Below are 72,089 nucleotides of genomic sequence, written 5' to 3'. Positions count from 1 at the left end.
CAAACCAGGTAGCTGTCTGGCTCAACGGGTACACTGAAACACTACTAATGATGAATATTGGAGGGGGGCTTTGGTTTTCACACTGCATCACTAACACCCATGACAGAAACAACAGTGAACCATCTGGAAATCTGAAAATGAGGATTTCTGTGTCATTGTAAGACAAAGCATCACTAAATTAATAAAGATACATAATAATACAAACCAACCATTCTAAAGTTGTGTGTTTTCATTTCTAAATATCAATGCATGTGGTTAGTATTATAATTTGGTAATATTGTGATTTGGTAAATGATATTATGATTGAGTTTTTATTGCAAAGCAAGAAAAATAATAACATTCAAAAGACAAATTCCAACTATTAGAGTTATTAAGGCTTTCAAAATTCACAGGCTGGAACCTGTATCAGTCTTTTTTTAATAATGTTAATTATAAATAATACTACTTATAATTACAGGAGCCTAAATGGCCATGCATTCTTATCAGTTATGTTAAGTTTCCTCTTTACAATTATCTGGTTATCTAGAAAACTAAACAATAGGCTGGTGTTCAACAAGGCAAGACAACAACATACCATACTTCCATTGGCAGGATATGAGATAAATAAGTTGAGATGTTGAAAAACAACAACCAGAAAACTTTCGTTATCACAGGAAAACAAAGTGAATAAAATGTACTGATCGATACATGTCAGCTTATAGGACTTCAGAATTATTTTTAAAATTGCCCTCTCAACAGGAAGTCAATTAGAATGCAAGAAAACACGATGGTATTCAAAGTGACATTTAGGACCAAGCGATCAACACCACCTTTAAGGGTGTATTGCAAGACATTATTATAATGTGAGCATCTGTCGTGGAGAGTGGAAACTGCAATATGCACTGTGTGAATCAATGGTTTTTGCAGTTTTGCGAAAAGTTACATATTCCTCTTTGAAATATCCTCTTGAATAGATAAAACATATTAAATTAATATAAACAATGACATAATGTGTTTATTTGTACATGTACAGTATTATCCTCACAGGTTCATGTCTGTTTTATCAAACCTACTAAAGTCATGGTTTTGTTAGATAACTTTTCTACATCATTTAAGATAAAAAAAAACCTAAAATGAAAGAGATAATTAGAAAATGATACTAGCATACTAAATGGAAGACATGACAAGAGGGTTAGACATGTAACACTTGATAAACTGCACATCCTACTCTAATCTTTGCATCAGTTTCAAAACTAAGTTTCTCCTGTAGACATCTAAATTCATGTTTTTTGTGCCTTTTTCATCCACTCCTGGATGAAACATCGTAAGATCCAACTTCCACATGGCCTAAGAATGTCTCTTTTGGATCTGATTGCACATTCTTTTCCACTTTTTGCAACAACCCCTTTAGTTGTAATGGTTTTCACCTGCAGAGGGCAGTGTTGGACCATGAAAGCATTCAGCTGAAGCCAAAAAGAAAAAGGTGAAACTTGTGAGGCGCGAGGGTTTGTCTGTTAAGAGATCTGTCTGAAGAATAGAACAAATAATGACCCTGAAGACGGAGTGCAAAAACAAGGGAAGGAGGAAAAACAGCAGACACTGACTCACAATACATCAGGAGGGGAGTAAAGTGCTGTCTGCTTTTTATAATTAATACAACAGACAAAAACGGCTTCATCATGCATCATACAACATATACATAAACAATGCATTATGCTGAAACTATCTCTGAATTAGCATTAGCATTGAACTTGTTTTCTTTATCTTCTTTTTCAGGGCAGCAAAACAAAAGGAAGCCTCGAGCTGCACAATGCAACATTTCCAAAGGCAACAGTGCGGGTGGGTGATTGTATGAGAGCGGGAGGTGGTGGGGTTACTGCAGTTCTGCCATACCCCAGTCAGCCTCCACCAGGCAGGGTTGCCAATTAGAGCCAACACATATGACACACTTGACTCCCCCGCTTGAACCATGGCTGGAGATAATAGGCCTTTTCCTGCAGCTCAATCGATGACATACTGTCCCAGGGTGGATGTCTGCCTCAGTACACATGCACACGCACACGCACATACACACCCTTTCTTTCCCGCTCTCTATCTCTTTCTGTCACAGAGTAAAATGTCAGCTTTCTGTGTCTTACACAGAAATATTCAAAGTCAAATACACAAAAAGCTTTCTGCTCTCTTTCCTACCTTCTTTTTAAAACTGTAAAAAAAAAAAAAAAGAGGCAGAACATGTAGCCTATTACTCAAGGTGAGATAAGACACAAGTGCAAAAAAAAAACATATTACACGGTATAGCTAATCCATCAGCTAAGTGTGCTCATAAATCTGGCTAACCCCAGAGTAGAATCTGGACTGTGTGAGGGCACCTGAGTCATGGGGATTACAGACATTACGGTAATGGATATCTGCTGTACAGTAATAAGCAGACAGCTTGCGTGAACTTGCTCTCAGCGGTCAGGTCTCGACATTGTTGTTTCTGACTTGAATCTTGATTCCGTTGTTAGACCTTGGATATCAATACAGCTGGGTCACTCACTGCTGGCTTAAAAAAAGACCTTACATTGCATCAGTCCAAATCCAAGTCTCTTGTGTGATGCAAACCTTCTATTATAACTTCATCCCGTCTGTGCTTAAACTGTAATGCTGACTATCCCCAGGAAAAAAAATGTTTGGTAAGAGTGTGTGTTTCTATGTGTTTGACTCTTGGTATGTACACAAGGAGTAAAAAGGAGCAGGGTCGCCCTGGCTATCGCTCATCTCTTTAGCTAGAATCGAGGTAGCACTGAAAAGGTTGGTCATTACGTTTTCATCTGGGTCAAAACACATTGCCAGCTCAGGGGGAGATAGTGGTTAGTGCCATGTATGGAGGCTATAGTCTTCCAAGCGGGCGGCCCAGGTTCGAATCTGGCCTGTGGCTCCTTTCCCGCATGTCATTCCCCACTCTCTCTCTCTCACTGATTTCCAACTCAATCCACTGTCCTATCTCTCAATTTAAGGTACAAAAAGCCCCCAAAAAATCTTTAAAAAACCACATTGCCAGCTCCCTCTTTTACGACTCCTTTATTTGGCATCACCATTCATGCACAGGTACTTGGCAAGGATTAATTTCGACATAGCTAACCAAACTAAAGGTACATATTTCACTTAGTCCACACTTATCAAAATACTTATTATTGTTGTTTCAAAAAGTAAGAAATCTTCCCTTTCCCCGCCTGAACGGAAGAGACCGGACATCAGTACTGCTCTTTGGTCAGAGGAGGTAAAAAGGAAGGAATGAAGAAAAAAAGACAGTTAAAAGACGAAAAATGGAGAGTGGTTGAGGGCCTCTGTGTGTGTTTTGGATGAGGGGTAGAATTAAGTAGAGCGGTGGACGGGGATGGATGTGGGCAGGGTTGACAGTAGTGTGCATGCGTGAGACTAATCTGCCTCCATCAGCTGTCAGAGCCGGGGATGTCAGGGCTACAGAGGCTCCTGGTTCTCCCTCTTCCTCTCCCTCCCTCTCTTCACTGGCAATGTCATGTTGTCAGCCCACATATGCTTGTCTGCAACGGAGGGTGGGGGTGGGGGAAGCGGGTGTTGGGGGGGGGGGGGGATAGGGTGGAGGAGACATAGGCACATGGGCAGCCTCCGTCTTTTTCCTGTCGCTGTCCACACTTGTCTTGTTTCCTGTGTGTTGCTGACGTTGTTGCCTTTTAACCCCTGCAGCTCCCACTGCCCTCCTCTCTCTGTCTCGCTCTCTCTCTCTCACTCTCTCACTCTATCTCGCTCTCTCTCTCTCTCTCTCCCTTTTCTCTTTCTGTTCACTTAACATCCCGATAGATTTTCAGCCTCTCTAATTTGGGCAGCAGGATGGAGTATTGAATGCTTAGACCTAGACTCATCAGCAGTGATCGTGCTCCACAGCTGATCTGAGATCTGACCTCCTATGAAAGTGGAGATGAGAGTAATGGGCATGTCACTACAGGGTTATCATGTACTGTCTGCTGGTGCTTACAGGCCCCCATCGGCTGCCTCTAGCTCCATCAAGGATATAGGAGACATTCTCTCTAAATATGTTCACAGAGAAGTAATTGTCATGGGTGATTTTAACATTGATTGGCTCTCTGTTTCTTCACACTACTTTCTGACTTCTGTTGCAGTTTAAATCTCACTCAAATTATCACGAGCCGACAAGACCTAATCTAAAAAACCCTCAAAACTCCACATTGTTTGATCTGATCATCACTAATAGAAGTGATAAAATAATCTCCACAGGTGTTTTTGACCTTGGAATCAGTGATCACTGTCCGGTGGCTTGTGTCAGGAGTACACATCTTAAGAAATTACCATCCAAAATCATTTTTAAGCGTCAATTAAAACATTTTAATGAACAAGCACTTTTAAACGATCTGTTTTATAGTGACATTCATTTCACATCTGAAATCCCTGATGTCGAATTGGCCCTTGATTATTTCACCAAGACACTCCTCTCAGTCATAGACAAGCATGCACCACTTAAGAAACCCCTGGTTTACCAGTGATATAACAGATCTATTAACAGAAAGAAATAAAGTGTGGTCCATTGCCAGAAAATCAGGGAACAATTCAGGCTGGTCTGCTTTCAGACACTTCAGAAACAAGTGCACTTCTATGGTGAGAAGATCCAAATCTGTGTATTTCTTTGAGTTAGTTTCCAGCTCTTACTCGAACCCTGAACATTTCTGGAAAGCTGTAAACACAAATAAGAACAAAAGCTTGACCGTTCCAAATCAGATCATGGTGAATGACCTCCTTCTCTCTGATCAAAAATAAATTTGTCAAGCCTTTAACACACATTTTGTGGCAGCTGGTAACCTCTTTGAGAACGTCAGCCTAGATCCCACATCGTGTGACAACAATGTAGTCTCTGATCCTTGCTCCACCCTACTTACCCTTCATCTGGTCTCTCTCAAAACTGTCAAGGATGCATTGCTTGCAATTGATCATAGGAAATCTACTGGAGCAGACAATCTGAACCCTTTTTTCCTAAAGCTCTCAGCACCGATTATCTCAAAACACATTACAAACATTTTTAATCATTCCATCTCATCTGGTATAGTTCCAAACATTTGGAAAAAGGCTCATGTCACACCCCTACACAAGGGAGGTGACAAGGGCAATCTCAATAATTATAGGCCAATATCCAAATTGTCTTGTCTTGCAAAAATCCTGGAACGAAAATCCTGAGTGCATATCAGTCAGGTTTTAGAACAGGGCACAGTACTGTTACTGCCATAACAAAGGTTGTTAATGACATTATCTCTGCTTTAGATAAAAGACAGCATTGCATGGTACTCTTTGTTGATTTAACTAAGGCATTTGATTGTGTGAATCATTCCCTGCTCCTGCAAAGGCTGTGTAATATTGGTTTCAGTGAAAATGTAATTGGTTCAGGAGTTATCTCTCTGATAGACAACAGTCTGTAAAACTAGGAAGCTACTGTTCCGATCTTTTAACAGTAACAAAAGGTGTTCCACAAGGTTCAATTTTAGGCCCTGTTTTATTTACTATATACATAAACAATATTGTCTCATCTCTATCAAACTGTGATGCCCATCTATATGCTGATGACACAGTTCTATATTGTGCGGCTGACTCGGTACATCTTGCAGCCACAAATTTGCAGCAGTCTTTTAATGTACTGCAGGATACCCTAAAGGACCTGCGATTAGTCCTCAATGCTGACAAAACTAAATGTATGCTTTTCTCGAGAGCTACAGAAATTAACAAAAACGATATCAAGATAGTTGCTTGATAATGGGCTAATGATTGAGAGAGTGACAGAATATGAATATCTGGGCATGTGGATTGATGAAAGACTGACATTTAACTTCCACATTAATAATATTCTAGGAAGACTCAGGCAAAAAATTTGTTATTTTTACAGAAATAAAATTGTTTTTCCAATGTTCTGTAGGAAGAGGGTTGTGGAGTCTGTTTTTATGTCAGTCTTGGACTATGGTGATGTCATCTATAGGCATGCACCTGCCACAACGCTTAAACATCTCGACTCTGTCTACCACTCTGTATTAAGATTTATTACAGATGACCCCTATGATACACATCATTGTATCTTGTACAAATAGGATGGATGGTCACCTCTAACAGAAAGACATGATATGCACTGGTATCTTTTTATTTATAAAGCTCTCACAGAAAAATGACCCTCATACCTGACAGAACTCAGGACGTTTACTGTTGAATATTCCTCGAGTCAGATCGGAACTGGGAAAATCAGCTTTTTCTTATTCTGCACCGGACTCTTGGAACAACATACAGCATCTTCTTGAGGGAAATGAACTTTTACCTTTTGGGCATTTTAGAAACCTGATTTTAAGCCTCCCAACCTCTGTTTGTAACTGTTTTACAGAAGTGTGTTTATTTATTGCAGTTTTGTACTCGCTTAATTATCTTAGTACATTTTAGCCTTTTTTAGACTGATTTCAGCAGTCTTGTATTATCTGTCCCCTATTTTTCTTTTTGATTTAATGTCTGTTTTCTTATTATTTCTGTAATGACTCGATGTCATTGTAAATGAGGGTTGCCCCTAAATGATCTTTCGAGTATAAATAAAGGTTGAATGAATGATAACCATTGAAGACACCGAGCTAGGGGTCTTATTTTTTATGTGTAAAAATGAATTTGTTCATCAACATTTACCTTTGTTCTGAAAGTATTTCAAAATACTCTCAGATTGTTCTAACCATCTGAATAGTGTCTCTATCATAAAAGTTATGCAATTTCCCCCCACCAAGCCAAACAAAGCTATAATCAATATATGCCATACTGTGTTACTTAATGAACAAAATCAAATCAAAAATAAAATGCTACATTATAGTATATTTTCATTTGTATGAAATCAAATTTTGGATTGGTTAGGATGTTGTGGTTCCAGGTAAAACAATGAGAGATTGTATGGCTATTGTGGTCATTGGTTTCATGCTCCTTATAAAATATAAAAGCAAAAGACTTTCAGGAAACTTAGAATTAGAATTTGTTAGTCTAATAAGTCTGATGTATTATTATTATTATTATTATAAAAGAACAGCATGTGTGAATCACATTTTCCTTTAGGAAAATAATCATCTTTTTTTAAACTTTTGCTACAGAGATGAAAATATTGGGCTCATGTGTCCTGAGCAGGGAGAGTTGCCAAAGACAGCAGTCAAGCGTTTATATCTAAATGGGTTACAGTGCTCTCGCTCCAGTGACCTGCCCCTGGCACCTGCCACAGGGGGCTTTGAGGCTACCTGTCAATCAAACTCAGACGACCCCCCCTATACCCTGCTCATTTCTTAAGAAGCATATCTTGGCAAACTCATTACATCCCATCCCCCAATCTCTGACTCCACACAAAAAGATAATATCTCTATATGTTCCCACTGCATCTCTGGTTTAGCATGCATGTCACATGTTAACCATAAACCCAAAGTACAGTCGGTCTATGTGAATGGATTAGTGTTCTGTATGAAATAAAGCGAGGGTTGTGGTTTCTTTCTGAGATAAGCTGCAACCCTTTCTGAAGATTTCCAGTATGTGGGATATTAATGCAGAGCTTCTTTAACAGGAACAGGTCAAAACTTACATTAAAAGCTCTGCAGACCACTTGCAAAAATGCAGAAGAAGTAGAACAAGAAGAGTGAAGTGCTGCTTCGACAGAATATCTCACAACCTTGACCAGGCATAGATGTATTTCTAATTAATGTTAATATATAGCCTCAGCAATAACATGTATGATTTATAACTTTTGATCAATGGCATTAAGCTTTCATGAGCAAATCCTGTGTGTCAAGATACAATTTCAACACCCACACCTGCAAACACGCACAGAAAACACAAATATGCTCAACAAAAAGTCTCTGTCACACATAACACAAACACACAAATACGCACACCCCTCCTGGCTATGAGTACCCTTGCCCCGAGTGCTCCCTCACTGCAGTCTCCACAGCAGTCCAGGAGACAGTCTGAGTGCTTTATGTTTGCTGTAACACAGAGTCATCACTGTCAGAGCCATTGATTTGTCAACAACATAGTGATACACTGTAGATAGATAATGGCCCATCTTGTGCACAGTTGCTGCATTTTTCTGGACAGCCAAGAAGCATCTGTTGTTATTGTTTTCTTTCTTTCTTTCCTTTCTCCTCCTCTTAAACCTCCCTCTCCCCACCCACCCTCCCACTCGCTAACACACAGACACACACATACACATCCCTGCAGTTTGGAAACAATGAAAGAAAAGCAATGTGTCTTGTTCAGCTACTAAATAGCTGTCTGGTTTGTGTCTCCTGAGGTGGTTGCACATCAGTGGCTGGCCCATCTATCAGGCCACTGCACGGCCCTCAAACCTCCAGGTATAAAGATGATAAATACCCCAACTCCTGAAAAGGGCATGGAAAAAGATGGATGGGTATGGAAAGAGAGAGACAGTTACAGATAACAAAATGGAGTGATTGGGAGAGAAGATCGGGAGAATTAAAGGAGGAAGATGAGGATTCATTTAAAATGAAAGAATTGCAGAACCAAGCATGAAGAAAGCACATTGTCCTGTTACTCTTTTTTTGGCTCAAATTCAGCTTTGTTAGGTTAAACTATGTATGCAGTGAAGATCTGTGCATCACTTATAGAAAGAGTGTGCAACTTTTTTGATCGCGTAGATAACACCCTTGAGCACCAGCAGCATGAAACCAAAACAAACTACATCGAAGCCTCCACCCTCCTCCAGCAACACACCTCCAACCTCCCTAACTTCACATTCGCATGAAGGAGTCAAGCGCAAGCGGAGGACAAAATTGTCCTTGGCTCTAGCTGCAATTGCCTTTTGCCTGCATTGTTGTGTTAGCATTCTAATGCTAGCACTATTTAGTTAGCTCGTAGGTTCACATTGCATGTAAATTTAAACGAAACAACCGTGATATAAAAACGCTTACATGACATTCAAATAAGCAGTAAGTTTAGTTTAGTAAGTTATTCTTCTTTTCTCTAGTCCTTGACTAAAACAGCTTTCAAACGTAAGGGGAAGAGCCGGCCGCCCTGTCCATGTAACTCATTGTAGACAGTCATGACTCAGAGAGACATTTACATACAGTATATATCAGATTTTTGTGTAAAATTTCACACATTCTTCCTTCAACTAAAATAGATTGGACAAAGACTGTCGAAGTTTAGTTTTGCTTTAACGTATATCATGAATTAAATGTGTCTGTTTAATAAAATGACCTATCTAAATAGAGGTTAAATTATTACAAAAAAAAAGGTCAGCCATCATGACGCTAACTGATCCAACAGACCGATAGCTTTCAAATATTGCACAATTACTTCTTCTCAGGAGTGAAATGAACAAACATGAAATATAATCTTCACTTTAACAAAATGCTGTTCAATAATGATATCGCATGATAAGTATCTCAGAGGCATTAAAACACAACTCAAATTAAAAAAGCTTCTCAGGTGGAACAACTTGGTAGCTTAGGTCGGCATCGGTTCAGATAATCCCTTACTCCCACACAAAATCCAAAACATGAACATTTGCAGGTGTTTCCAAGAAACATGGTCATACTTGCATTTCAAAGATTGTAATCAACTTTTAAATACAAATTGGGTTAAAAAGAGCTGTGATGTAGCTTGGTGCCCTGACTTCCTGTTTACATCACTGATTGCTTCTGATTGGCAAAAGCATAGATTTAAGCAGCAGCAGACATTGCTTTAGAAAATTCAGAAAACACTAGTCTGAAGTGAGGTAGGGAGAACTTAAGAAGGGCAAACTTATAAATAGGTTTATGAATAGCTAGTCCAAGCTTTATGCTCTTATCCCCCATTCACTCTACTGTTTGATTAAACACCACTTTCCCCCATTATCTGGGCTGTCACTGCATGAAGGAGCTATCTGCTGTGTGACTGGCACACTACTGCCTGCTGCCTCTGATAGCATTCCACTTTGGTTAGGTAAATAGGAACTGAACTGAACTGAGACTATTTAAACAGTCTAAATGTAAGGAGATTAAAACTGTCCAAACAGAGTCTGAGCACAGGGATGCATCAATGCTAGTAAAGCACCACTGCAAGAATGGGAAACACACATGTGTGTGGGGGGGTTTTGAACAGCGCGCACACACTTCACAAAGTCAAACAGACAGACACAAGCATCAGAAAGGCTCAGCAAAAGACACATAGAGAAGGAGGACACATAGAAGCTGTCCTTTAGCTGTTTTTGATGCCTTGGTGCCCTCTGACCTATAAAATATATGCTTGCACACACACAAACAGATACAAGTGGCATGCGGCAGGCAAAGCAGGATGGACCTGGGGACAAGTTTCCGCCTGGGTGCCTTCAAATTCAAGCCAGTCCTGCCCTGCTCTGCCCACAGGCCCTCCAGACTGGCCAGTCGAGTGAGCGACCTCCCCTGACTCTAACACTGTGTGGCAGGGGGACCTAGAGACAGATGTTCCCTGCCACTGGCATGGTGCAGACGAGGAGATGGTACCGCATGTGCAAACAGGACTATATGTGTGTCTATGAAGAGAGAGGGAGACACAGACAGAGAGACAATCTGAATGCTTCAATGGTGATATAGGGAGGAAGAAAAGAGGAGCAGCAGTGGGTGGGTGGGTGTCAGTGGGGATGGTGGTGGTGGTGGTGGTGGGGGGGGGGGGGGGGGGGGGGGGGGGGTTGTAAAAGGAGAAATAAATCAAGTCAAAGCAATTTGTGGCAATGGCTGCTGCAGTGTCATTAGGAATCCCATCACGCAACGGCTCCTCTGAGCAGTCAGCAGACGCAGGTTGACAGCAGGCCAAAGAGGAATTTTAATTTTTTCTCCTTGTCTCACTGCTCCCACCTCTGATTCATTACAGTACAAACCCACATGGCCAGAAGTAGCCTTCAGACATCCTCTACACTGCTTGTTGGCCCTGCCTGATTTACAATATCATAATTTGAGCTGATTTCTGAAAGAAATGTCAAATCATTATATCTCTTTGTAATTTAAAAAAAAAAAGTTCACTAAAAAGAACCAATAAAACCAGAGATAATTCAACTTTTTTATACTGCACCTGAATCCAAAACTTTCAATATCCAAAGTGGTATCATTAATATAATTTCTTTCTTTATGCCCTAAGCCCAGCTCATCTATCTCTACATCACTGACAATTTTCCAAGATTTCTGATGTTGCACTCATCAGATATGAAATATTAAGAATAGCATGACAATAAAACACATGAATGTCAAAGAGATTTGATGGAGAAAGTATATTCATTTTCATGATAGTCAAAGTTGCAAAAACTGCAGGTGACAGTAGTACAACGTTACGCTTATCATTGATTGATCTCACACAAAAAACTCAAATTAATTACTGAGGTGAAATAATTATATCTATTAAATTAGATATGATATGACATGATGGGTGTGACCTATTTCAAAAAACAATTATACTTGATCGAGATAACATCTCCTATTAAAGCAGCATGCGGAGTGATACAGATACAGTATGGATGTGTGTCACACACACAACCAACAGATCTGACAGATTCTAAGTGGATAAGCAGCTCAGACAAAGACTGCGGTTATATCGCTGCGCGGGCAGAGCCGGAGAAGAATAATGCTGCACATTTCTCCTCTCAGCTGCCACTTTAATGAGCAGACAAAATGGCCACCGTTGAATAATTAATATGCGGGTCCATTAACAAGGCATTAGAATGCATTCTATCTCTTATTGATTTTTTCCTGTCTTTTTTTTCTTAGTTGAAAACTTTTACTCCATCCGTAGACCACTCTGCGTCCAGCGCTGGCGAGAGTGAAATATGGCTGCTGCTGTTTAAATGTCAGCTTTGTAATTACACATGGAGCCACGAGCTGGGCAATCCCACGGCCTGAGGGCCTCTGATTTATGGTCAGGCACGGATGGCAACTGCAAAGACACATACAGACAAAACACATATACGCATGAAACATTGCTTTTTCTCTCTCACACATTCACAAACAAACAACCTAAAACTAATGACACACACTTTTTTAACTGTAGAGTTAATGTAATGTTAGCTTAAGGCTGTACTTTAACATATTAACAACAAAGAAAGACACAATAAATAGGACGGTTGATCAATGCCAGTTATCATAAATTCATTCATTTTCTTCTTTACCTTTGTATGTAAACCTGAGCTACGCTAACATACTTTCTTTTCATGAAACCGTTTTAACATTTTATGTCTCACTCTTATTTGTGACTACCGTACCTACTGACTTGTTTTTCTTTGGTACGTCACTTAACAGTTACAGTAAATGATGTGTCCTACACTATATAATAATGATATGTAGGTGAGTTGGCTATGTTGAAAGATAATGGTATGTCTTGAAAATAATTTTGGCACCTGTAAGTTGTTGGGAATTTGTTTGGAGATTTCTTGTTCTTAATATAGTCTTCTGAACATGTTAAACCCTAAGCTATTTCCACATGAGCTCACACATCTAAAGGTTAAAAACTCCAACCTGTACGGTTTTGCACAAGTAGTGCTGAGAAAGAGAGAGTAGAGCATTAAAAAAAACGAGAAAAAAAAACAGTGACAACAATTTTGATAATGGTTGAAATGACACAACAAGCTTAATGTTGCTCTCTGTATTTATTAAATACTTTGGGATGTTGGTATTTGTAGACAGAAAAGCAGTGTAGTCTTTTGACTCTGGTCATGCATTTTTCATTTAGATTTCACTTTTTTAATCATAGACTGAATCATCAATCTCTAAATATCAAATAAATCAGAAGTTAAATTGAAAATGAAAATAACCATTACAGCCCTGCTTCGTCTTGCATGGATTCAGAAACTGATAAGAGTCATTATTTCTCCAAGTATCTGTTACACACACATAAAGTGCAACATCAACCTCACCCCTTCCCTCCTCCCAGCATTTTTGCTCAGCGGTCTAACACAGTGTCTAGTGGCATGTGGGACACCCCGGTTCAATACCCCCTCCCTCACGCACTCCGCCCATCAGTCAGATTCTGGGCACAGATACCTGCTGGGAAAACCAATCTATAGCTGGACGAATGGAGGAGGAGAAGCGCGGCCAGATCAATGTACAGATATTGATACACGCAGCCATGCAAGAAGACTACACTCCTTCTGAACTCATTCTCTCTCTCACTGAAAAGATTAGGAATCAAGATGAACTGCTGAGTAAGGTTTGTGTGTGCGTGTGTGGATGACAAAAGAGACACTGTAGCAGCGTGGCAGATAGTACAGATAGAGCAGGAGAGGAGAAGGAGGGAGTGGAGATACGCAGTAGAGACACAGATTACCACCACAGAGCTCAGTAATGGTGTGAGGGGAGCACGTCAATAATAAATACCTCCCATTACAGCACGGTGGACCGCTGCTGCAGCCTGTAAAGCATGACACCCGCTGACTCCCTGATCTACCCCAAATTACCCCTGATGCTCTCACACTGAGCTTCTGTAGATGACAACATACACCGACTGCATCAAACACAGAGATAAACATCACAGCTACGCACGGATACATGCAGGAAATCAAACATGCAGCTGCAGCAATGATTTCATTTCGAGCAAAGTACAGAGGTTGAGCGTCAGGGTTTGAGACTTCTGAAGACTCCCTGTTGGGGTTTGGACTTTTTTTTTTTTTGTTGAAAGAGTCCCCTCCCCTCCATCCCCTCTCTTCACACAGAGACGAGGCTTGACATCCAGGTGTTTTATAGTATTTGTGGCTCTGATCATCCATCAAGCCGATCGATCACTCTCCCAGCAGCTTTTATTAATGATCTTGTCAGGCAGCCCGCTCTCGGGTGCAGCCGCTTGTCCAGAATGATAGATCATTAGCTAGTCTGCCTGCTATTTATTCTCTCATGACCTTGTCTCTCTCCATTGTTGAGTGGGCCGAGTTATGAGAGGTGGGACATGATAATTCGCAATTGATTCCGTTTTTTTTTCCAAACACAAAAGTTTTGTCGGGGTAAAAAATAAATCATACAGTACTCATTATGCAAAACATTTCCATGAAGTTTCGAATTAATAAACCTTGGATTATTATTATATTATTGATCGGTCATAAACTTTTTTTGTGGCTTTATTCATGAAAATTATTTTTTGTACTGCGATAATCTAATCCAATCTAAAAAAGTAACTACTACCTATAGTTACAAGATGAATTTGTGGTATTAAAAAATAAAATATGTACTCTAAAAGGTAAAGAAGTCCATTAATATCTTCCCTTAAGCTATATTTAGGTTAAGAAACTGAAGTAAATGGTACTACTGCAGTAGTGTTGTGTACACTTTTCATAGTAGAGTATAAACCGTGTAAACACAGGAGTTAATATTATTTTTGGTCATATATTGGTTTGGTAGTTCAATCTACGACACTGGTAAACAGACAGCACCATTAAAAAAGCATTCAAAGTGCTTTTACATTACATGTCACATTCCCCATGTTTCAAACATATTTATATACTGATGGCCGTGTCATGCAAGGTCCATCATCATTTCACACACACTCACACTAGGATTCAGTATCTTGAACAAGGACACTTAAATATGCCCAGGATACTTCAACATGTAGACTGTCAAAGAATCAGACTCACTCTTGGACTGAGCCACAGCTGAGGCGTTTTCCATGTTTCAACTCATCTGAAAGGTAACTATTGCACAGAGCTACCAGATTAATGTAGTGGAGTGAAAATAAAAAAGTCTCCCTCTTAAATGTATTCAAATATCCCAAGTTGTTCTTAAGTACAGTATGAGGTAAGTCAACAAAAATGTTTATATCTGCAGCAGCATTTCAGCCACTTGTGTGGCATATGCATAAACTTGCGTTATCATCACCTAGAAAAAACATGCTGCAGAACATCAACAGACAAGAAGACATACATAATTAACATAAAGCACAGAGGTACAGGAAAGGAAAAGAAAATAGGGGGAGTGATAGACAGAGAAGGAGGGAAAAAAAGGTCAACAGAGAAAAAGGCAAAGAGAAAGCAGAGAGCGAGTCAGCAGGAGTTTCACAGGAAAGAAGCCCGAGGCTGAGCCAGTGAGGTGTAAGCAGCTTCAGAATAAACATGAGCTCCATGTAAACAACAACCTGCCACTACAAGCATCGGTTACGCACCCACACAGACCTGCTGGGGTTCTGGATTCACTGATGTGTGTTTGTATATGTGTGTTCTGTATACTCAGGGTGTCCCTTGGGCTCCAGAGCCTTGCCTGTCATCCTCTCATCACTCCTCTCTCTACCAACTTACAACCTTAAAGCCTGTCATGTTGATCACGGAGCTACGGGCCCAGAGCCTTCTGTGATTGTCAAAAGTGCGCAAATGTGAATACTTGACTGTATAATTGTAGCCTGCTTTACTGTTTGTGTCTGTGAGGTACAGCTGACATGCAAGTGCTTCAGAGCACTGCTTTGAATCTAAAGGATTCCGTGATTCTGTGCTTCATTAAATCTGTTTGAAGTGACCTTCATTGATCAAATAGAAGAGGGAGAAAGGTCTTCTCTTCTTGAGTTATTCATAATGGATGGCTTTCAGTTTTAAAGCAGAGTAATGGGATGATGTAGACTTCAAATTGAGTTTGAGCAACATACTGTAGATCAATTACAAATCCTATATGCACATGTCTAAAACAGTTTGTGACCTGTGGGTATTGGCTTCATTATGTAATTGATATTGTAAATGCTAATTATAATATATCAGGTATTATGTTGTGGAGTACATGTTTAAATTGTTGTGTTAATACAGTGATTTACATCTAGCTTAGCAGAGTTTAAGGAATTTCCCCAGAGCTCAACTTCCGATGACCCTGATGAAGGCCACAAGCCGAAGCGTGTCGGTCTAATAAAGTTAATCAAGTCGATCTATATACTACAATCGCTGCTGGAGCTTTTTCACCTCCCAGAGCTAAACTTAGAATAAACTGTAAAATCTAGTTAAAAAGCACTTTCCCTTTTTGGAATGAACTCCCTGCCCATAGGTGTCTGTGAGCCCTGTTTCGAAGTTGCCTTCAACCAGGTGCATGCTGGGATATGATTCTGAATATTGGGTAGAGAAAATAAATGGATGATTGAATGAATTGGCATTCAAACAGTGTGCTGGATGTAATAAAAAAAAATCTCAGTTTGAAATGCAATCCTGTTTCAAACATTTGTTAGCTTGTGAAGGCGGCTGGTTCTTGTTATAACCGGATGTGTCCACCGTCTGAAGAGGAAGCTAAATTAAACATCAACTCGCAAGCCAGGCTTTCATTAAAGGAATCCTGTGACAAATATACAACAGGAAACGTTCAAATATGAACCCCCCCCCCCCCCCTGACATCACCTGCTTCTTTGAAACCTCTGTTGTTCTACGCAAACTCTCCATGCGTCTCCAACACGCAAACAACCACACCGGTGTCCCCCATTACCCACCCTGCAGGACCCTGGGGCCCAATAAGCAGCCATCTGCAGACAACCTCTTCCACCACGCTCCAGCAAACACAGCCAGGGAGTGTATGCACGTGCGTGTGTTCGAGAGGAAGAGAGAGGTGGATGTAGTTCAAGGACAAGAGCACTCCATCAAGCCAGAGTCTTGGGAATATCCACCAGCAATACCCACCCTCCCCCTCTGTGCACCAGGGGGGCACTGGAACCCATCCTGAGTGCCCCCCTTAAAAAAAAACAAAAAAACAAAATCACCTACACTGGAGTGTATCTGCTACAACATTCCACTTCTATGCTCTTCAGTTCTGATTTTAACCCTCCACTGCTCGTTTCAGCCTCAGCGTGGCAGCCCTGGCCTTCCTTCCTGTGGTCCTGGCTGATTCCCAGCTCTGGCGTGGGTGGTTGGGTGGGGCGGTGGAGGGGCGAGGGAGATTTGGGGGCACTGAAGCTGTCCTCTGGTGCTCCTGCAGCCCTGCCTGCTCATCCATCCTGGCCTGCCAGCCCACAGATCGATAGCTCTGCTCTCTTAATCAGGTCTCTGGTGACTGTGGGTGGACAAGTGTGTGTGTGTGTGTGTTGGTGTGTGGACAGGGGTTGTATCAGCTTGAGATTACACTTGTGTGTTTATCCAGCCCTCATTTCTCTGGCTGTTCATTACGACTGTTTATCTCAACTATATTTTACTGCTTCCTTCTTCTTTGGCTTCTACTTTATTTCCAAATCCTTTGCATATCACTTGTTCAAAACTCTTTATGCTGACTTTTTCTACATCTTCATTTATGTCACAAACCTCTCTTTTATCATCTTTCTCTAGCCAGATCTTGTTAAGGCTCCCATCTCCCTGACAGTCCTGCTTTCTATTATTTTTTTTTTCTCCTCTCAGTGCCTTTTTCTTTCATCTCTTCATGCACTCTCTGCCTGTTCTGGCAGCATGCCAAAGCTCATTCAGAAAGAAGCTCCAAGTCAAGTTGGGCCCGGTGTTGCTGCTATCTGTTTTGACTTGTGATGAGTACAGAGGAGGCGAAGTATTGGAGAAAAGGAAATGAGAAAAGGATGAGAGGTGAGAAGAGCGAGAGGGTTAGTCAGATGGAGTGCGGGGCATCCAGCTGTGCTGTTCGTGCATTGCTAGAGAATCCGCCTTCAGGCTCTCATCACACCTGTGTAACCACAGCTGCACAGACACACACACCCATACACACAGATTTACATAGAGTTTAACAACACTGTTTATGAGAAATAGCAAACAGAAAATAACTACAAAACTCTACAATTTATCGAAATTAAACTTTTTAATTTTCAGATAATCTGTTATTTCAAGTGCATCACAGTTTATAAAACGCTGAGGACCTAATATTAACAGTGTTTAAATACTGATCACATTTTTAACTTCATCCTTGCTCCTCTTCTACCAACACATTGTCTCTTTTATTTGCTGTTGGTGTAATTAAGTATGGTTCATTATAATGTTCATATCACTCAACCATTAAAATTATCATAGGAACATCACCATTTTCATCCCCCCAAAAAAACATCATCAAAGAGTCTACTAGTGGGTGTACTCAAAGTGCTTTTTCGTGTTTCAGGTACTGTGTTTCAGCACCTTTTTTGCATTGGCAGAATATCCTGTTCATGGAAGTGACATATAGCTTCAGTTCTTTAACCAGGAAACCAGCATGTTGTCATCGATGTCGGTGAAAGTCCAGTCATGGGAAGAAGTGTCGCAGGAGGTCCTTCTTGTTGACCTTGCCCATCTGATTCCTAGGCAGCTCTTCCACCAGCAGCAGGCCTGTGGGGATGGTGTAGGGGGCCATGTGCGCTCTGCAATAAACACGGATGTTAATGCACTGAAGAATGCTTACTGCAGAGAGGAAGATAAACACAGACTCAACACAGACAGTTATGCACAAGGACACACACACACACACACACAACACTGATCTATGTGCACACATGGAAAGGAACACGCACACATATGCACCAACAAAAAGGAAAAACAAAACAGAAAACAATTGCAAAACAAAGGCTAGCCCTGTGGCAGAGTAGTGGAGATAAGGAAAGAAATGTCCTTCATACACGCTGCAGCTCTCCTCTCTAATACCCACAATTCGCCTTCCAGACACAGACAATTCCCTTCATACAAAACAATATAATCACTGTGAGATGAAATAAAAAAAAACAAATAATGAAAGGGAAAAACAGAAGGCTGCGATAATTAAAAGTGTTTTATTTTTTCCGTTTTGGGTGCATGGTTGTTACGTCAAGTCTTGAAGCCTGAAGCATTTCTATTATCTTCTAACCTAGTTTGTTTGTTTGTGTCTGCGACTGTGTGTGTGTGTGTGTGTTTGTTGTGTGCATGTTCCTGTGTGGTTGCGAGTAAGCATAATGACTCATACTGCTGCCATCAAGCTCTCCTTTCAGCAGATGTCTCTGTCTCTCCATCTCTCAGAGCCAGTAAGTAAAGTGTGAGCGAGTACATGTGCGTACATACACCATCACTGTAATGGAGCTTGCTCGTGTCACCAATTTCTCTAGGGCAGTCTGTGTGTGTGTGTGTGTGTGTGTGTGTGTGTGTGTGTGTCTGTGTTTGTGTGTGCATGAGCATGTGTGTTGAAGGCAGTGCGGGGTGCAGAGGGTGTGATAGAGATTCAGACTGACAGCTGAAGCTAGGGCACTGAAGAGTGAGCATTCATCTACTTGTTTATGTCTCATTTTATCTCCCTCTCTCTCCCCTACAACCCGGCCTAAGCAGTAGGCTGTGTGCTGGCACTGCCTGTCTGCTGGCAGCACCCCTGGCACTGTGTGTGAAAGAGTGTATGTGTGTGTTTGTGTCTGTGTGAGCAAGTGTGTGTTAACCCAGGTCACAGGCTGCAGCAGTAATCCACCATGCTGGACCAGCAGGCCACAGCAGTAGGATCTAACGCCCCCACACCATATGGAGCCCACAGCCTTGAAACACACACACACACACACACACACACACACACACACACACACACACACACACACACACACACACACACACACACACACACACACACACACACACACACACACACACACACACACACACACACACACACACACACACACACACACATGGAAACACAGACTATCCACTCACAGAATAAAAAAGATGTGAATAAATGATACTGGTGGGAAGAAGAATAGTGTGAAAGACAAAAGCAGATGGTAGAAAATGTGGACTAATGTGATAGGCAAATTCAGTGTTGGGGGGGCGAGAAAAGGAAGAGGAAAATAATACAAAAGAGCAGTGTTTGTGTTTAGTTTTTTTGCCAATCCACAGCATAGGGACGTACGTTATATTTCATGACAAACTTTCAAAAGCCAGTTCTGACATTTGGAAAAGGGAAGGGGAAAAATGATAGTACCAAAGACAAAGTCCTACATAACAATAATTTGTCTTTTTTTTCCCTCCCCATATCCCTCGATTTTATCATTCGTTCAGCTCCCCTCATTAGTCGTCTTTGTCCTCTCTTTCTCTCACATCCCTTCCTATTGATCTGAGGTCCTCAGGTCCGGTCACTGGGGAAATGTGAGCTGAACTGCTCGGAGAGAGCTGCAGAGTTTGCATTAGAAGCCTTTCATTTGTTTACCACCAAACTGACAAAGAGCTGTAGAAGTTTTGTCCTTGAATCAGCATCATAAGATAAAACCTAGACAGGGTCAGTGGCTGTGGATCAGTTGGTAGAGTTGGTTGTCTCTCAACCGGAAGGTCGAGGGTTCGATCCTCACCTCCTGAAGCTACATGTCCGATGTGTCCTTGTGCAAGACACTTAACCCCAAATTGCTCCCGTTTCGGCGTGTGAATGTGTATAAATGGGATTAATTACTACTGATGGTCACTCTACACAGCAACATCCACCATCAGTGTATGAATGGGTGTGAATGGGTAGGTGTGACATGCAGTATAAGAGCATTTTGAGTAGTCAGAAGAATAGAAAAGCGCTTTACAAGCTCAAGTCCATTTACCATAAACTTTGAAGAATAGGGGATTATTTTGTGTTTCAGTGAAACATTTTGTCCTCCCTGAAGCGTACGATCAACAGCTAAAACAAACGATAACATTCCTGCAGATACTAACTCATTCTCTACAATCACTGCGTTAACAAAGCTTCATTCTTAAAGTAAACATACTCACAGTAACAGTGTTATTTCCTCCTAACTATCAGGCAGTGACTTTAAAAGAGAACATGATCTGGATAAAAGTCTCAGTACCTTGCCCAGATCTTCAGCTCTGGCAGATTCATGCTCCGTCCCTTCTTCAGCTGAACCACAGCGGTGACTTTCTGACCCCAAGTGGCATCAGGGGCCCCGATCACAGCAACATCTGCAAGGGACAATAAAACACAAGACATATTACAAGATTATAATCTTAATCCAATGATTTGGATTAAAAGTGCTCAATGGTATGTTTAATTACAGGGTGTTTACATGCAAAAAGAAGTTGCAGATGTCCTTAAACCAAATGGACCTTTATTTTAGGGGACAGGCAAGAACATCATAAAAACTCTGTTGAGCTCCATTGTTGTAATGCATGGTCATAAATTAGAGAATTACATACAATATAAAAGAGGCTGAGGTGTTGACCTACTATTACAATGTGAATGCTCTCCAGTTCTATCATAACAGAATTATTCCTGGTCCATTTTACAGCCAAACAGCAACAGAGCATTATAACCCCACTCTGCTTACAGTCTACACCTGTACGTATCTCTTACCTGTGATGTCTGGATGAGCGAGCAGGTGACGCTCCACCTCGAGGGCACTGATCTTGTAGCCACCGCTCTTGATGATGTCAACACTGGTGCGACCCATGATCCAATACACACCGTCTTTGTAGACTGCTGTGTCTCCTGTAAGACATATCAGCACAGAGAGACATAAGACGAAATAAGAAAATGTCATGGCCCATATATTTTGGGAGTATTGTCTTCGAAAAGCAGGTCAGAGAAATTCATGACTTTGAGCAAAATGCTATCATCTCCTTGTTAAGCCTGGCTTCAGGATATATAAGTGTAAAGAATCTTAATAGATATTCTTTTCTGTAATCTAAAGCATGCGTCACGCAGAGAGGAAAAAACATAAAAAACAAGTTTGTCTGAAGAAATGGCCGGGGAGATGCAGACAACATGGATGGTCTGTTCTTCAGCGAGAGCTGGAGGTAAGATTTGTGCATTTTAGCTTTAATGCCTGTTAACAATAGCATGCTGCAGCACCAACATGCAGTGGTGACCATTTACTTTTTTGAAGTTACACTAATGGTCCCAATTCAAAAGCGTTTCAGCATTTTCAGTTAATGCCAAAGCTTGTGAATTTTCTTTCAATGCTTGAGGCAGTTTCTAAACTGAACTTGCCACAAGACAACTAAATCTTCTGGCAGTCGTTTTACCCAAAATACTTTTTGAGAAGGTGGGAACATTTAAGTGAATATTGATTAAGCTGAAAATAAAAAACAGCTGAAATGATTTTATTTCAAGTCATAATGAAGGGTGAGTAAACTTGAAAAGTGTGTTTTGTGTGTGTGTATGTGTGTCTGTGTGTGTGTGTTGAGCGAGGGGGGGGGGGGGGGGGGAGTGCTATGGATGAATGATTGTTTAAGCCCCCCCCCCCCCCCCCCCACACACACACACACATCATCCTCTAGACACACACCCTCCACACAAACACACATAGGTGTCTGGGGAACAGGTGTGGGGGAGGATGAGTACAGTATGTGGGACGAGGGGCTCAGCTGGGCCGGGGGATGACAAGCAGAGGAAATGGGTCAGTATGGATGAGTGGAGAGAGACGAAGGGGGAGAAAAATGGACAGAGGAGGGAAGGAGCGCAGAGGAGAAAAGACGGAACAGGATGGTGTCCTTTTGGTCGGATTATTACAGGTGGTGCGTCCACAGCTGTGGCCGAGGAGGCATTGGGGGTGTGTGTGTGTGTGTGTGTGTGTGAGAGAGAGAGACTATGATGAGGTTAAGCAGGTGCTGTAGTTAAGGTTGGATGGTTGAATGGAGGTGGTGGTGTGGGAGGTCAGCAAAGGTCAGGGTTAGGTGTAGCAGTACAGTACCACACTGGGAGTTTTAAAGCTTAGAGTATTTTTTTTTAGCAGTAGCCTCGTAATAACCATTTAATTTGCTGGTAGACTGACTTTGTTTCCTATGGACGGGGACAGACTGGCCATTTCCCTGAGGCAAGAGTTTATGCTAAGCTAACTGGCTACATTCCAAATGGGATGATTTTAGACTTTATCAATCATCTCATTGAAAACTCAGGGAAAAGGCGCTTAAGGGTGAAATGCTCTTTTATTTCTTGGTAGAAGTTTGCACTTGGTAACTTTAGAATCAGCATTCCTCTTGCTAGGAAACATTTCCATCAAGTTTGTTTTTTTGCTTTCATAGACACTAAAATAAGTAACGGTCTACACCTGAAATATGGAATTAAAACAGAAATGAAGTGTCCCTGTTTTACCTTAAATATACATGAAGCATATGAAGGGAAGGATTTGATTTTTGATTTTGGTCTGATTTCTCTGCCATCTTCCATCTGTTCTCTACTTCATCATTTCATCTAATTTGTTCTCTACTCTAACCCTGTATCCCTCCATCCATCTTACATTTTCTTCAGTTCCCACTACTCCAGTGTCAGCCAAACACCCACAACTACGTTTTCTCCTGTTTCCGTCTCTCTCCACCATCTTCCCATCTTCTTCTTCTTTCCCCTTTTGCCTCTCCGCTTCAGCATCAATAGAGGGCCCATCTGTTCCCATACATCACGCACTTCATTTCAGTTTATTAGCTGGGATAAATCATAAATATTTCATTATACATCACGGGCGGCTGTCGCCTGCACACCGACAATTTATCACCGCTGCCCTCTCTGCCGGCTTGCCACGGCGGCTATAAGCTTTCCAGTCTATTAAACAAGATTGATACAGTGTGTAAATTTAGATATTGGGAATTTCTTCACAGACCACTGCTCCGCACTGATAGGCCAGGGTAAGAGGGGAAAGGGAGAGGGAGGATGGAGCGAGAGGAGGAGGGAGGGAGAGGGATGGGTTTTAACACTACTAACAGGGTAGTTACTGATTCCTCTATTCTCGTCCTCTTTTGGGAAAAGAGAACAAAAAAAGTGTTACATGCACATGATAAGCTGTTAGTGTGTCCTGTAAGTGTATGCATTAGCCGAAACAAATACAATAAAATACAACACTTTTGCCGCAGATGTTCAAGTGCAAAGAAAGGGAATGGCATTAATGAAGCAACATGTGCCAAAGGGGTTGAAAAGAAAAACTCAAGACAACATACTTGGAATGAGTTTGAAGTACTTGTACATGACTGTTTGACCTTGTCTCTTTGAGGAGAAGGAAATAACGAGGGATAGAACAGCACGTTTGGAGAGAGGCACATGAGGGAATAGCGATTGGAGAACACAGACTGATAAAAGAGGAAAGAAGGGCGGGAGAGAGATTGCTGCAAACTGTGTTACTGGGACGCACACTCACAAGCTTGCACAAATACATAGTGTATGTACACTAACAGCACATGAATACACAAACACACATGCACACACACAAACAGACAGACACACACACATACACACACACACACCACTTCAGACATCAGAGACTCTGCCATTATGTGTTATGGCGTCGGAGGCAGATATGGCCGAATGGCTTTCTTAATTAAAACGATAAGAAGCCTAATTGCACTGGGCTTTCATCTCATTCAGAGGCATTAAAGAAAGTGAAGGCACACAGTGTGAAAAAATAAAGAAATAAAAACAGATCAAGACTTCAACTGGAGGGTGGAGGGCAGAAAACTTCCATAATGTCTTTCAGAAAACAAGAAAACCACATTAGTTGGCTCTGCAGCAAAGTTCATTATGTTGCAGCATAATTGAAATTCCCTGAAAAATTAACACTCAATTATTTTAAGCTATTCATTATCATTTCTGACCAGGAAAACAATTGCAACATTGTGCAGGGAAGTGTGTTATCACTATATATATTTTTTTTAATTCCAGCTATGGTAAAGAGTATTTTTTCACAGAGCAGAAACACAAATTGCTTCTGAAACAATTCCCGCTCTAGTGTGACATTTTAACAGAACTCTTGTTATGGCCTCTGTTCCTGTTGTCGTTTTTTTCAAGAAAGTCTACATTGGTGTTATTTTTGACTGATTTCATTGTGAGGAAATATGAAATTAAACAAACTAGAGGGAAAAAAAATGGAGAATTATAACATTTATAAAATTGGAAGTTAGCATAACACAGTTAGACAAAAAGAACACAATTTAGATTATACCAAGTCTACAACAGATACATGTAAAATAATATAGAATTAGACTAGTAGGTTTTATCCTACTGTCTGAATCAGACTGGTGTCTCTTTTTCCATCACACAAACTGCTTGCCTGTGGCAGGGGAGCATCATGGGGGCTGCACAGTGTTTGTGACATCCATGTTTCCTCATTAAATATGATTGAAGAATTGACAAGATAAATAAAAAGCCATGGGATATTTTCAATGCTTTTTCAAAAAATCATTCATGTCTGTCTTTATGTCCTGCAGTCCTCTTAAATTTGTCTTATTATAGGGTGCCTTGACCCAAAAAAAATGTACCGGTAAGCTACACAACTATTCAAAAGACAGACACACACATACGTAGTCCAGAAATGTTGCTTTGTTTGGATAACGTGCAAAAGAAAAGGTCAGAGAGTGACATATGACAAAGGCCAACATCACAAAAACACTTCAGCCTTTCTGCCACAGGCATGGCTGCTGGAGGTGTCGCGAAGGAGAGAGGAAACTAAAAACCACAAAAACAGTTTTTGTGGAGGTGATAGAAGTCGTCTATTAGCCTGTCAGAACTTTCCAGCAATACAACAGAATTCTGCAGCTGCTGAAATAGACAGAAATACCTGTTATACGAGTGTCTGGAATTGAATGGGATCTGAGTGTGACCTTGATCTAAGTACCATAGTTGTTTTGTGTGTGTGTGTGTGTGTGTGTGTGTGTGTGTGTGTGTGTGTGTGTGTGTGTGTGTGTGTGTTTTGAACAACCCACTCCACCCTGGAGATATGGCCGGCATGTATCCTCCTGTAAAGTGCACTTTGAGAGATAAAATGAAAACATGTCCACTTCCACATTATATTCTCATCCTGTTTCTGACTTTCTGCACCCTCAAACTCAGACAGACTAACAGTTTTAAAAAGAGAGAACAAATGTTTTCATCCATGGACAGAGTTTGGCTAAAAGAAATACAATTCCATGCGCTCAAAGTAGGATGGAAGTTTTACATGTATGTGTGTGTGTTTCTACATTATAGAAATGCATATCTCACGTGCTCCATCCCAACATGTCTGTCATTTCATTATCATTAAAGCGATCCCTTTCGTAGCTTTAATCTTTTATTCTGAGCCTCTTTAGTCCTTTTTGTTTCGGTTTGTGAAAGATGAAGTTCTAACTTTTTTCTTAGAAACTACTGTTTTGTGAAATCTGTCTTTAAAACCTCCTTTTCTTTTACAGCGTTTGATAAGAGGTGGGAAAAAATTGTTTTATGTAAAAATCAACATTCTTATCTTCTGAGATTTTAAATAGCATTATAGATTCATAACTTCCAAAAATCTTTTTTTTTTTTTTTTTTGGCTAATCAGTAACTCCCTGCTAAGCGCTAAGGCTAGCTCTTTAACTCAACAGAATGCCAAATAGAGCAACAAGAAATTCAGCCAGTCTCACAGATGACTGGAGTAGATCCTGAAGTATGTACTAATTCATAAATAGACCTTGAATCATGAATCCAGAATCGTTTTGAATCAAATATAGATTCTGAATTGAATCGTGACCCCAAGAATGGAAGTCGAATCGTGAGACACCCAAAGATTCCCAGCCCTAGCGTTTGACAGAATATAGAATTATTTACTGATAAATGAACAAATGTAGTTTTTTAAAAGTCTGAAGTAAATTTCTGAGTCAAGATGTTGCTACTTCTTCCTGTCATCATCTGTTGTCTGTTAAATGATTTGGCTTTTTATTACAACGTTTTCACTTTCTGGTCCCCGTTTTTTTTTTTTTTAAAGTTAAACAAATGCAACAACAAACTCCTTAAAAACACCTGAAAGACATTTTTCAGAGTTTTCCATAAGTGTCAGCTGTGTCACGTCGTTGTTGTTTTTTAGCATGAATGATTTAACTTGACGGAGGACTTTGGTCAGCAATGAGTTTGAGTTAGAGGCAGCTGAGCTCACTGCTCTGACAAAGGGCTTCAGGAAAACACAGATTTCAACATGAACCTGTTTTATTCAATGTTTCACCAATTTCATTTATGGAGGCACATACAGTATGTTTTGGAGATGATGAGACCTCTATGAATAATTTGCTTCCAGTCTGTGCCTCATGAACTACAGTATGTACAACTGAAGTGTTGTTTTGAGACTCTGTGAGGTTTACAGCCTGACATGCATTTCTCTTGCATACGTACAGTATATGTACAATTAATGACAGCTGAGCTTATAAGAGCAAAAATGCTAATTTTCAACCACAGATTTTTTGAAAACGGGGTCAGCTCGACTGTTTTTAAAGGGCAGCACAAAACAAAACAGAAAATAAACTTAAAGAAATGACAAGAGTCAGTTGTTTGTACTTAAAGTATACATTCAAAAATACATTCACACATTTTTAGTTCTCTTTAACCTGCTACTGCTATCCTGCCTTCACAATCAAAAACCCTTCACCAGAGCACTTCTTAGGTCAAACCAGTTTTAGTTGTTAAGATAAGTGCCTCAAAGCTACACTGTACTTCTCTGTAAAGTGTCTCTGCGGACACCACCAAATAACGAAACAAAGTTTTGAATTGTTTTAAGAACGACCTATCATCCAGATAAACTCGGACATCGTTTTTTGCCCTCAGGAAAGTTGACATTTAGAGACACAATTTGACAGACATGTCGTGTTTGTACATGTCTCCGCACTAGAATGGCTGAAGTGCTTAAAGTGAAGCCAGCGAATTGTCTCTCTCCTGCAAGAATGCACAAGTGGCGTCACAGTCTTTCACCAGTGCAGGTTAAAGCTGAGTGCCCTCCATCACTGAGGAGAGGAGAGTCTTATCTGCACAGGGCCGAGGAGAGGTCTTGGTGTGAGTCATGCCTCTTCTCACTGTGACTGTAAACACTTAGCATATATGAATATTAATGCTCCACATTAAAGCCCCGATGACTAGATGGAGGAGTTAATGAGGATAAATAACAGACAGCCAAGCAGTGAAATCTCAGCTCTGACATTATTTATCATCCTTAACTTTTGTCACAGCTCCTTTTTTAGCAATTAATATCGTACAAGAAAGCACTTTGCACTTGGATGAGTGATCTAATTTGTTTAATATAAAGCAATTAAAGTAGCTTGAATTGCTTTGTGTTAATGTTACTGATTATATTCCTTGCCGGGTTGCCTCTCAAGCAGCAGATAACAAGCTGAACTTGAGGATTGATGTCTGTCTCAGATCTGCCATGTTCATCAAGCAAGCTGCTTAACAGCAGTTTACATGCTCCCCCCTCTCTGCACTGAATCACACAAATCTGATAGCCTGATCGACAAAGCGACTTCGGGAAACAACAACGGTAGAACAAAGCAGATTTCATAGTTCAGATCAGTTTTTGATTTTTTTGTACTTTCTTGTTTGTACTTTCATTTTTGTAATTTCCTTCTTTTTTCTTTTTTTTTCTTTTTTACCAGAAAAGATAAATAAATATTGGGAGGAAAAAATAAAATCCATCCACAAATCAAGAAACGGCTGATTCAGACCCGCTGGTGTCATTCCAGAATTTAGTTTAACACCATCATAATCTTAAATTAGATTATTAATCAATTTAAGATTATGAAGGTGTTGAACTAAAATCTGTAAATACAGGACCCCTCCCCCCTTCTTTTTGTGTGCCTTTTGTGCAGAAAATAAAAATTCAGAGAAAGGTGATTCAACAGCTGGTGCCCTCCTGGAGTTTTGTTTCTCACATGACAGTGTTTTTACTTCATTTACCTGTGACTGGTGTTAGTAAAACTAGGACCACAGCATGTTGCCACCTTGTAAATGTAAATGCTTCAGGGATGTCTGGTCCGAACAAAGGACCACACAAAGGACCAGCTTCATGCAGGGTGGTTGGGATGTTGGTGAATCCCACAGGGAGCTCTGACATTGGAGTCAGGAGGACACAACGGGACTGAGGGTGAAGTCTGACATTGGGAGTGCAGAGAGGGAAGGGATGGAGGCAGGGAAGAACAAGAGCACAGCTGGGAGCTAAAAGCATTGTACAAATGACGAGTGATGGCTCTGCAGGATATGAGCCACATTCTGTCTGTCTTTCTGTGGAGGATTTACCCTGAAGCCCTGAGGCTCACCTTTTACTGCTGGGGTTACATCTCTCACAGTCACACACAATTGTAGACACACGGAGAAGCATGCTTCAACAAAAGGTTTTACATATACATTAAATGTGTTTTAACACTGAAACTCTGTAGGACTAATGTCTTTTCAAGACTGAAATACCTAAAGGTTCAACATGCAACATGCAGTTTGTTAAGAAGACTGACAGGTGTATTCTGAGATATTTCTGAAAATATAGGAGCAAAAACAAAATTTACACCTGAAACACATTTGTCTTTTCTGTATTAACTTTGCTCATGTAGGAAGATTTTGTAGGAATGAGCCAATAAAAAGTATAAGCTTAAACACCAACAATTTGAAATCCCCTTGTCAACTTTTCCTTCAAGTTCTATCAATAAATTATTTAACTTTAGATAAGACAGGGTTAATAGTCAGACCCCAAACACAATTTCCTCTACACTGCCTGCTAAAAACCAAGCCTTCATTATTTATCACTCAAATGCAAAATTTGAGAAATGGCTAATGCCCGAGCTTCCCTCTCGTCCCACAAGTCCTTATTAATTTATGTGTTCATACATTTATTTATGGTTTATTTCAGAACATCTTAATCCATTCTGGGACTCTGGGGCTCTCTTTGTTGACACTGACTCTAAACCCAAATCTACTGCACCACTTTAAGTTTCTCTCTTTCTTTTCTCTTCACTCTGTTTGCCCTGACTTTTTGTATTTACATGTGTACATCGAATCCAACAACAGAAGGACTCACAGTGCTGTCAACATGAGCTGCACTTAAACTGTTGCTGTGGACAGCAGACAGACTGTACAGCAGAATGAGCACAATAAAGAAGGGTTAAAAAAAGGAGAGAGGGGATCAATGTGCTCAGAGATGTTTGTGAAGATGAGAGGAAAGAAAGAGGGCGCACTCAGGAGAAGGTGACAGCTTCCCTATAGAGCTGCCAGTCATGCTACACAGCAGCAGCTCGCACAAGAGAAGACACCTCGACTTATTGATCTAAACTCTCACACTCCTTCTTCACTTCTTACCCTCCACTTTTTGTTCAGTTTCCCCTTCCTATAAACCTGTCAGGCTCCAATATCTGCTTCATTTTATTCTCAGACTTCAGCTTCCACACTAAAGTACAATTGACTTTAACCATTTTCAATTTATTTCACTTCACTACAGTTATGATGACTGACGTAACTATTGTAAATCGAGCATCAACGCAGTAACCTGATCTGCTTAATTTAATCTGGATTTGTACAACAAGACGTTTACATGCATTTCTCCAATAATAAAAACATTTTCATCCACCTGCGATGATGCAAATTTTAAACTATAGCGATAAAGAACATAAATGTCGGGACTGAAAGAAGACTGAAAAATGGTTTTGCTTGGCCTTGGGTGAAGCTTGATGCATTCATTTAAAATAAAACGAGACAAAATAATGTAGAAAATATAAAAGTATTAAATACATAAATGATGTACATTTTGGAAGTTCAGGATGGGCTGTTTTGAATTCATGGTGCATTCATACGTCTTCCATTTATGCATTGGTTCAGTGGTTTCTGACTGAAAACCAGCAATTGTTAAATTGATGCACCAAACCTTTTTTCTGCAAATAACATAGTTGATGGGGAAATACATTCATTTTTATTTTCTGGAAATGAACTCTCCGAAAATTCAATACAGGCCATAAAGATTGGAGCCATGAAGAAGACTATGTAGAAGCTCAATGCTTATATGTTGCAGAAGTCTGGCTTGTAAGGCTAAAACATAAACATACTGTATGAATGAAAGACATATGTCATATATGGGGGGGGGACTGACAGAAATGATTAACTTCAAAATCAGGAACTTTAACATTTTGACTAAACCTGGTAGCCAGCTATACAGTATTGGGGGAGATAAGAGGAGAAATAATTCAGAACATGTTAGCCTTGAAATGACCCACTGAGGTCAAGTATGTGAATTCCTAATACACGTCGTGTATCGTTGTGTATTGTTTTTGTGTTAAAAAATATTTGTAAAATGTATCATAGCCAGAACAAAAAAAACAAAAAAAACAAAGTACATCTTAGTCAGATCCTTGAAAAGCAGTCTGGTGCTGAACATGATTCATTTTTCCTCCCTGACCTGAAGGTCAAATCCTATAGGTTGGAGAAAAGGTGAGATGGAGAAAGCGCTGTGAGGTGACGAGGGATCAGCCGAGAGTTAACAAGTCAGAGATGGAGTGAAGATGACACACAGTGATAGAGAGAAAGGTGGAGTGTGAAACTGGCAGCAGGTGTGAGAGTAAAAAAAAGGTAACAGTGTGAGAGGGGAGGTGGATGCTAAGAGTGGGTTAAGTGCAAGAAGTCTCCTTCTAACACCCCCCCACCCCCACCCCCACTGAGAGACTTAGTATAGACATGGCACGAGTCTGTGTGGATAGTTTGACAATACCAACACTTCAACTTTGATATTGAGAGAGTGTCAGTCACTAAACTAAGATAGACATCTCAAAAACATCCCTGAACCTCAGCTGCTGTTGCTACTGCGATTAGTTAACTTTTGTTTTTAACTAACTAATTGTTTTTTTTAATTGTGGTGTTAAAAAAAAGGGATCAGTGCAGCAAGATGTATGGTCTCTGTCTTTCCATACATTCTATTTCAATGTCAACACATTTCACCCTCGATACCTTCAACGAGACCATTCTGAGGGTTGTTGTTTTTTTAAGGAGCGGCTAATATAGCCTCGAGCACAGATGAGAATTAGGCCACGGAGGTTTGTTAGCTCTCATATTCAACATTATAGATTTTTATTCTTTGAATTATTTCTAACTTGTAGTCTTCAGATGTCACATCACATGTCTTGCACCTCTTCTGGAACAATTACTTTTTAATTTACCGAGTAGTGTTCCTACCCTGTAAACAGACCTTAATGGGTAAAATCAGTGAAGTTCAGTCATACAATCTTCAACTTTTAAATCAAATAACCAGATAAGTTCTAACTGAGTTTGTTATCAGTCAAACTGATGACTCAACCATGAGAGTTGAGCTTTCAGAGTGCTTTAACAGCTGCCTAATAATTTGTAAGCAAAAAAATAAAGAGAACCTTTACGTCTGGAAGCTGTGATGCCCCAAATACTCCACTCGCTTCACATATCTAAATATAAATTGTGTGTGTGTGTGTGTGTGTGTGTGTGTGTGTGTGTTTAAGTTGGCATTAGGGAACACAGGCAGGTGGGTGAGCAGGGAAAGTGTTTGAAAGCTTCCTATAGAGTAGTCCACTGGGTGTGTGTGTATTTATGTGTGTATGTATACGTGTGTGTGTGTGTGTGTGTGTGTGTGTGTGTGTGTGTGTGTGTGTGTGGCTTGAGGGAGCTGTCTGTGGGGAGCTGATTGCACGGGCTCTCATTATGTGGCCGGTGGCTGTAATGGAGTGTGACAGCAGCGTGCTGTGCTCTGGATCTCTGTCCTTCCAGCCTGCAAAGCCAATTAAACACACTCTGCCCTGGTCTCCCACTGCCTCACCCTGCCTTGCTCTCCATCACTTGTGCCTTCCTTGCCTTCCTTTTTACCCCTCTTCCCTATACCCCCTTCACCATCACCATCCCCAGCTCTATACTTCCCCCTCATCTGTCCTCACTCTCTCTGGGTCCTTACGTGCCCTCCTTTATGGCAGACTCTTTTAACCCCCTCTAACACCACATTTCCAAGCTCAAAGCCCTCAAGTGTTTGCTTCTGGCCCTTATCTCCTGTTGTCTACATGACAATTAAAAAGCTCCTACTGCATCTGCCCCCCTCCTACCCCCCTGAACCGCCACCCCAAGTCAACCCTGTCTCCCTGTGGCATTGCAGTAAAGCATAGATCCTTTGGGAGGGGGGTAAAAAGAAAAGTGCTGGGCTGCAGGGAGCAAGAGAGAGTCTGATGACAGCACACACACACACACACACACACACATACCTACACACACTCAAGAAGGAGGGAGAGAGAGAAAGGAAGATGAGCGAGGGAGCAATACTTGGTTTCTCAAGACCCAGAGCAGTCACAACCACTTAAGAGGAAAAATGCCCTGCAGCACCAAAAACACACGTAGTCCATTTATCACTCCCTCATAGTCCCCCAAAATGTGCACACACACACTAACCGTACACACATACCGCTACTCTACTTCCATGTGTGTGTGTGTGTGTGTGTGAGAGTGTGTGTGTGAGTGTGTGTGAGTGTGTGTGTGTGTGTGAGTGTGCTTTCTTGACGGAACTCCTGGTTTTAAAGCGTTTATAAATCGAGCCGTAAAAGTGCAGTTCGCAGCAGAGATGAAAACTCTTTTGACATGTTTCCTGCTCCTGTGAATCCTTCTGACAGTTTGACCCATGTAGATGCAATTAAGTGGCAGAATGCACTCCCTCCAGGGGGATGCGTGTGAATGTGTGGGTGCATGTACAGTGTTGAGGTGTGAGTTAAGAGACAAAGAAAAAAGGGAGAGGAGGAGTTTGGCACCTGTTTTGAACCAGCCGTCAGCAGTGAAAGACTCTCTGGTCGCTTCAGGTTTGTTCCAGTACTCCTTAAAAACCGACGGACCTCGGACCAGGAGCTCCCCTTCTTTGCCCTCCAGACCCGGACGTACCTGCAATTAATTCAACGAGGAAGATTGAAGAGACCACGATAGACATTTTGATTAAATATAATCCATTTAAATATGAAAGATAATCCCCTTAATATCGAGTCATGCACTAATTAACAACAGCAAGATAAACATGCTTAACTGGATGAATTGAAGAATCATTTAGTTCAAATGCATTTTTGTATACACACACACTATATATATATATATATATATATATATTCCTATTTTCGGGCTCCACATACTGCTTATATCTATGTTTTTTAACTTCATTATTACCTGAGTCTCTCTGTGATTGCCCTCCACAATTGTAGTGTTGTTTGTGTTACTCATGACAATCTGGACTTCCACACCAGGAAGTGGGAACCCAACAGCCCCTGTGAAACACATCAAGCACAAACACAAACATAAAACAAGGGGAAAGAGTGCATTGGAAGCAATACGGGAAGTATTTTTGTCCCCTTTAGAAGAAGTTGAACATTTATAAGGGCAATAAATGCCGGAGTGATTGTCATGAACCTTCAGTTCAGTATTTCTACCTCAACAGGAAATGGGCTTTAACCTCTGTCTGCAGGGCATAACTGGTCACTTAATGGTTTGCTGAGCTTGTAAAACACCAAACTGAAAGCCATTCGTCTCAGTCCCCAGTCAGCTTACTTGGACAGTGATGGGGATTTCTTTGGCAATGCCTGATGCAGCTGTTTTTCGCTCTCCGATATGAAGTAAACTCCTCATGGAGGAGCTGTTTTTCGGACCGTTCTCGTGATATCAAGTCAGCCACACGTTCACCATATTGTGATCTATCCATTATTGTCAGTGTCTCTCCTTAAAACGACACTCGACCGCATCATCTGTAGCATTACGTCAACCAAACCGTCACGGTAACAACCTCCTTCATAAACACACTTTACCAATAAAAACTCCATTCAGCTCCAAAACCACTCACTGAAATAACAGCCGCTACTTTACACCTGTTGAAAGCTGTTTCTTCAGTCACAGTCCTGAATGCACAGCAGAACTACTGCTGAGTGCTTGACAAGGCCTTCTATTTCAGCACAGTTGCATCAAATTTTAATACATGAGCCGACAAATTGTGAAATACAATAAGTGACCGAGTGTAAAAAAAAAAAAAAAAGACTATGGGGCTGTACCTCACGTTGAGCACCAGGATGTTTAAGTGAAACTATTAATAAGAAATGTGTTAAGAAATGTGTTACACTTTGAAACATTCCCACCTGTTCTGACAACATCTGCAGCCTCTATCTTTGTGTGTGTGCAAGTGTGACCTCCTGAGTTAAGTCATTATTGCAGAGAGTGCACAGAGAAGGTGCCAGTGATTCTTTTTTTGTGTGTGTGTGTGCATATGTGCGTGTCTGCCTTAAAGGCTCTTGTGTCATTTCACAGACCACTGCTCTCCCAATAAAGAGCATGTCAGGTCCTGATTAAAGAGTGATTCTCTCACTTCATATTGATCTAATCCACTTCAGTCCTGATTGGCGATGTCTCTAACACACTCTCTATCATTTGCACTCAGTCTAGCAGCGGGGGAAAAAAAAAAACCCAACTGAGCAGAGAAAAAAATCAGGCTGTTTCTCAGCAGAGAAGCAGGATAACAACCAAGCTGCAGTCAGAAGGTGAGAAAAGCAGAAAGTAGACGAGTTATAGTGATCATTCTGACCTGCTGTAGACAGGGTGAACAAGGTTAAGTGAGACCTAAAGAACAAGGTTTGTGCTGTATCTTATTTTCATTAAAGTCACAGAGTGGAGGACAGAGTGGATCAGGATATTAAATGTAAGATAGAAACTGCATGTCTAACAGTGGAAAAGCTTGAAAACTTATTTTATCCTTAAAGGTATAATACGCAACATTTTAAACATTTGTATAGCATATATCAAATCTAGCCTAACTAAATGTATCAAAAAGAAATTATTTTCAAAAATTGAAACTCCCTCTGGGCTTGTTGTCTTCAGCTCTGTGTTCAAACCGATGGGATGGCGTCTCCGTCAGCTTGTTTAAGTTTTGCTCAGAGGCTCAAACATGTTTCGTTCATGTGAATTCTCCCTGTCCAACCATTAGCTCTACCCGTCCACTCAGGGACGCTGTTTGTAATGGCCCAATGGCAGAGTACTGTCGTAAGTGTACAATATTTACTGTATGTATAAAATACAAAATCAACTCTGGGCAGCATATCTAAATAAAGACTAGTCGGAGAAATTACAGCACTCCATTGGCTCATTGAGGGAGGGGTGGGGAAGGAGGGGGATTGGTGATCTGAGGGACAGCTTTGTTTGCCTGGTGCAACAACTACTGGACATCTAATCTGAAAGTCACATTTCAGATCTAACTTTTATTTTTTTTGTCTTTACACAACTATTAGTGTGATTTTTTAATGTAAATAACCCAGTGAAAGACTGTCAATGCCTTCAACGACAGACTCTCTGTAAATTCCTGTATCACCTCTAAAAAAGTGCCCTCTTTTAAATCAAGGACATCAGAGTTATTACACTAATTAATTTCAAAGATTAGGCAGTGTGGATATAAATGGAAAGTTACTTTTCTTGAAAGGCTTATTCTGTATTAAAAATGTTATCTTGTTTCTTTTTCGCAGTAAATAAATAATATATGACCTCAGGCAAAATGGTGATTTCTGAATGTCTGATATAGACATGGATGGATCAGATGATCAGACAAGCTGTAAATAAGCTAATAGATCAGTTTAATAACCATCCTCGTTGGAGAAAAAGAAAAAGAAAGTGATTGCAACTGAAATGTTCATTTGACTTTTTTGGCACTTGTTTTCTTTTGAGCCGTTATCTGACAGTTCTTTTCTCTGTCAGACATCTTATTAGCCATTCCCAGACCTCATGCATGGTAAGAAAATGTGTTTAGGTGTCTGAGTGATGGACAAAAACTCAAAAGTGGGTCGAGGAGCTGTTTTCACTGGGTTGCTGATTTGTAAGGGGAAAAAAAGTTATGAAAAAAAGTCTGGGCTGCACTTTTATTTTGAAGGACTTGATAAAGTAATCATGCAGATCAGCTTATTGTGGTTGCTTACCACCAATTAACAACAAAAGAAGTAAAAGAAGAAATGTTTTTTTTCAGCTGCCAGTTTATCAAAACACAATTACAAAACCAAATACTTGATATATGAGTTTTTAAACACCGGGGACATAGGGGCAGAAACTGGCGCATAAAAGCCTAAAGCCATAAAAAACAGAACAGAAACTCTCTGCTCTGCTTTTACAGACAAACCTTATAACTACCATCAACTGTTTTCTGTCTGTTACATTTTGTAATGTTGACTAATTGTGATTTGTCTCATCTCAGGTCCAAACAAGACCATTTGTCATTGAATAAAAAAAGAGTGGTTGGTAACTTTGGGTTGTGATTTGTCTTCATGGAGTTTGTAGTGGCTCCAGAGGCTGCACCAGTCAAGAACCACTGCTTTGATAAAAACCCTGAAATAAAACATTTCAAGACCCCAAATATGCCATCAATTGAACGACAAAAACAGATGTGTCCTTGAATGGCTTCACTATCCATTTATGATTCAACTGAATTTCTTCCTCTACTCCTTCAAATCATCCTTTTTTTAAATCATGTTTTCACTCTCACTTCAAAAGCTTTTGAAATGTTGGTGACATTTGGAACTCTGTGCATGATGATTTAACAAGATTTATAAAGAGCACGGGCAGGTTATGAACCCTGCACACAGGGTGGGAAAGGGTGAGTGGAGCAGGAATAATAAGAGTTTAATTTGTTCTCTAGCTTTCCTCCCAGGAGGATCAGGAAATACTTGATTATTTTCTTCTTCAAATGACACAAAGCTTTGGAAGGATGGTACTAGCCATGATGCATTTTTTTGTTCCCAAGGTCAGTGGGAGACAAAAATAGGTTTGGCGGCAAAGTGATTTAATAATGATATTTAAAGAAGTAGGTTGAACTAATCTCACATATTTACATTTCAGCAAGGGAAATATGGCCTAGAAATTCATTCTGCTGTTAATCCATGCTCCAGAACTGTACCTACACAACTAAATCAGGCCAATAAGATGCCATAAATATAGCTGATTTTTTTATGCAATTACTATCAATAGGTGTATTAAAAGCTGAGTGGTCTGCTGCTTGGGAGGATAGTGTGTGCGGAGAGAGGGTGACTGCACTCCTCAGGTCTTCTGAGAGTGTTTCCTATGGTTTCTATTGATCCATTTTAACCTACTTAAAGACAAGACAGGAACACACTGACTCAAACAAGCGCAAGCTCATGTCTGCATACACACAAACATAAACACATCGTACTATGCGAGAGTCTCCTTGCTGCAGTGGAAACATCAATAGAACAACAGACCTCTTGAAACCGTTCTTAATAATCACCTGAGAGGAATCAAACTCAGCCTGCTCAGCTTATGCCCAATATAACCTGACAAACAAACAAAAACAATACTCTAACAAAACAGCAGACAGCGCATTACCCAATACACTTGCAAGCTCATTAGCTTTACCTGTAAAGCAGAAGAGTTGGCTGGGGAACAGCAAAGGAGGGAGAAGGTGGGGATAGGCAGATGAAAGGGGGGGGGGGGGGGGGGGGGGGGGGCAGGAGAAGACAGGAGAAGAAAGCTACCACCACAGGTCTGACCTCATTTCAAGACCCTGCCTGTTGTTCTTTGCCTGCGTGAGGGCGGTGTAGTTGGGATCGTGGGGTTTAATCTGACATCGCACCAGAGAAAAACTGCCAACAATCAAACACAACACAACACATAAAGCTAAGGAACGAAATCTAACTTCTAAGGGAGGTAGAACAAGATCAGACCTATTTTTAGAGATAGATGTTCAAAAATAGGGAAGGTAAACGAGAGAGCTCACACATAGTTTGTGTCATTATTTGTAAACCTGAGCTGTAATGCTGTAGTGGTACTCAGACATTACAGACTGAAGTAGAAACATCTCAATCATTACTTAGAATCCGCAACATATTGAAATATAGTCGTCAAAATTAAGTAAAAACAGATCAGGATCCAATGGCTACAGCTTTCATTAACATGTAGCCTTATTTCAAAAGATAGACATTTCAGATTTTAACACATCTTCTGAAAATGCAAACGTTATTAAATTTGCTACTATGAGCATGTCCCAACTAAAGTTCAATTTTGGAAAAAAATGAAAGGTCAAAATCCCAATCCTCACCTCAATTAAAGGATTTAAACATTTTTACAAGATTGTCTTAAGATCTTCTAAAACCACACTTCCTGCATTTGTTTTCCTGACACTGCTTTTAATCACTGATTGCAGTTTTGCTTACTGAGAATCACAAGCCAGAAAATTCTGAAAAGTATGTCAAACATGTCTTCCAAAATACTTTTGTTCTGGATTAATTTCCTGCCAATAATCTAGCAGTCGGTTTGTTACCTCCTACCTGGTACACGTGGGCCTTTGAGTGGGTTGGACAGTGCCATGCCGATCTCGGTCATGCCGTAGCGTTCCAGCAGTGTGTGTCCTGTGATCTCCTCCCAGCGCTGAAGAGTGGGAAGAGGGAGCGCAGCCGAGCCTGACACCATCAGCCTGCAGGAACAGGGCCGGACGTGAGGGAAACACTCCAGGCTCGACATGATTCCATTCTTAAGATTATGACATGTTATAAAAAGGAATTTGTGAAAAGAATAGCCAATATAAAGTATATCAGGACTGGAATCAAACAGGGAAACAGGGTGTAGAATGAAGCAATGCATTTAAAGAAAAACTGTTACAAAAGAAAAAAAGAGTGAAATATGTTTCAAATAAATAGGAGGACACTTTTTGTACATGAGCAATTCACAGATTAGTTTTGCTGTCAGACATTCTCGTAGAATGTAGGAGATTTATGACTGGATGGGGTTTATCCACAGTGTATCAGGTTGAGAATATTGCCTCTATGTAGCTAACAAATTAGAAAACAGCTGACTCACTTAACTCTCATGCCAGAAAACAATGTCATTATATACTGAGAGAAAGAGTCTAAAGCAACATAATGTGGTGTAATATATTATTATTTTTATTATTATTATTATATTGTTGCTGAAAAACTGACACAAAGAAAATAAAAGCTAAGATTATATCCCCTAAAAAAACAAGTTAAATGCTATTCTGATAAGTTTGCACATATAAACATACATACATGTCATACATATGACAACCCAAAAGGGGAAAACAACAAAACAAATCTGTCTCTTATAGGACAGTTCAAGACTTTAGACGAGCTTCATTGCTCCTTTTTCCTGAAACTCTGCTGGAGGGATTTCTCCGGTGCATTGCACCCGTCCAAATCTTTCAATCAGTGGTCATGTGGTTTCAGATCTGGTGAACGAGATTCCCTGACACTTTCATTGCTGCTTTTATTAAAGCCTAGCTCAATTTCTTTGTGTCTTCAGTTTTGCATGTTTGTATTCTCTCAGCTCAGGTGGTCACCTGATCTTTTATGCTGTTATTCCTGAATGCTAAATAACAATCTCCTGAAACAATTTTGGACTTTTGTCTATGAACAGCTTCAGACAAATAAAATCTACTTCATTACTTACTTAAATGGTCCCATGTACAGTATTTATACATTAACACATACATATACACATGAACCCACAAATACATCTCCCCGGGAGTAAGCTGTCTGTCATTGATCCCACAGCCAGTACCTGATCCTCTCCTTGCAGACGGCTTTGACAAAGTCCTTGACATGAGGCTGTGTGAAGTGCTGATCATAGTGCTGGATCAGCTTAGAGTAGATGGTTGGCACAGCCATGAACACATTAACCAGGGGCGCCTCGGAGCTCAACAGCATCTCCCACACCTAGGACGCACAAACACACACACACACACACACACACACAGAAACATAACTGAGGGGGAGATAAGGCAAGGTGTAAAGGAGAGTGGTGTGTCTAATGGACAGGGACCATAAGAAATAAATGATTACATCAGAAATCATTTAGAGCATGTGCAAGTGACATTTTTTCTTTATTTGATGTAAATGGCAGAGTAAGGTCTAGACAGCAGCCTCATACTGAACCTGTCAACACGGCAGCAGAAAAAGACAAGAAGAAAAAAAAATCAAGATTTGTAAAGGTCAGCAGGAAGAAAACAGCAGAGTGCTGCAGGGCAGAGCTGACACGTTGGCCAGTTAAAGGCCTTCAGTACGGCTACTTTTGACAAATGTGCTTTTTGACTGCTACTGTGTCCTCCACTGCTTACACACACATGCACACGCACACTCACACTCACACACACACAGGCGTTAATGGACATATCATACATCGTGAACCACATGAACATATAAAAACACGCCTCAAATATCACATAAACTCACTTGCTCAAGGACAAAGGCATCTTAAATACCCAGCCCCACCCACTTTACTTCATCCCCTCTCACACACACACACAGAGAAATACTCAGACACACACACATAGTCTGGGTAGACGATGGGAGGATGGGACGACAGCATGAATTAAGTGAAGGTGAACGACAGCTTCTCTAAGTCCCGTCTCCCCCCCCCCCCCCCGGGAGACAAACGCTCCTCCCCAGCTGTCTCCCCTCCCTTACCATCCCCTCCCCTCACTCCTCAGTCTACTTCTCCTCACTACTTCTACTTCTTCTTCGTCCCTCACTCCACCTTCATTCCCAAAGTGCTTCTTCTTCATTCTCTGATTTCATCCCTGACCCCACATCTTTCCTTCATCTTTCTTTCTCCCCTCGCTCCCTATCTCACATTCACTTACCTCCTCTCTCCATTTCGTAATTTCCTGCTCCGCTGCCTCTGCGGTCTACCTCAAACACATACACATTCACACACACACACACACACATGGAAAAATGCAGTTTCTCTCATCATCTGTCTCACCTATATAGTGCCACCACATTCTTCTTAATGTCCTAGCAATTTCTAAACTCTTCCTTCCACTTCCACATTGCAGACTCACCTAATCTTTTATCTATTAACTTCTCACCATCTCTCCTCCTCCTAAACAGACACAACAGAAATATGGACAACTAGATAAAAACTAGATCAAAAAAATGTCAACAGTCTAATCAGATCCATATCCTTTCCCCCTAATATACTCATAACAAGATCGAAAACTTGTGTTTTTCCACAGCTCACCTGTACACACACACAGCATAAAACTTTGCACAGAGAGAAGGATATTAAGTAAGGGTGCCCCGACCGTTCAGGGTGGTGTCTATCAAGTGCAGTGGAGCGCTTCCACAAAGTCTAGTCTGGAGCAGAGAGGAAAGCAATTTATGTCCGTCAAAGAGCTGGCCTCCACCTGGGGGACAGGATGTGGTGAGAACCCAAAGCAATGGCCTGCATCCTAAACAACTCTATGAGCTGTGAACAGCCCTGGAGTTGTCGAGCGTCGATGTTTCCAAAGAGCTGAGCTATCACAAACTCTCAGTGGCATTAAAGCTTGGTTTGACCTTTTTTTGTCTGGTTACCTTTTTTTTTCTTCTTCTTATCAGTTATTAACTTTGATCACATGTCATTCCATTAATTTCTGACTTTTATTTATGTATATTTTTAAACAGAGGCTTGTGTTAAAACAATTATACACACAAACGAATATGGCTTTTCATGGTTAAGAAAATAATTAAATTCTAGTAAAATATTTCATATTGCCCAAGGGAGATATCAAATGAAGTTTAGTTTTGGTTTACTGTTTTAGTGGCTTTGAAATCAAAATAAGAGTCTCTAGGATCACAATGAGTCTGTGAGGCTGCTGTTTGTGTTTTGAGCTTAATGTGAATGTTGGCTGACCATCAACTTTAAAAAAAAAAGACAATTCTAACATGCCAATGTTAAGCGGGAATTTCGATCACATCATGTCTGAGAACATTTAGCTCGCTTTTTATTTCCCAATCAGCCCTCATCACAAAGTATAGCTGTGAGTGTGTTTTATTATGGGTCAAGATGAAAAGTCAGAGGGGTATTGTAATAAATTCTGAGGGCAATGTTAAAATCTGCAACACATGTTGAAGCTAAAGGAAAGTCAGGGGATAATTACTATTCGACTTTTACTTAAGCCTCCAAAGTCACCAAGTTTACCCTCATTTACAAAGATGTCAAGATTTTAAAAAAGCAAACCAAGAGAAGATGATCCCCAGTAAAAACAATGGCCCACTGCGGTGAAGTGGTTTTAGATCCTAGCCTCAATTTGTCCAACAGAAACAAGAGCTTCAATCTTGAGAGTGTTTTGGAAGTCATTTTTGGAGCACAAAAGTTAAAATGGGAATTTCAAAAATTCAGAGTAAACTGATGAAAACTGATGAGTAATTGATGTTATGTAAGATGGTGATCGTCCAATGAGAGTAGATAAAAAGATAGAAGTATAAAAGATGATTCAATGAACTCTTTGACATAGGTAGAATCCAAAGAAAATACTAGAGCACATGAATCACTTAAAGCAATTTAAAAAGGTGCAAAGGACTAACGTTTCGAGTCGCACTGCGTCTTCCTCAGAGTCAAACAGAGTCAAAGACGCAGTGTGTGTGTTTGCACCTTAATAAACTGCCTGTGATTCGTGCGCTTCAGTATTTTCTTTGGATTCTGCATGTATGAAGGAGTCCATTGAATTATCTTTTGTACGTCCAAGGTCCTTCTCTGAGAGCACCAACCTCCATCTGCGGAGGGGCTGAAGAGCAAGAGAACCCTTCTAAAGAAGAAACTATTGTTTATCACATCTCTGTGCCGGAGGAGACCAAAAGACTGTGTTATACTGAATACAATGATGAGTGTTGTAGGGAGGGATCTACGGTAATGACTGTAAGAGCAGAGTGACAAACTGAGTCGAGGGATTTGAGAGTGGAACCAACAGCATGTCTAGATAGCATCAATATAACCCAGGACTGACAAAAAAGACCACTGACAATACTTTACCTACAACGAAGAGGAAAGTTAGATCTATTTCTGAACAGAAACCCGAGTTTCTGCTGAAGTTTGCCAGTGAGGTTTTCAACGTGGTGATTATATGTAAATGATTAATCGAGCCAAGTACAGAGATATTTACACAATGTGACCCTCTAAACACTGCTACACTGAGTGTGGATAGTTGTAGACTGTTCAGCTCAATATCTCTGCAGAATTGATCCTCTAGGGAAACAAATATCTGTCCATAATTCCAAAAGAATGATTTACACTTCTGTCTCTAGAGCCAAGTTCCAAATATATATCACCCCTGATTTCGTTCATCCAAAACCATTGTTTATGAAATACAAATAAATGTCATTTATGATTTTAAATTATATTTCTAGCGTGAGAGGATATTTTTAAAGTAGCCAAATAAGCTGCTTAATAAGCCGCTTGCTGTAAGCATTTGATAATTTATGCAGCTGAACAACTTCTTTCATATTAATATTGAGTTTCACTTTTATTTTTTAATAATTCTTGCTGTGACGAGAAAATAAATGAAGATTCATATGAAATTGACGTGAAACCCCCCCCCCCCCCCCCCCCTGCTGTGTGAACCCCAGGAACAGTATCTGTCCCCGTCAGACTGTAACAGTTACACTTGAAAGAGACTTATTGGCGATTTACTGGATCACAATTCCTGCACTGAAAATTTTTCTGTCACTATCTCCGGGCAGAATCACACACAAAAATCAATGGCGGCCTCTGCTGCCTAGGCTACCCTTCAGAGATCTGAGGGGATAGAAGAGACAGACTATCGATCACTTCATCAATGTACTGTAACTTCAGGAGGAGGAGAAGAAAGGCTTTTTTCTGAGGCTGAGCGGAGGGGTTTGTGGGTTAGTACACAAGGTCAGGGATAACAGCTGAATACTGATAGCTATAACAGTGCAGCAATACCCATGTTGACAGATACATAGGTCCTTTGTAGACCTTTACTTTCCATCCACCTTCACTGCTGGTGAGTTGTAGAAGACACACAAACAAAACACACATACATTGGGAAGAAGAAAAAAGGTGCATCTACAATATGTGCCAAAAACACACCTATACACACATACACCCCTCCCTTCTCAGGGCCAAACAAGCACTATCATCCTTCAATGTCAGCTCATCGATTGATCCGCTGCTTAAGCCCCTGCCGTGAGTCGGCGTTGGTCAGATACAAAGCCACACAGGGCAATTCATCACTGAGCCCCCAACGCTTAGTTTGACAGTCAGAGAGGGAGGAGGAGGAGGAGGACGAGGAGAAGGAGGAGAGACTGATAAAAAAAGAGAAAAAGGGGAAAAAGATGAAGCAAGGAGAAAGAAAGGAGAAGAAAAGTTGAAGAATCGGGAAAATAGTGACATTCAGAGAGGAATGGATGAGGAAAATGCTTGGGGGTCTTTTGAAACTCAGCAGCCCCTTGCACAAGCCCTTATACGGGACTACCTCAGCCTCCTCTGTTCAGGGGTGTTAATGAAAGGTTTACTGTACAAAGACAAAGTGCAGACGAGACCTTCTGAGGCTGGAAGTCAGGCAGCATGACGCAGGTGGCGCCCACCCAGAGCGGGCACAGCAGCTTGTTAACAATGCCATGCACATGGTGGAGCGGCAAGGTGTGAAGGATGATGTCATCTCTGGACCACGCCCACTCTGAAACCAGACACTGGACCTGAGAGCGAGGGAGGGAGACAGGGGAGGACAGGGGAGGACAGGGAGGGAAGGATCTGAATGTCAAATTGTCTTTTAAATCAAATCAACAATAAGCTTACACCACGGCTAAGATTTGCTGCGTTTTTGTGGTGATTCAGTTTTGCCAGTTCAAACGCTATACATAGTTTTTGTTCCTTTAAGCAATGACTCTGGTTGCCATGGGGAGAGCAGAGCAATAACTCAAATTAATTCATGTCTAGCCATAGCTATATTAAGGTCTACAGAGGCTTGAGACAAATCTGTATATTTCTCTTCAACAATCATTTCCCCTAATTATTGTGCAAACTGTACAGATCATATTTAGTGTAGAAAGTGTTTTCCTCACGTTTAGGAAAGTAGCAATCATTACGGGTGCTATGAAACATTGTATCACAGAATCTTCAAATCATTTTTAAAGCATGGAACAGGAATGGTGGTGCTGGTTTGACATATTTGTTAGAGAGTCTGGTTGTCCCTGGTTCGAGTGTGACCATCCACATGAGCTGTATGGAATCCCCCCACTCTCTTCTCCTAACATGTCTCGGCTGTCCTTTCCTAATGAAGGCACACATGGCCCAATGCAATCTTTTTTTTTAATGTAGCAGGAATAAAAAAAAAAACAACTCATAAATATAAAACAAATGTTTGGTTACATTGCATTTAAACAGCCATTTGCTCGTATTATATGTCATAAAAAATAAGCTTACTTTCTTCACAGGACAGATCATTACATCTACATATACAGTATCTCACAATATATATCAACTTGTATTCAAAGAACCCAGAATTTACTTAAGATTACATAACTGTAAATAAATGATATAAAGGTAATTTAGTTCCTAAAATGAGATGTGGTTGGTTATTATGGAGTAACTGACACTGAACTCATCGCTGTGCTCTCGTAACACACTTGAAATGTTTGTCAACGTTTCTTCAGAATTGTATCTTTTTAAACAATTGAAATGTGCAAAAGGAATTCATCTTAACTCTGCCTTTGTGACGCTTTTGTATTTAAGGTTAAGCCTGTGTGTGATAAGTTGTTAATGTCTCTTTAAGGGGATTTCTACCTCAGTGTTGTATTTTTGCTATAAAGTTATTCTAGTTATTTTACTCTGTTTGCTGTGTGTTTATACAGCAGATAATTAGTAATTATCTTTTTTTTTTATTGCAACGAAACTAACATGATTCTGGTTATAAAAAAAGAAAATGGAACAAATCACAACGGGCTGCTGAAACACTTTCAAAAAGACAAACACATGCAGGCCTCCAGTTCATGTTTTCTCGGACAGTCTGTACTTGAAATGATCACACTAACTAGTTCATGAAGGTCAGCGTGGACCGGTCTTTTATTGGAGTTTCCTTTCACTCTGATACCATTCAAGAACACTGTGACACTGTTCATGATGGACAATGGTCCATTCACAAAAACCTGCTGGCTTTGTGGACACTATCAAGAATGCAATACCCCAAATGATGCAAAGAAAAGCACACCCTACATGCACCCATGGTCAAACACATCGAGTACAGGATGAATTTTGGGTCGTGATCTGTCCAAGTTAAAATTTGGAAGTGTTCAGGGAATCAATTTTCCTTTCACTTTGTGTCTGAAGTCCTCCTTCACATTAACCTGACAAGAGGCGCTTTCAGGGATTCTGACAACCTGATGTTGTTGCCTTCCAGGAAAACAGACAGAGTCACTTAATCACTCACTCACGTCCCTGGGCCAACCAGAGACAAATGAAGCACTGCTGTCTTTCAGAGTGATTTAATTTTCCACACGATCGGACATGTAGGTCAATTTAAGCTTAAAAAACGAGGGGAAATCTTCAGTGGATCTTTAATGGCATAAATTAGTGATTATTCTGAAAGCTCAACTGGAACAAACGAGAAATGATGCTAATCAGGGACTCAAATATGGGTGTGGGGGTGTCTGAACACTTCTTGCCTGAAAAAAAAAAATGCATATCATTTAAGTGGCTATAATTGTGAGTTCTGTGGAGCTCTGGGTAGTCATCTTATAATCTCTGTCTGCATGGCATAATATATCCTGTAGACAGAATTAACTAAAGCACAATAACCCCGACTGGAATATTGAAGTACGCTATCATTTCTGTGAAATGACATTGCAGGGTATTCAAAAACCATTAATGTAACATGCTAATGCTTCACTATGTCACTATAGGGTATTAATTCATCTAACAAAGTTGAGCTAAATCTCTCGAGTCAGGCAATACTAACCAAAGTCTGACGACAGTGTGTAACTTTGTTTACGTTAAGGAAAGTCACAGTTTCAGTAAACTATTTATTTAATCCTGTTTCAAGAACACCTGGACAGATCACACAGATTGAGTAAGGTGTCTAATAGTCCTGACTCAAATGAATTATGGTTTTACCATACGAGTGAATATTTACTTTTCTACCATCAAAAGATAGGGATAATCTTTATGTGGATCCCTATCTGATTTTTTTAAAAACCTAAATGCTAGCATGTCATCTCTACACTGCTACTACTTATTTATTTTTGACAGCCTAACTCTACATCTGCAGACAGCTCATAGTCAGTATACCTGCCTGTGCAAGTTATCAGTAGCTTTTATATTTTTATGCACTTCCTGGTGACTGTACCAAACAGAGTACATGTAGTATTTCTGTCTCAACACACTAACCAAGAAACGACATACATTATTTTGAATGTTACAGGATTGTAATAAATCGAGTGATTTATTTGAAAATAAAACATTTAAAACGGGATTGTTGTGAAGAAAATACACGTAAATCTTTGAACTACACAACCCAATATTGTGCTCATTTGTCATTAAGGTTTAAGATAACAGACCCAAAGAGCGTATAGCTGGTTTGCAGCCATCCCCCACTGCTTGTGATTTTAATTAGCCACAGCTTAAAGTGCATTACTACCATCTGTACTATAGTCAGCTATGTCAAATCTGTGGGCAAATGTTTTTCAGCTGTTGTTCTTAAAAGGTTTACCAAGAAGCAATTGAAATAATAGTTTGAAAGACCAGATTTACCATGGCTTGGATGTTGCTGTGCATATGCAGCACTCCCTTTGGTCTCCCTGTGGTACCACTGGTGTAGATGATCATAGCTGGGCGCTCAGCCCAGTCCGTGATGTCTGCCTCCTCCTCTCTGCCGTCTGAAGAATCTAAAGTGCTCAGGTTGGAAGTAGCCGGCAGAGTAAGGCATGGTAGCCCCAGCTTCTGTGCCAGCGGCTCCAAGGTTTCAGCAAAGGGATGACCTGCCACCAACAATGAACTCTGGGAGTCAGAGATGATGTACTCCAGTTCAGATTCAGGGTGTTTTCGGTAGAGCGGCACCGCCGTCCCACCACTCATCCAAGCTGCCCACTGTGCAACTGTATAGGAAGCATCATTAGCACACAGGAAGGATATTCTTTTTCCTTCCAGACCCCCAAAGCCAGAGTTCAGAGTAGAACTGATTCTACCAGCAAGACCTAAGCTGCTGCAGTACAGCTGCTTGTAGCTGTGGCTTCCACCACTGTCTATGATAGCAACCTTATCCCCAAATGCTAGAGCTCTGGAAAACACCGGCTTCTGGTGTAACCTTGATGAAGGCACTGTAGTCCATCTGTGAGCTTGTCTTTGAACTGCAGTTCTCAGATTCCATTTCTCTTGCTTTAATAGGCAGAAGGTTCTGTGAAAAGTAGCTACAGGGTGAGGTAGTGTCCACTTCAGAGAGTGGCACGCGGCAGAAAGTCCTAACGGCATGTTTGAAACTCTCGGACCCTCGAGAGTTAGAACATCAAGATGGCTCCATTCTCAGTCTCTGGCATCTGTACAGAACAGAAAGCACATGTAGGTGGCAGACTGGATAAAAGGCATGTGTACATAGAGTAGAGAACACAACATTTGATCATCATCTTTAAGACAAATACTGTATGGAGTACTTATTCCTCTGACCAGAGTGGGAGCCAATGAGAGCTCAGCTGCCATAGAAGAGGTAGAACCATACATTAACCATACATTAACAATCACTATTTTATTAACAAATGATACATACTTCAATGTAAGAAATATAATTGAGGGTAATTAGATAACTAGATTAGAAGAAAAATGTTTTCCAAAAGAACTACGCACTATATTCTCTGGTGAATTATAGTATGGCAGCGCTTCAGGACTGCAGCCTGATGAACAGACCACTTCACATACAATTTAATTCAAACAACTGGCTTTTCACTTTCATTCATTTTGGTTAAAAGAAAAACTTTGCACAGCATTACTGCGTAAAGCTAACATGTTTTTGTTGGGCGGAAAAATGTGCAGGTTGAAAATGTTATTGGGGAAAAGTTATTGCACTTCAGAGGTGGTGGGATAGCAAGATTCATTTTTTTGAGTAGGAGTAATAGAGGTATTGATATTCTAATTCATGGTCTTTAAAACTCTTAATACTATAATTGTAAAGCTCAGAAGGCTTTACACAGAGCCAGACTAACCTTTAGGCTTTAAATGACAACCTTTCTGATGTGTAAAATCATAACCTTTAAACTTTGAAGCCGTCTGAAACTGTCAACCTGATTATGACAATATGTGCACCTGCCACACCTGTCACACCTGTCTAAGATTATATTCAAAGTTAAATTCAAAAGGAAAGACGTAAAACTATTTACGACTAAATTATGACCCATATTCAGGGCAACATTCAACTCTCAAATCAGAGAAACGACGTCCAGCTAAAACACGGACTCGTAATCTCTGAGGTTTTTTCTAATTGTTATTCACAAGTTAATGAAAAGTGAAACATCAACATGACATTTTAAATCTTTCAGGTAAAGGATATTGACAAGTTCAAGAAGAGCCCGAAAACAACCGGAGAATAAAAAAATAAAACATAAATACTGTCGTGTATATTTTATATGAATTCACATAAATGCTGTTGTAAACATTCCTCCTAGAAGTCATATTCACCTTACCTTAAATAAAAAGCCGGTACATAATTTGGTGAGGGACAGCGTCACGTACTGTATCTTCCGGTATGAAACAGATGCCGCTTCAATAGTTCCTGCCTCTTTTTTTCCACACACTCAGCCGGTTATGAGTTATTATTGTGAGTAAGTATCATTGTGAGTTTCTGAAATACCAGATACTTTTTTGAACCTATTTTCTTTTTAATCAAAAAGATTAACAACATGAGATAATTTGAATGTGATTTTTTAAACCTGCAGAGATTTTTTCAGTTGCTGACCGGTGCTGAATTAAATTAGTATTTTTAGGTTATTTTCAGCCTTTTAGTTCTTCATATTTTCCACTAAAATCTTGCACATGATCTGATGTGGACTAGACCTTTTTGGGCTAATAGATGCAAGGGGGATTACCTTGTGTTTTTGTCTGTCATCAGGTGGTTCCTTACTCAGCTGGGTGGTAATTGTAAAGACCCATCCCCATTTTAAAGACTTTTAAATCCAGTAGAGAGGCTGCTATCAGGAAGTGTTGATAGGGGAAGGGAGAGTGCAGTATATTCCCAGCTACCCCACACAGAGCTGTGTTTGGCTTTAGATCCCACGCCAGTCCTACCACTCAGTGTGCCAACTAGCTTGGCTGGCTTCATCATCACAGTGCAAGTGGGCACATTCAGCCGCCAGCTGGCAGTCGCGGGCCTCAGATAACAGAATGGTTCAGACATGGCACACGTTCAAAAAGTTTTCACTTCCCTCCCCAAACCCCCTACACTGCAAACAAGGATGGCATGTTCCTACCGAAATTGCAGCCTTTGTTTCAGAGAACTCCCCTCCACTCTCAGGAATAGTATCGTCAAAGACCACTCATTCCCTTTCGTGGGGAAAGCGCTATTCAAGGGGATGCTATGCTACCCCAGCAGCTATGTAATTTCCAGAGAATCCTTTATTTGAAGGGCATTTACATAGTCTTTTGTCTTTTGTATGTAGCGGCCACTGATGCTTATTTTTTTTTTTTTACCAAGAATTCAACCTAAAAAGGACCGAATGCGCATCCTGATGAAACGAAATAAGGCACAGACGACCCATGTTTTTGGATTCGATGCCTGGAAGTTGGCCATATTTTTGACATGTGGGACTGGAATCTGAGCTACTGAGAAACTCATTCATTTATTTTGGATCCATGAAGGTATAGATGAAAAGTAGACTGTCAAAAAGGGCGTCATGTGATTGTCTTTTTCTTAGGGAATCGAGGAAAATACATTTCTACCATGGGGAGGGATTGTAACATTTGTGGCGAAAACATGATCAGATCGAGTATCTTGCACATGCTTGCATTCTGCCGCAGTGGCCTGCTGCCAACACACTATCCAGCAAAGACCACCTGAAAGGATCTCATCACTGACGGGCAGAAAGACGCAAGCCGGCGCCAAATCCCATCTTGGCAAAGGACTGCTTCCGAGGAAAAAGAGAAAGAAGGAAAGAGGGGACCCCCCATAGATCTGCGAGAGAGGCTGAGATGGTAACACAAACCATGGGGAGTACCCAAGCATGTGTCAGGTTGGCATCAATGTGAGAAAGTCTTGGCAAGCTCGTCGTTCTCTCCCCTCCCACCTCAGCTCACACGCAAACACACTGTTGCCCTGCTTGGAACACATGGTACATCAGCAGCGGCATCTGGCCGCGCTGACTCCTGGCAGCTGCGCTTCGTCTTCGCCAGTTGGGAGTCTTGGCACTGCCACTTCATCAACTACCTGTGGCTCCTCCCGGGTAAAAAGGCGGGCGATGAATTATTCCGAGGCTGCAGCTGCAAACTTGAATTTCATCCAAGATATCCCCTGTAAACATATGACTGCCTCACACTGCACATGCCACCCACATACTAATGCACGATTGACAACATGGCTTGCTCTTCCGCGCAGAGGGGATTGTGTGTACTCATGTGATGGTACGGTTCATTTGAGGTGAAAGATGACGGATGTTCTGCAATGATTCTCTCTTGGTTGTACTGTACCGAACATTAAAAACAGACACAACAGGAAACTATTGGCTAACAAAGAAAGATTTTTAAAGCCTCACATCTAAAAATGACAAGACAACACAATTGTCAGTTATTTTTTATTCGGAAAGGAATTTGAGTTTAAGTTTGAGTTTTATCTCTGTGTTGGGAAACGGTGTTGCGTCGCCCAGGATTACACTGAATATAATTTTCTTCTGTTTTTTTTTTTGTTTTTTTTAAATGAACCAACAGCAAGGTGACCTTTCATCTCATAATTATTTCCTCACATTCCATTTCTAATTGAGGTTTTGACAACCAAGGACATCTGCCTGAAGCGCTTTGAATATGTTTGAGCTGTGACATCATGGATTGCTGATGAAGAGTAGGACAGCTTTGTCTGATGATTGCCTCCCTCTCTCGAAAGAAATATTCTTTGTGTGACGGGCTTGCAATTACCCTCACAAATATTTGTAACATCTCTTTTTGAAAAGTTAATGATCAAATACAACTCAATGTAATTTTGTATTTAAATCATGAAATATAACATACTGCTTTGGAAGAGGTGCATTCAAAGCCAACTCTTTTCCACGTGTCCAGGGATTTGTCTTGAATCTATTGAGCCCTCTTTTGATATTTCTAGTAGAGAGGCCTTCATATTCCCAAACCTTTCAGTATATCCAGATGTCTAACTGGTGTGCTGTTCAATTTTGACAGCAGCACTTTGGGGGGAAAAAATACAATGAGTTGACTGTGATCACAGTTACAGTTTGTGACAATATGGGCCATGCCCCAAGTTTATTGATTGATTCTCTGTGAGAGGCAAACTCAAAGGAAGCAGTAGAAGGAAACGGAATTAATGTTAAGTATTATTGAGATCCACTTGCTGATGTGTGAGTTGGTTTGCTTTTGGCTACTTGAGCAAATGGACTTAAATGGACTTGAACTTGAATAGCGCTTTTCTAGTTTTCTGCCTATGCTCAAAAAACTGCATGTCACATTTATAGACCGAAGGCAGAGGCTGCTATGTAAAGTGAATATCAGTATTAACTAATTCCTATGACACAAATTCACACGCCGCTGATATAGCACAAGTGAAATTTGGGGATCAGTGTTTTGCCCAAGGACACTTTGGCATGTAACTGCAGGAGCTGAGAGTTGAACCTACAACCCTCTGAGCCACAGCCGTCCCTAAACCATAATGCACGACTCATATTTTAATTAAAAACTCATTGTATTAGTATTTTATTCTAGCTTTATTTGAAGATAGAATTTGCTGGCAAGCTGTTAAAAATCTGTACAATGTTGACTTCATCTCTCCCATTAACACATAGTGAATCTACTCAAACACATGCACATATTCTCTCACTTTTTCTGTAGGTGTTAGTCATCTGACAGTGACCCAGTGGGAGTTTTTTCTCCATCTGTGTCAGTCTGACCCATTTTAGCCCTCGGCCACGTCCAACTGTTCTGTTTCCCAAACATATGTGCTGTGGCGGGGGGATAAGCGAACCGTTGCCGTGTGGGACCTGCAGACACACACAGCAGAGATGACACTGGACCCTGATTTCCTGTCTGTCTGCTTCCCACGGCATATGCCATCATCAATACTGGCCCCGAGGATTCACACCTTAGTGATTTGACAAAACACCAACACTCCTACTGCTGCTCCTTCCACCGCCTGAGACAAAGATGTTGTTTTGGTCGTAAATTTACCCACTAACTGGATTTATAGAGATTTAATCCTGTTAGTGTTTGTTTGTATTTATCTGTTGGACGATGCCTGCCCTCACTTGGCCACCATCATGACTCTGCATCTCATTCAGATGCTTAACCTCTCTTATTTGGTATTAATCCGCATTTCCCCTCTTCCTACTAGCCAGCCCTTGATTGGGCACTTGACTTGGAGGACAGGCTGGCTACACTATACCCGTGCAGATCATAACACTAGCCAGTGAGGGCAGAATAGGACAAGGAAGGATAGGTTTTTTTTTCATACAGATCCATGTTGGCAGAAGAGATGGTATCATTGCACAGAGCCAGGACCCACTGGGGACTGTGGGGTGTGAGGCACATATGGGCAAACAGGCTGCTGATGAGCTGCTTACATGAGCCTCTCATCATGGCCTTTGAGAGAGAGAGAGAGAGAGAGAGAGAGAGAGACGCCCCCTCCAGAGGATTTGAAGTGGCTATATGTTGTTGGTCTGCATTGTTTGGGTTGGCATAGGATCTTGGAGTCAAGCTGAGAGGCTCTCCCTTTAGATTTGTATTGAATGTCATCCAGATAATTTGAGGATAAACACTGTACAACAATAAAGGTCGAATGAATATGCATCCAACTTGTTTTTGTCATTTACACATTCTCTAAATAACTGAGGCAGACGGTGTGGTCAAATGGACGGAATAAAGTTGATTTAACTGTAGTCTTAAGGTAACTCACCCTAAATAAATGATATCAAACTTCCTGACCTACTGGCTGCACTAAGCTGTAGATTGCTCCGGAATTCTTTGATGGCTCTCCACTAATGCCTTATTGATTCTCCTCTTTCCCTTTGAACTCACACACATGGAAATGGAAAGTATTGTACAAGACTTCCGCCCCCCCCCCCCCCCCCCCCCCCCCCCCCTTATCTTATTCAGCTCACTAACTCTGTCCTGCATCAACAATATCCTGAAAGGGTTATAATAACGTAATCAATCAATCATGCCAAAGATGCATATGGTTGCACTTTATTACATCCAGATGTAAAGGGAAATATTTAATTAATCCATCTTAAAAAAAAAAAAAAAACATGTCAACATATTTACAAAGCTTGGATAAAAATCTCTGTAGCGTTCCTGGCTATTGGAGAAAGAAACTTACATTTCCCAGTCATGCTCAGTTTATTTCTTTTTCTGTGCAGAGAAACGTAGAAGGAATCCTTCTCGTTCCATCTTCTGCAAATATGCACACACACTATAGGCTCCCCCACTGGCCCTTAGCCACATATACATACAAAAAAAAACAGACACAAACACTCTCTGAGGCTGCCAGGCTGCTTGGGTGGTGTGTTGTTACTTTGGAGACAATGCCATATGTTGTCTAGCCTCCCAGGGAGGACAGAGCCTATACTGCTGTCCTGACTCTGAGTGAAACTTGCTGTTTAAGACATCTCATACTGGAAGTCCTAAAACTCCATATTTTTGCGCATTTTGTGCAAATAACTCTTCAATTTCTTATATAATCCATGCACTTAATGGGTTACTAAATAAAGGTTTATCTTAATAATTGCACCTTCAGTCCCTTCATGTTTGGTTGTATTGGTTGCCGTGTGTGCATATAGCTTCGTTATTGGATGATAGGAAGTGCAACTAGCTGTCAAGTAAATTTTTTTGCAAACTGTATAACTGGATGCAAGTAAAAGTGTTGGGTGGAATGTAAACAATGGCTAACCTTGCAGTGAGAGGATCTGTCTTTTCCGTTTCTCATCTGCACATCTACTAATTCATTATAGTCGAGCAAAGTGAAAACAAGCTTTTGTTCATAACTACCGTCTTGGATCTTTCAGAGCCCTTGGATTTGTCCTTCTGCTCATTTTTAAGAAAGGAGACACGGAGAAGAAAAGGGAAGAAGTAGAGAGGAAAAATTGTAGAGCGCAGAGTGTGTTTGGATACCTTTGGTTAGGAGTGCAGGGAGGTTGATGGGTGTGTTTATTGAAAAGGGGATGAAGGAAAGAGTGGGTGTAAAAAAAGTGTGTTTGTGCATTGACTTGAGGGGTAGGGGGTGCGTGTTCAGAATTTATCTTATCTGTGTGTTCATTACTACTTTGCATTTCAGGCAGAGAGCTTGGGTGCTCCACTAAATCGCAGGAAGGATTGTTAGACACGCGTGTTATTAATTTTTTCAGGGTCCCTGTGGCGTCTGTATGAATCTTAATGCTGCTGACTGCGCTGCAGCTCTATCGACTTTCTTTAAAATATGAAGAAGCTTTGCTGGAAGCGCCTGGGGTCATTAGCTGAAGAGTAGGCGCAAATCCCTCACCGAGCCTTCTCTGGCTTCGCCATGTTAAATGTCCTCTTAAAATATTCATAATCATACTCTTGCCTACACACACGCACACACGCACTCGCTCTCACACACACACACACACACACACACACGTATGTACAAAGACAATGCACCAGGGACACAAGGGGATCAATATTAAAATGTATTCCTGTTTTGGTGTGCGGTTAATTAGCTGCGGTTCTTTTAAACCATGAAGTTTGAGAACAGATTAACAGTATCATTTTGTACACAACATAATATTTACTTCTGCTCCGATCGTGAGGACAAAGACAGTATGCATATCAGTGGATGTGCTGAGGACACTCTGACTTCTGCTACACTGCTGCAGTTTGTAGATTTGTATGTTTCTAATACTAAGTGTGGCTGTGCATGTAATTTGCATTAAATGTTTTTAAACTGGCATTTGATCCTCAGTAATGCATTTTGAGTTAGTACACCATATTATCTTCCAAAAATCTATTGTTTTATCATCTACACTTAATGTTAAAATAAAGGTCAAAAATAGGAGCCAGACTCTGGATATGTGTCATTACTTCAATGAGGTAAATGGAAAATATCCAACAAAAATCATGTTGACACTTTTCCTAGAAGAAACTGACTGTATTGATCCTTTCAGTAGTTTGACCTTCGATCGGTTGGTGTACAGCTGTTGTGTTCATTATTTTATCTGTAGAGATGAGTTATGCACAAGTATAAGTGCTGTCTGGTCTGTACATGTTTACACTGGATCCTTACAGCGTTCCTCTCACCATTCTACACTTCCTGCTGTCTGAGCTTGGAAAGTCTAATAAGTCACAGTTCCTTGCCAATCCTAACAGAAGTTACCTAAGATAAGGGTCTCATTATTTTACTGTTTAGGACTTGTAACTTATCAAACAACGTATGAGATCTTAGAATGGAGCACAACGTTTAGATGTGTTTTCTTGAAATTTTATTTATTAGAATACCTCTTGAACACCTCTGGAAAGAGAAATAAAATGATCTGCAACACTCACAATCATGGCAGGTATCATCAGGGGTTGACGTTAAATTTGCCAGTGGCCCTCCGGCCAGTTTTCAATGTTCACTGGCCCAACCTTTGTAACCGCTGGCCCAGGAACATTACTTTTGATTCGAAAAATAACAGTCACCAATTTACTCTTGAACCATTCTGATGCAAGATTAAATTACAACTTTTATTTAACTAATTGAGCTCTTATTATATCAAATAGTTTGTGTTTTTCTTATATTCATGTGCTCATGTTTATTCACCATGCTGGTAGAGTCTACTTAATCTGACTGATATTAATATGAGCCTGTGATAGAGCTGGAATTGTTATGATCACATTTTTCTCCTTCTTTCTTCTCTGTGGGAAACTCTTCATCCTTAGATCTTTACTTTTTTTCCCCTTTGAATGCTGATTTAAGCTCGACTTTTGTCGGGATCTGATGGTTTTAAAATCTTTTTACCAAAAATGTTTTTTATCAGAGAAAACCTGCGCTATAATCTGTGTGCAAGTGTACAATTCGAGTGCAGGCGCACGCACGAGCGGGCCAGCTGAACGTGCAATCAGCTGGCCCGGACTCTATCAATCATTCATCCGGGCCAGCGGGCCAGTTATCAGGTCGAGCCCTGTATCATGCATGTTTAGCTGTGGTACTTTCAGGTTCTGGATAATTGACCTTCGTCCTGCCAACATTAAAACTCAAAACAAACTTCCATTATTGGCTTTGGGCGTGGTAACATTGATGCCTTTGCCAGAAACGTTCTCAATTGTTTTATGGCAAATAAACAAACGCAGAGATGGACATTCCAAAAACACCAGGCATTTTCACTCTTGTAAGGTGAAATCAATGTGTCCAAGACAAAGTGAGGTGGTTTTGATGCACCGTATTGCTTGTTCACAAGTTTCTGTTGTGAGCTTGTTCCGACTGAGCCACTGTGTGTTTTCTTCTGTAGCTGGATCACAGTCCAAAAAAATCAACTTTATCTTTTCCAGATTTTTTTTTCCAGAAGTTACATATAAATCCTATCTGCTTATCTAACCTGTTTCACTAACAAATCAATGACCTGTGTGACTCTATGATGACCATCATGATTCAGCCATTAACTTATGTAGACAATCTCAACTTACATTAGCTATACGAGGCCAGGTAAGAGCCCTTAAAAAACAATAATTAGACAAATGATATATCTAGAAATTTGAATAATAATTATTTTATATGTATTAATTTGACTGATGCCCTTCAACTTCACTTCATCCACATGTAAAATGACTATTGTGTATGTGTCCTGTGGTCGTTTTTATAATTTGTACAGTAAGGAGACCTTAACTAATCATTAGCTGAATGTGGACATGACCATGCTATTTTTATCCCAGAGTAATTTGAACAGGGGTTAAGTTACCGCCCATCAAAGGAGTCTAACATGTGCGAGACAGGTGCTGCAAGGGAGACGAGGCCAACACAATCACGTTGCTACAGAAAGGCACACGCCGCCTAATTGCAGCCTGTTTGTGTGGCACGCTGTCGGACAATGGATCCAGCCTGGCAGATGTATCAGGGGGTCGAATGATACACACAAATCCACTGAGAACAATAACGGGGGAACAATGGGAGCAGGCAAGAGCACGTGTGTGTGTGTGTGTGTGTGTGTGTGTGTGTGTGTGTGTGTGTGTGTGTGTGTGTGTGTGTGTCCAAATTGAGGCAAAAATACAGAAAGAGGGGGGATGCAAAAGAGGATGGTTGGAAGATGTATAAGTGAAGTAACTCGCACTGAATACTCTTTTCTGTGTATCTTCTAAGGTCAAAGGGTTTAAGTACCAATCAATACTGGCATTCAAATTAAATATTTCTGTTTGTCAGACTCTCATGCCACAATGTTCATGTTTTATAAGACAGAAAAAAAAGCTGTAATTACCTTCTACCTAGAATAGTAAAATTCAGTATCACAGCTACACCACATTATAGGGCACACTGTTAGATCTTGCTGACAAATTAAGACATAAATATTTAACAACGCGGCAGGAAGCAGTTATTAGAATGTGCCATTTTAATACATCAGTTCACTTTTAGAGCTAATTCTTTCTTGGTATTCTTTTTTTAAAGTTTGAATAAGTTAGTTATGGATTAATTGTACATTATGGTGCTTGTACTTGATTTTTGAGTAACCTGGAGGATAAGAATATTTCTTTCCACTTTCCCCAGATTCTTTAATGTTTTCAAGCTTAATCAGTACTATGAAAGAGAAATTACAAACTGTAATATACTATATAGAGAAACATTAATGTACATTTATATATATAGCCTACAGTCTAATAATAATCACTTTTTTCCTCTTTATTTCCAATCTTGTAATTTTCTTGAGAGTACCAGGATGTTTTTTGGGGGAATCCTGACCCCAGGGTTTGTAACTTCTATGAACATCAGGTTCACTATTTTTTTATTTATTTTTTGCTTGTTTGTAGAAAAAGGAATGTATCTTACAGAAGAGGATAAAGTGTTAATGTTTTATAAAGGAGTGACCATTTAAATTTCACTATGGAACCCCCCCCCCCCCCCCCCCTTCCAGTGGTATGTATTGATTTGTGTGTAGCTTAATGTTGGTCTTTATGGCTACACTGCGGTTAGACAAGCCAGTAGGAAAACTACTCACTCCTGGCCGCTGTTATAGCTGAATCAATCCATTAGGTGAGCATTGAAACTGTGGTCACTCCCCACAATATTTAGTGATTATATATGGCTGCAAATTGAATTATTCAAAATGTGATTCAGTTATGAGGAGCATGTTAAAACCCAGATAGAGATGGATGTTTTCCCTGTGCCACAATGCATTACATCTATACATTAAATTGAAAATGTGAGCCATGACACGAGGCCATGAGGCGTAATTACAGGCTGTTCAAAGACAGTAGGGCATGACAATCACTGTGTGTATATGTGTGCTTGTGTGATGAATGAAGCGAGAGTAAGAGAGAGAGAGAGAGAGAGAGAGAGCGAGAAGTGTGTGTGTGTGTGTGTTTCCCTGGGAAAGTGACTGCTGTTTGTCTTGGCCCTCTGTCCCCTCTTCCAAAAAGACTGTGAAATCAGAAATTAAACGCTTCACCATCATGAAGCAATTCAGCCTGATATGTCTTCCTCCTTTGTAATTGTTTGTTTATTGGACCCTGTTCAAAAGCAATATTGTGAAGGTCTCTACAGGCTCTGGGAGCTGGCTTTTATGCTCGAGGAAGGTCAAGCCTCACCGTGTCAGTAAGCACAAGTGGAGAGATAGTACAGGCAGAGAAAGAAAGTAATAAGTAACACGAGGGAAATAAAGTATATAGTAGGATTTATTTATAAAATCCCCCACATATTGTTATGTTAATACTCATTATCCCGCTCTGTGAGGGCAGATGGATATGACCTGACCAGCAATAACAGGCTGCTGAAATGGTGGCAGCAAAGACCACATCCAACAAACTGTCCTCAGGGGTCACAACCCCTTGACCTTTTTTACATCTGTGGTCCATTGTTTACTTTCATTCGAGTCCATTTGCCTTGTTAGTGTTCAGAGTTTTGCACTATATGGAGGGGAGGCATGACCAGGCATTACATTTAAGTTAATGAGATGACAAACAGAAGAGACATTAAAATGCTGAACAGAGAGCTACAGCAATTTAACAGTTCAAGGCAGAACAGAGAAAAGCTGAAGGGCAGAAGCTGCAGAGGTCAGCAAACCAAAGCAAAGATCAGCCGATTAAAGCTGAAGCATTACAGTGCTTTATTTTTTTTTTAATAAAGGCATCAACGGTACTGTTTTTAAGGCCGACTGTGCTGAGCAACTAAAAGTGACTTGTTTTCAAGAGGGAAATAGAGAATTTTAAACATGAAGATACTGTTTTTGTTTATTATCAGGACACTGAAATATCAATCAATACATTTGTCACTATGAATAAGTAAATTAGGCTTCTTCGCTGATGTGACTGTTTCTTCCAATGTTTAAAATGTATGTACTGATGTTAACTTGAATCTTGTTCACCACAAATTTCACTCTTAGCCTTATACTGTATATGACTAAATGAGAGACAGCAGTAGTCCTCCTCTTAGCCCAACAGCCAGATCTCCTACTTAAAGCTACATTATGGAGGAATTTGGTTGGGTGTGCTTTGGCACCCACCAATGTGCAAGGTCACAATGTGCAATTGTTCTGTTGTAAACACACAGATTGTATTTACATAACGGGCCCAAGAGTCAGACTTGCAGCCTAAGGTTTCACAAAGCTCTCAGCAACTTGTAAAAGTCTGTACTTTACTCTAGTACTCCAGCTCTGAGGTGTGATTGTCAAAATTAAATTTGCACATATTAACCAAAATCCTGATAACACCCTTACTGGATAGTTACAAAGACATTTTGGTAAGAACAAGTGTGTGTAAGCATATTGTTTTGGGATTTTGTCAATGAAAACGATTAAAATTGATGTTACATTTTTTTACAGCAATATATCGCTTTTTTTTCTTTCTGGGTCCTGGGGGTGCTCAGCTTTTCTTAGATACCGGCAGGAGGGGGACTCCAAGGAAAAAAGATCGGGAACCACTGATGTAAGGAATGAAACATTAGGCCCCTTATAAATAGACAGATAGATATACAGACATGTGCTCAGTGACAGCTGCAGGGTCTGAGAGCAGGTGTGATGGAGGGATTGAGGAGACTAATTTAGCCATACACTTGTGGTGCTAACGAGACCTCTACCATGTGCTGAGACACCCCCCCCCCCCCCACACACACACACACACACACACACACAACGACACAGTACCAATCATCTCTTCTCAACCCTGAACAACACCCACCCTGGCTATGCGTGTGTGTATTAATGTGTCTATGTGTGTGTGCATGTATCTTGCCACAAACGCCATATGGAATCACCTAGACAACTGTCAATTGAAGGTAGATAAAAAACGGCAATGATGTCTGATGAATAATTCAACGGTAGCAGCAAGTTCTGGTGAACCTTCGTTGTGAGGTCACTTTACCTTTTTTTATGTGTCACTTATTTTTGGATAACTAAACATTTTTCTTATTACATCTAACAGTGTTTTCAAGGCAGTCACTGCATTTCTTTCAGACATCAGTTTTGCCTTTTAAGACAAAAAGAAGAAAAACTCAGAATACATTTTAAAGTGACTAAAATGATAATCAAGAATCATTATGTGGCTGTCGTAGAAAAAGTTAATGAGAACAAATTAGTATTTCTTAAAGGGAACCAACTTAAATGAATGTGAAATAACAATTCAAAATGTTTATTCGAGTAACACTTTAGCTTGACATCATTTTTAAATCAACTAAAACATTGATTATAAACCGTCTCACAGGCTACAAAGTCTTTGGTTACCTAATTATTGTTATCGTTGCAGAAAGGAATGTTTGGAGATTTATTCATTTTTAATGATTTCGACCAATGATAACCCTTTGTTAGTCAAATTCAAGTCCCAGGACAAAATAACAGACGGAGTCCTAAAGAACATTTTCTCACAATTTTAGAAGAATTACATATAAATGTTTGACTTTTTCTTCACACATTAAATAAGCTTTAGGTGATGCTGACAACACTTAATTAAACCTTTATTCAACTTGAAATTAAATAACTGTTAATAACAACATCAACAAATATGTGAGCTACAGAACAATATAGTTGATGATCATGAAACATTTCTTTAAAATATATGATCAATAACATTTTTCAGGGGATGATACATACTGTTAATAAAAATGTCATCAAAATGTAAAGACTACCAGACTGTTGTCAATATACCAGTTATAATTAACTTTGGTTGGCTTTCTCTCATTCAGCAAGTGAAAACCAAAAACCAAAACAAAGTGTGTATTAGACAAATGAAGGAACTGCATATCATACTTCTGTAGTGCTTTCAATCAGATAGATAAATCTCTTTACTCATGATTTATTTTCCTTAAAAGTTATCTGTCCATGCCTTTAAATCCCACTTTTCCTCAGGGATTAGTTGATTTTCTAGTCATCTATATCTTCTGTGTTGCATTACTCTTATATAAGCAATTAAATAAACTAATAAGTGCAGGGCAGATCATAGCATGACACTGTGGTTAATCACAAACAGCGACAACCAGCTCAAGATTATCAATAAATGAAAAATAAATAAACCAAAAGGCCGCGCAGTGAATCCATGTTCAATCTTTGCTAGTTTGCAACAATCCAAGGCCATATACATTCACTAATGAGTTGTCATTGTTTAAAGCTTGAGCCATGGAAATGAGCACACATTGACTGCTGGAAAAAGGTGGCAGGAGACAAACGGTCTTGTCTTTGAGCACACAGTTCAATTTTCAACGAGCGAACACTGAGCCATGATGTGTGAGATGAGTGTGAAATCTGATTGCAGAGACAGACATACAGTGGGAGACTGAGCCCCAAGGTGTAAAGATCTAACTGCAGCACAAATGTAAAACAGGGAGAAGGAAAAGGTGTTTCTGCAAACTATGCTGTGTGTGTGTGTGTGTGTGTGTGTCTGTGTGTGTGTGTGTGTGTGTGTGTGTGTGTGTGTGTGTGTGTGTGTGTGTGTGTGAGGGGTTAGCTGTGGATGGCAGATGTCAGACCTCTCAGCCCCACCCCCACTATGGGACCACCTGTTGGACTGAGGCCATCTGGAGGGTGGGCCATCTCTCTGGACTGATACCACCAGGGTCTGACCCAGCATGCTGACCAATGATACATGATCACACCACATGACAGGAAACGTCCCGCGTGTCTGATGCTCATCCTTCTGTCTGTCTGTTGGTTGTGCCCTCTTTATTTATGTAGCATAATTATATTTCTCTGTTTCAGACCCTCTCCCTCTGATTGTTTTTCTGACAACAGAAAGTGGGTAATAAAGAAATAAAGGCAGAGAAAGTACTTCCACTCATAAATAAACAAAATTACGTCTTTCAAGTTCACTGTATATGAAGTGGTGTAACAAATAATATCAATTCAAATCAGGGCTCAGTAGTTTGACTTGTGCAGAAGGGGGTGAACACTTTTTTCTTTCTTTTTGTGTTTTTCAAATACAGATCAGCAAATGCTTTTGGTAAATTATAAATAACCTTGATTGGAAATGGTTTAACATTAGGAGAGGCACAGGTGTAAATAAACTTATTGTCAATGCCATCTGAGAGAGACGGGTTGAATACCTGGTATTAGCGATGTGTCCTGACTGATCATAACTGTATATCTAACCAGATCATCATATCTCCAAATATGTCTCCAGTGATAACCTGGGAACACATTTTCCCACTGAATGATAACAGAAGTGATGAAGACTTGAAGATTTGAAGCATGGGGGGGTGATGTGATGATAAAGTGATGATTTCTCAACTCTGACATGTGTACAGTAATAAAGTTAAAAATGAACAGGTAGGCCTATTCATCATCCCTCTCTCTCTGTCTATTGACATTGACTCGCAGTTGCCGGACACATATTAGCTCCACTCTCGCCTCCTCGCCTCTCTGATTGTATTCACTTTGATCTTCATTGAGAGTAATTTCTTCATTATTGCCTTCTTCACTAACACTGCGATGGGGTTTGTACTAAAATGGCTTAACAGATGACATTTAAACAGGGGTTTTGAAAAAAATAATGTAGCCACTTTGTCACTACCCAGAATGTATAGTACAATGGCAGCATATGTTTGAATCAATTTTTTCAAATTTTCTTAAAATGAAGAAATCTAGGGTCTTTTTGTATGGCTTACATGTAAAAGGTCAACATGTCGTCATGTATTGGATTCCCTTTAAGAGTGTAAATGTACCTTGCCTTAAAAAAGGTATGATTACATAGAATAAAACTTTACCATGAAACCAGCTTAGATTAAGCCTATAGTTCAGTATTTTTGCACTCTCCTTTTAATGAAGTGTGTAGGCCCTTACAAAGTTTTACCTTACCGCCTAGAGTTGGGCCACCTACCTCAGCTTCTTACTTGTCTTGTCATGAGTTTTTTTCCATACAAATCAGCAACCCACAAAGATTAATTTAAACACAGTTAATGTGCAGTATTTTCTTCATCATAAACCATGTATGGAGTAGGCTATGTCTTAAAAATAATTAGAAATTTAATACAACAAGTGGAGGGCTGGGCATGCATAGTTTGGGTTCAAAAAATCGATAGGAGTGGCACCTCGCTTTTATAGATAATCTTTTCCAGAGTGTAGATCTTCTATAAAAAAAAATCAGAACCTCCCTCTCTGGGTCTGTAAAGTCGAAGTTTTGGAGTTTAATCAAGCCAGAGTTAATTACTGAAAGTTTTTGAAGTAAAATGGAGCACTAAATAACTGGGGTCAACCGAGGAGCTGCGACTTTGAAGAGTGGTGCCTCAAATTAGGCCACAAACATTTCATGTGGTGATGAGTTAGTGTTTGTAGCTCACTGTCTTTTTTGCCTAACCATGTTAGCAAATCACACACACCGATATAAAAAGGCAGAGCTAGGCAGGACAGCTATCAGAATCGTTGTTGAGGAATTTAGGGATACAAATAATCTCATAAACATGTGATAGTTGTACTTTTTTGAGTTAGGCTAATAAGAAGTGCGAGTCATTTTCATTAGGTTTGCAAGCCAGCTAACTCTCCCACTTGGTGTTTAGACTCACTGACATAATTGCATGTAGCTAATCCTAATGTTTGTTATGTATGAAGCCCTACACACAACTGTGGTTTTGAACAATGAGACAAATTAGTCATTACATTACATCTTACACTGTATTCTTACTTGTTTCTGTTCAGTTTAGGCAATGCAATTTGATGAGTATCCTAAGATCATTTTCATTCTGTGAGCAGTGTTTAAGAGGTTTATGTTAACATTATATGGGATATTTGTGCTGAACATGTGATAAGTAACTGTACTTAACATGTGGCTGTTTGTTCTGTACAGTCATTCACGAAACATCTGCATCTCTGTCAAACCAACATGGCAGTCTTCAGCTTGAACTACCATGCTAGATATTCCTCTGAAGAGATGAAGGTAGTGTCATTGAATGTACTCATTTCATTTTCCTTTTTTTCCAATGTATTTATTCTTGCTCATTTCATTTGGACTTTCGAGGTTTTTCTGAATAATAGGTTTTTATTTTGGGTTTGCTGATTACATGGAGAGAGCAAAACACTTAATGCATTACCTGACAAAATGTTGTACGTCGCACCCTTCTGAGGATAAAAACATAACCACCCTCTCCTATTGGCTGGAGGTGAATTAATATCCTACTGCGTTCTCACATCAGCTCACTCGGACTTGCTGCTGAAAAAATACCAGGGGTCTGGCAGACAAAACTCTGGGTAATGTCCGAGTGAAAAACTCTGCTGTTTGCGTTCACACATACTGTACAACTCCTCCTCGAGTTTTCTGCAAGTGTCGAATCCCTACTAGATTAGATCCCATACCCCTGCTCCAAGTTAGATCTTCTTTTTTTTAGATGGCAGTTGAAGGCGAGGTTACACTCAACTAATGCTTTCATCAATTTATGGATTCAATTTTATTGACAAGGATACCTTTTATAGTGCTTTTGCTGATCTGAATCTTCAGCTTTTATTTGAGCTGAGTATGAGGTCAAAGGACCGCCGCTAAGCATGACCACGTGAGGCCGAGACTGTGGCTTCTTGGGTCCATTGTATACAGGTACATTTAGGCACCTCAGGCATCATTTTCTGGGTCAGTATATCACACAGTAAGAAATGAATAGCCTCCATTCACAGCAGTTAGCATCCATACTGACAGAACATCCCCACAAAAGAACTCAAACACTACCTTTAACATAACCTTAAAGAAAGTAGTACTTTCTTTATTTTGTAAATAAAATAACAACATTTCTCTCAGAGAGAGAGAGAGAGAGCAAAGCAAGAGATGAAATCTTGAGCTTTAAATGTATTTTTTATTTTACTCCACCCTTATATAATGGCTTTCTGACACTTAACTTTCACACCCCACATTGGAAAGGAAGTATATTGACAGGTTGTGGAGATTACGGAGACATCAAACTGACAGAAGGATCTACTTGTTTTTCTGCAACAGCCTGCATTAATGGGTGAGAGGAGTGTTAAAAAAGGAGGTGTGCATATTCCAATCAACTGCCAGCATTGTAGCAACTGTGTGTATTGCATCGACTCTGAACACTCCACCTGTTTACATCAAACCTCAGTGTTGGCATGCTGTTGCCATAACTGAGAAAATCACTGTTAAAAACATTTGATTCATGCAGTGAATCAGCTGAGACATATACAGCAACAGTCTGATTGATCTTTTACCTTCACTTTACAGATTGAGTATGCATTTCCTTATTTTAAATAGCATATTCACTTCTAACTGCAAGGTTGAGGACTCTTTCTTCACGTCAATTTGTTTGGGAAAGATTTTGAAACCTTATCTCCGCTCGGTAAACGTGTGACCACCCCAAGACAAAAATTAGACTGTTAACTTAAATGAACACATTAACTACCGGTATGTGACATGACGTTTTATATAAACAGTCTCCTTCATACCTTAGGGGTTTGACAAGATTTGATTAGGAGTTATTTTAGTAAATAATGAGTCCTGCTGTGTTAAGAGCAAAGAATAAATAAAATATTTTTTTCTTCTTCGTATTGCCAAATAAGTCATTTCAATGTGATGTTTGCCCATTACCAGAAACTCAAACAAATATTATTCAGTATCAAACTAATGAAATGCATCGTGTTTACAAAAAATACAACAGAATTATTTCTAAAAGTGTGAAAGAGAACATACTCAACATCAATAAATACTATGTACCATTCAAATTTGAGAGTAGTCTCCCAGTTGTGCACAACCATAAGAACATAGCTTACAGCAGTAAGAACAATAAAAACATAATACTTCAGTGTCTCTGTGTCTCAGACCTGCAAAGGGGACACCCCCCCGACCCCACCTTTAGCATTAGGCCCTGTGTTCACTTAGCATTTTCTTCTGAGCGGCAGCGTCTTTTTAAAGTTTTCTCAATGAGGAGAGAGCTTTCTCAGTAGAAATCTTCCGCCTACAGAAAAAGTGCAGCGCCCAGCGTCTTTTCTTCTGAACGCTCTGCCTGTTTTATGCGGCCACTCCGAGCACGCAAGTTGAAAATCTTTCAACTTTTCAGAAACGCGCTGTTGACGTCACTGGCGCTGTTTTCCAATTGTATGATATTCCCCTGTATTCTTGCCGCCTATGGATCATGTCTTGTACCGACATCCTCTGATAGGGTAAAAAGTGATAACGGGCATGCAGCACTTTTCTTCTCAGCGCACAAACGCTAGGTAAACACGGGGCCTAAAGAGTAATTACACAAACAATGTCTGCGCATGCTTGACCGAGGGCTACACTTGTCTTGTGGGAAACCGTTAACTTGCTCAGCTTACCTGACTCACACACATGTGATGTTTACAAAGAGTGTTTCTTTTATTCTATTTGTATACAGTTACTGTGATATTGCCAGACTATTGGGGACTCCATTGAATTAGATTCACTTTGGTCAAGAGGGCTTTCATTTGGCAACCCTGCAGAGTAAGTTTGAATAGCATTCGCAGCAGTGTCAAAATTACAACTAGATGTTTGGCTCTGTGAATAACTTGTGGACAATGGCAAGGGATTTGAATGGAATTGGAAAATAACTCCTGTGGATTTTTTTTTTAAACAAAATGTTTAATGAAATTGGTTGGTACCAAAGAGACAACCATTCAGGACATGTAAAAACTGCTTTAATTTGTGGTTTTTCAGATATAATATTATTATAGCACAATCATTTTATTTTTATATTTTTATATTTTATATATTTCAAGACTTTTATTACAAAAAGCAGCAGATTATTACAAAATGTGGGTGATATTACATAAGAGTGATTTAAAAAAAAAAATCATTTTCTCTAGTTATTACGCAATGCGTTGAGCCTACTGTGCTGAAGCACACCTCTTCCAATCGTGCCAGGGCTGAGGAAGTGTACCATGCTACAGCTGCATGCTACAGAGATCTCCCACTTGTCAAACGAAATGGACAAAGGGGGTCAAATGTGCTTGACATGCTAAGGATTACCTATTGTGAGTGCAGCCTAAGCGTAACTGAGTCAGATTCATTAAGTATCCAGGTATGCCTCTGAAAACTTTGTTGGCAGAGGGTGAGTTAAAAAAATCTTGAGATCTGGCCAAGTGGGAAGGCTTTGAGGTTGAATGAGGCAGTATCAATCATGTAGTTAGACACACGCATGTCCTTTGTCTTAAAATTAGTGACAAGATCAAAAGTGTGGCCCTCGAGGTGAGTGGGCCCATTTACAAATTGAACAAAGTTAAAAGATTCAGTATGTTGCATTAAATAATTGAGGAGCACACGTGACGGGCAACATACATGAATATAAAAGTCACCAAGTAATAGAATTCTGTCATACTTGGAGGGACAGAAAATCAGAAAAATCCTTGATAAAATCTTGCCACAGTTTAGGAGTCTGGAGACTAGGATGCAAAGTAAGAGAGCTTTACTATTTACTATGTTTTTTTTTTAACAACCGACTCTGCCACCACGACCAGATAAGAGTGGTTGATAAAGATGAACACAACTGCTGGTGTGGCTTCAAACTTGGGGATTAAATTGCCTTAACTCGACCAAGCTTCAGTGATCAAAAGAATATCGAAAGATTCAATAAAGTCATAACAGATAGAAGACTTGTTGGGAAGAAATCCAAGTTTAAGAAGCCCAAACGTTAGAGCTAGCTTGGTGGTTGGGATGTGAGAAATGTGTCATACACATTTCTGACTTTTTACAGGGAGGGACATTATAGTATCATGTTGTGCATTTTCATTCTGCCCCATTTAATCGTACAATTAACAGTGACCCAGGCAGATGAAACATAATACGACTCTAATGCTTCAAAGCCATAATACTGCTGAACATCTTGCTAAAGGAAAATGAAATCAAAAAAGCTAAAAATAGTTTTGTAAAGTCTTTGCTACACAAAGCTATTACAATTTGATGTCTGTCTCCGATATGAAGGATTTCTATACTAGCAATTCTTACATTTGCCCTGACTTTAAGCCTTATTATGGTATCAGCCGATTGTTTGTGGAGGCGAACGTGTGTTATAATATTCACACACATGCACTTTAGTGTAAGGCAGTAGAAGCATATCTATGTGTTACACGCCTTTTAAGTGTACTGTACATATTTGTGTGTGTGTGTGTGCGTGTGTGCGCCTATGCCCAACTATGCCTGTGTGTATATTATCGCTTGTCTATTTTGGGGTCATATTTGATAAGCCTCTGAGTGATGTGGCAAGATGAAGTGACAGTTTGTCAGAAAGCAGGTCATGGGGCAGTGACTGTGTAGGCGGCCCTCCAATCCTGCGTACCGGGTATAATTAGGCACTCATTACCATATCAGTCAATTACCAACAACCACTCTGGGTGCTTTCTCTCAGGAATCTGCCCTTCTGGACACCAGCTCTGAAGAAGAACAGATTTCTTCTGACTGCAGAAGTAATTATTTTTTTTTCTGCCTCTCTCCCTCCTTCCCCTTATTATGATTGCTACTGGTAAAACAATGGCTTAGGTTTTTTTGTTGTGTTGTATTGCTGCGGGCACCATCTGTGGTGGTGAGGGGGAGGCACAACAATACCCGGCCATATGGTCAGGGCATCAGCAGCGGGCTATATCTGCTCATCAAGTCCTGTCATTGTCATCAGCCGCTCTGCTCATACACTCGTCCGTGTTCATCTGTCACACATGCACATGCTCACAGACAAGGGACTGACACAGCAATATATGGTCGTATACTTATTTATGAGGCAAGGATCAGGTTGGATGAGCAGCTGTCTTATTGAAGCATAAAAAAATGTTTCCTTACACTTACTCAAAAGACTCGAGTCTTTTGCCTGTTTGTGAGACGGCTTGCTGTTCAAGGGTAACTGTAATCCTTCAAAATATTCTGGAGCAGTCGATTAAGTTGTTCTTTTGTTGTTGTTTTCCCCCCCGCTAGTCTGCATCCAGCACTGCTGTGGCATTATCTCGATAACTTACGATCAGCTTCATCTACACCAATGAAATAATTTGTCACCTCAACATCAATCCCAACCCGCAACCGTTGATTGGTGTTGGGAGCTTGGGGCTTTTTTAGACAAACCCATCTGCTGTCTCGCACCTCCTAATCTGCAACATAGTGCATGCACACCGCAAACACACACACACACACACACACATACACACACACACACACACACACACATACACACACACACACACACATATGAAAACACACAAAGCCGTTACTGGTGCCACCTTCCTGTCCTACATATTACATACATTATACATTTATCCAACAATATGCTTTTGTTGCTTTCAATTTGGGTTTGTGTATTTATCTGTCAGGGACTAGTAGACAATAAGGATTAATATAAATTGCATGAGATCTGTCATCATTTGTATTCATATGGGCGAAGAACCTGCCATACTGTAATGGACCGAATCCTTGTTATTCTTCCAGGTGAGAGGCAAGGACTTGAGTTGTTCTCATCAAGATAACAAGTAGATGAGAAAAGGAAGGGAGGAAGGGGGGTGGGGAAAGAACAGAAGGCTACATTATACATACAACGCACAGAGAAGAGGTGTGAGGAGATGGTGAGATACAGTTATTAGATGAAAAACTCCAAAATTAACATGTTAAATAAGAGAAGGACGTGAGATGCTTGAGGAAAAAGAGATAACTTCAGAGAGATCTCAAAAAAAAGGCGGAGATGAGAGAGTGGGAGAGGTTGTGACTGTATGCACAGCCTCTCCCACTTATTGTGACAGAAGAGGTGCCTCGTTCTCTCAGGGAGACGAGGTCATTCTGTCAGATAGGTAGCTCAGTACTTCAGGTAAGGTACAGTAGCACATTGGGTCATGTAGGCTAACTCATTCTCTCAGGTAGGGTAGCTCATTCTACCCAGTAAGGAAGCTTATTCTGTCAAGTAGGCTAACTCATTCGGGGATGTAGTGGAGCTCATTCTATCAGGTAAGGCAACTCAGTCTTTCAGGTGGGGTTGCTCATTGTTAGGATTCAACATTAGACAACACATTCCTGCCATTACTTGCAGATTTCTCTCACATATTCACATATAACACATTATGCTGA

General features: G+C 40.3%; 1 protein-coding gene across 1 annotated transcript; it reads right to left on the bottom strand.

Moving 5' to 3' along the window:
• Positions 1–17,686: 17,686 nt before the first annotated feature.
• On the bottom strand, positions 17,687–48,884 carry acsf3 (acyl-CoA synthetase family member 3). Its single transcript, XM_061036555.1, has 9 exons — positions 48,039–48,884; positions 44,834–44,989; positions 40,071–40,225; positions 38,822–38,967; positions 33,687–33,784; positions 33,284–33,410; positions 21,156–21,290; positions 20,653–20,764; positions 17,687–18,234 (listed from the first exon to the last, which is right to left on the bottom strand). The coding sequence occupies exons 1-9, from the start codon at positions 48,753–48,755 to the stop codon at positions 18,120–18,122; spliced, it is 1,761 nt and encodes a 586-aa protein (XP_060892538.1). The 5' UTR covers positions 48,756–48,884; the 3' UTR covers positions 17,687–18,119.
• Positions 48,885–72,089: the final 23,205 nt, after the last annotated feature.

Source organism: Labrus mixtus, chromosome 1 (assembly GCF_963584025.1).
Source record: "Labrus mixtus chromosome 1, fLabMix1.1, whole genome shotgun sequence".
In the NCBI taxonomy this organism is placed as follows: Eukaryota; Metazoa; Chordata; class Actinopteri; order Labriformes; family Labridae; genus Labrus; species Labrus mixtus.
The sequence above is the reverse complement of the archived record's forward strand: the minus strand, read 5'-3'. Positions and strand labels throughout refer to the sequence as shown.

Excerpts from the sequence above, each read along its gene's own strand:
- acsf3 (XM_061036555.1), bottom strand. The coding sequence starts at position 48,755 with ATGCCGTTAGGACTTTCTGCCGCGTGCCACTCTCTGAAGTGGACACTA. Across the intron at positions 38,968-40,070 it reads GTCTGCAAGGAGAGGATCAG|GCTGATGGTGTCAGGCTCGG; the intron begins GTACTGGCTGTG and ends CTGTTCCTGCAG. Across the intron at positions 33,411-33,686 it reads GCAATCACAGAGAGACTCAG|GTACGTCCGGGTCTGGAGGG; the intron begins GTAATAATGAAG and ends AATTAATTGCAG.